General features: G+C 37.9%; 2 protein-coding genes across 4 annotated transcripts; both read left to right on the top strand.

Annotated features, from left to right (window-relative positions):
- The first annotated feature begins 34344 nt into the window (after positions 1 to 34344).
- LOC110941862 (protein TOPLESS) lies at positions 34345 to 44643 on the top strand. Its single transcript, XM_022183544.2, has 24 exons — positions 34345 to 34495; positions 35046 to 35183; positions 35396 to 35575; positions 35658 to 35771; positions 35852 to 36010; positions 36572 to 36749; positions 36842 to 37244; positions 37332 to 37441; positions 37520 to 37589; positions 37903 to 37976; positions 38074 to 38169; positions 38261 to 38356; positions 38448 to 38575; positions 39397 to 39631; positions 39716 to 39877; positions 39975 to 40064; positions 40156 to 40302; positions 40444 to 40554; positions 40640 to 40819; positions 41552 to 41680; positions 42501 to 42596; positions 42697 to 42885; positions 43484 to 43653; positions 44164 to 44643. Exons 2-24 carry the CDS (start codon positions 35104 to 35106, stop codon positions 44372 to 44374), a joined length of 3408 nt encoding a protein of 1135 aa, XP_022039236.1. The 5' UTR covers positions 34345 to 34495; positions 35046 to 35103; the 3' UTR covers positions 44375 to 44643.
- A 695-nt stretch (positions 44644 to 45338) lies between these two features.
- Positions 45339 to 52278, top strand: LOC110941861 (mediator of RNA polymerase II transcription subunit 4). 3 transcript variants are annotated; one of them, XM_022183541.2, is made up of 3 exons: positions 45339 to 45670; positions 45757 to 45824; positions 50238 to 51596. In XM_022183541.2, exon 3 carries the CDS (start codon positions 50262 to 50264, stop codon positions 51462 to 51464), a length of 1203 nt encoding a protein of 400 aa, XP_022039233.1. In that variant the 5' UTR covers positions 45339 to 45670; positions 45757 to 45824; positions 50238 to 50261; the 3' UTR covers positions 51465 to 51596. The 3 variants fall into 3 exon arrangements, 2 of the variants coding, with proteins under 2 accessions (XP_022039233.1, XP_022039234.1); XR_002594468.2 differs by lacking the exon at positions 50238 to 51596 and adding an exon at positions 51848 to 52278 and having other exon boundaries at positions 45340 to 45670; XM_022183542.2 differs by lacking the exons at positions 45339 to 45670; positions 45757 to 45824 and adding an exon at positions 48735 to 48944.
- The last annotated feature ends 19811 nt before the right edge of the window (positions 52279 to 72089 follow it).

Genomic DNA, 72089 nt, shown 5'->3' with positions numbered 1-72089 from the left:
TATAGTTTTATTATATCGTAGAGAGATTTTATTTTAATATTTACGTTTATACTTTTACATCCAAATTTAGGTAACATATTTAAATTGTCTATGACTCTTTATAATCAGTAATATGTTTTAAATATATTTAACTCTTTATAATCAGTAAATGTTTTAAATATATTTATTTTAAATAAAATATTATATATTTTTTAAACATGTTTTATAAAAATAAGATTATGACTTAAGATGTAATTTTAAGGAGAGAAAAATTATTATTATTTAATAAGAGAGAAAATGCAGGAAATCAAAATCTGAAATTAATCAGAACTCAATTCGTGTACTACACGAGGTTTTTTAAAGATGTAAGTTTTTATTATTTACTATATAAAATTACATTTATTCAACCCGTGTAACACACAGGGTTTTTTAATATACAACTTTTTTTTTTTATCATTTACTATACAAAATTACATTTATCCAACCCGTGTAATGCATGAGGTATTTAAAAATATAATTTTTTATTATTTGATATATAAATTCAACCCGTGTAATACACGGGGTTTTTTAAAGATATAATTTTTTTTTATAAATTATTATACAAAATTACATTTATACAACCTGTGTAATACATGAGTTTTTAAAAATATAACTTTTTTATTATTTGATATATAAAATTAGATTTATTCAACCCGTACAATACACGGGGTTTTTTAAATATATAAATAATTTATTATTTAGTTTTTTTTCATTATTTGATTTATAAAATTATATTTATTCAACCTGTGCAACAATACAAGGGGTTTTAAAGATATAACTTTTTATTTTTTAGTATATAAAATTATATGTATTCAATCCATGTAATAAACAAAGTTTTTAAAGATATATTTATTTTACTATTTAGTATATAAATTCATATTTATTCAGCCCATGTAATACACGGGGTTCTAATCTAGTATAATTATAATAGGTTTTGCTTCATGTACCTAAGAGGCTAAAAGTTTAATTAACCGTATTTCGAAAAGTCATAACCCCCTATTTAAAAATCATGACCCAAATCTTTTTCATCTAATCTAATCTAAATGATAAATATCTTAATAAAGCATACACTAGTTTAATTTATAAAGATATTTTAAAAATCATCTCATAGGTAAATCAAGTCGGTGGTTAATATTCTTTGTGGTTAAGCTTCGTAATGGACTGAACTAGCACCGATCCATTAAACGAAATAAAAAAAACAGGATACGAATAAATCAATTTGCCTGCGACTAGTATCACTATGGAATCTATTTCAACTTTTAAACCTAATATTATAACAATGAATTCAACTTCCTTCGATTAAAACTATAGTGGCTGATATAATTTGTTTTTAATACTAATCAACAAAATAAATTAGTAGCATAGGATGACAATCCAATCGACCACAAAAACAAACACATAAATTCAATCATCTTGCAAATCAGAACTTTCAAATATATACTAAAAATATTTTTTTTTTTTGAACGGCCAACAAAAATTTATTCATATTTCATAGGACTAACAAACCGTTAGCCCACCCAATTACATACACCAATGAAACAAAACAACAAAAACCGCCCCTAACTACATTTTCTCGCTACATCGAACTTACACCAATCCTCCCACGATATATCCTTCATTGTCGATCGGCTACCAACCCATAAGTAACTAAGCTGCTTGATTTCATTCGCCAAGTGCTCGCGGACTATTTGTTTATCATTGAAAAGCAGTTCATTTCTACTACGCCAAATAACCCAAATCGACACTTGTATTAAAGCATATATTAGCTTCCTCCATTTCTCATTTCCTTGAACATTTTTATGCCACTCCAGCAAGTCTTTTGCACTGAAGGCATATATGTTTGAGATTCTGCACCACTGAGACAAAAAGTTCCAAATAAATTGTGCTACCTCGCAACCGACGAACAGATGGTCCGCATCCTCCTCGTAATGATCACATATTCTGCATCGAACCTGTCCGAAATGTACATTTCGTTGTGCCAACGCAACAAGTGTGGGTAGTCTATCCAAAGATAATCTCCACGCCACGAAATTTATTTTTAAAGGGCACCAGCTATTCCATACAAAATTGTTCCCTAGTTTAGAGAACCTTGCATTTTGAAGAATGTCTTTCAGGCTTTTTACCGAAAACATACCCGAACCGTCATGTTCCCATCTCCATTGATCTTTTCCATGGCCCGTTATTGCAGCGAACAATTCGCTAGTGAGTCTTTGTGCCTCATTCACCTCCTCTGTTGTCAACAGTTGCCGGATCCACGAGAAGTTTATTACCACTGCTCCGTTTATCATTTTTACACGACCCGCAACCGCTGTGTTCTTCACTCTTTCCAGCTCAAACAGACCAGGGAAACGGCTACACAACGCCTCGCTCCCAAGCCATTTATCTTTCCAAAACGAGACCGAGTCCCCTGCCCCTGGAATGGCCCGAAAACAGTCCGATAGAACTACCCCGAATTTTTCCATATCCTTAGCTATTTTGAAAATTTGTTTCCATGGCCCGGCTATCGACAACTTTACCGGTATCGGATTCCATGATCTTTCATTATTATGTATCCTCCAAACCACCTTTCGCCAGAGACTGTCCGGATCCGTCTTGAACCTCCACCACCATTTAGCAAGCATTGCTAAATTCGCGTCTTTTAGTGACCCCACACCTACCCCGCCTAAGTCTTTTGGCGTCATGACGTTATCCCAAGCAACGATCGACATTTTCCTTTTCTCCGGTGTTGTGCCCCAAAGAAAATCCTTCCGTAGTCTTTCAAGTTGATCAATCACTTTATCCGGTGCTCTATAAAGTGAGAAATAATATGTAGGGAGTGCGTTTAGCACCGATTTAATTAGTGTCAACTTTCCCCCAAATGACAAACTTTTTGCCTTCCAAATAGCTAACCTCTTCTTAAACACCTCCACCACTGGCTGCCAGTTCTTTGCCAAATTCATGTTTGCTCCCACTTGAAGCCCCAAATGTTTAAATGGAAAGCACCCAGGTCTGCAACCCAAAGAGTTTGCCATGCCTAAAATGTTGTCTTCACTCACATTCACCCCATACACACTGCTTTTTGCCAGATTCACTCGAAGCCCGGATGCTAGATAAAAACATCTCAATATTCTCCTTAGATTGATTACGTTATGGTTCGACCATCTACCCACGAAAATTACATCGTCTGCGTATAGAAAATGAGAAATCCTCGAACCTTGGCTTTCTATCCCCACACCTTCATAGAGACCGAGTTCGCATGCCTTTTTCATCACACCGGTCAAAGCTTCCATTGCAATAATAAACAAAAACGGTGATAACGGATCACCTTGTCTCAATCCCCTTCCACAAGAAAATTCCTGGGTTGGAGACCCATTTACTAACACTGATGCTTTGGCGTTTTTAACTGTGGCCATAACCCATTTTACGTACACCGGAGGGAACCCTATCTGCACCATAATAGATTCCAAAAACCCCCAATTCAAAGAATCGTACGCCTTATCGATGTCTGCTTTGAAAATAAAACCCTCCCTCTTCTTTAATCGCATCCAAGGTATTAACTCATTTAGTATCAAGGGCCCATCTAAAATGCTTCTATTAGCCAGAAACGCTGATTGTTCTTCGGATATTATCTTATTCACCACTACCTTCATTCTATTCGCCAATACCTTTGAGATGGCCTTGTTAATACAGCCAATGAGGCTGATTGGTCGATATACTAAAAATATTAAAAGGATTTTCGAAATTACCTGGTAAAATCTCATTTGTTACCTAATTTAACTTTTAAGGTTGCATTGGAGGCAGCTTCCCAAGACTCTAAAACCCATGGAAAACATGACATATCCTCCGCCTCTCCTCCTGATTTCGGACCGTAGTTATTTAGTAAATGTAGCGGCATCGGGCGACATTAAATGATAGATTCAAGATGATGGATTCAAAGTGAAACAAAAAAGAGAGTAACAAACGAACTCGTGTTGATAACGTGTTGTGAAACAACAAGCCTAATAGCTAAACAATATGAGAATGAGATGTAGGGGGAAAGATCTTTATATTATTCACGGTGTGTGTTTATAATAAAATACAAGGAATATATATAGGAGAGGGAAACTTGGTAAACAAGATACATCTATATATCGAGTTGATAACCATAATAATATTTGGGATGTAGGAATAAGATTAGCCTAAATTAATTCACATTCAAGTGGCTGCATTGGGATTTTCAAAATCAAGAACCACATATTCAAAGGCAATAAAAAGAAAATTTTCGGTTCTGTTGTTTTCGAACAAAAGGAAAAAGAAACTAAGGTTTTCTCTAGTAGTAACAATAAAGTTTTTTTCTTTTGTTTATTAACAAAACAAGTATGGTTCAACCGGATAATCTGGCGTTGATTAATGTTAAATATAACAACACCATGTCTCTTCAATGTCCGGTGCTATCTTCAGCAAACTACACAATGTGGGCTATGAGGATAAGGGTTATTTTCAATGTTCACGGGGTGTGGGAACAAATCGAACCAAGTACGGGTGTGGATACCAAGAAGAATAATATTGCAATCGCTCTCTTGTTTCAAGCTATACCGGAAGAGCAAATTTTGCAAGTTGGAAATCAAAAAATAGCAAAGGAGATGTGGGATGTTCTAAAAACTCGCTGTCATCAGATCAGAGAGGCAAGACTGCAGACTTTAATGGTAGAGTTTGAAATTTTGTAGATGAAGGATTAAAGTGCCATAGACGAGTTTGCTAATAATTTGTCAGGGTATGCCTCTAGAGCCGCCTTACGTGGCTCGGTTATAGAAGAAACCAAGTTAGTTAAGAAGTTCCTCAACGGATTGCCGAAGTGGTTCATTCATATGGTAGCTTCAATAGAATAGGTGGTGGACTTAAAGACCATCGGCTACGATGATATTACAGGTTGGCTTAAAGCTCATGAAGAAAAGATTAAGGATGAGGACGACACTCAATCCAGTAATCTAAACCAACTTTTGTTCAAAAAATCGGAAGAAAAAGCAAAGGAAAGAAGCACAGATGTGAGCAATGCGGTTGTGGAAACTCGTATCGAGGAGATATCTTTGACGAGGCCGACATAGCTAGGTATTCATCAAATTGATCAGGAGGGTTACCTGTCGCTATTTGGCGAATGTCGGACGTTGTCACACCCCGATATTTCCACGTATTACCGGTGGGCCCGGTGGGGAGTAACGTGACGTAGTTGATATCGTCATAGTCAAATGTATACAGTTTAATGCACAGCGGAAGTCTTGGATGAAAATAATATTACAAAACCGAAATTTAAAGTATAATTAAATATTATACAAGTTGTTGTTTATGGATCCACAGGCGGATCTTAAAACAGAAATATAAATATTGTTCAACAGACTTTAGACGTTTAGAACTTGCAAGATTCCTTATTAACGCCCCGAGCTCCCAGCCAATTACGTACGGTACCTGTCACTTAGTCTTTTTGAAAAAATACGTCAGTTTACACTGGTAAATACAATTAACCGACTCTTTTAAAAACATTTATGAAAATTGGTTTAAATGCACAAGGCACAAACATTTTGTAACTTGGGACAATTATATTAATAATAATCTTGTATCAGATTTACATGTTTGTCCAACATTTAGGGCCGGTATAAAAACCGAACAAGATTAATCGACACACCACAAATATAAACTCACAAGAAGTTTCCTCACGAGTGAGTATATCTTTTACATACGCAACAGACGGGTGTATGCCTACACCCCGTGCTTAAGTCGTGGCCATTCACGCTTTTTGAATGAGCCAAGGATATCCAGGACACGGTCGTTAACCCCCAATGTTATTTGTTATCAAGCAAAACTGATTAAAACGGGATTATACAATTTAAACATATTCGATTAAAAGATTTCTACACCCGACCAAGCGGCAATAATTTCCCGTATCCCAAGCCCGTATAAGGGAAAATAAGTTAAAAGTATTTACCTGAGCTAAATGTAAATTATACTCAGTCGTATATTCTAATCAGCAAGTGCAAGTACTCCTACCGGGGCTCTCAATCTGGAACGGAGGTTTTATCAACCTATTAGATTCCTAACGGGTCTTATTTAAGTTGAAACTTAGACCGGTTAGTTTTAAAGAAAGGTTTACGGTACGAAACGCTAGATTAAGCGGTGACCGGATTGGAATGTGATTTAGACCCGACAAGTATAAAGACTTGTTTATAAAACTAAATACATTCTGGATTTTGAAATAAAAATGATAAGGTTTGACCCGTTTCGGCTAATTTATGCAATTTGGTTACATAAATCGTACCGAATGCGTATAAGCACAACGGGTAACCGGATGAGTCAAGAACAAGTTCCAATAGTTATTATGCTTAAAATATGTTGTGATATCAGTAGGATATCAACAATTATGCCCCAAATGAATTTAAGACCAATTTAAGTCCCGAAAGGGTATTTTGGTCATTTTAAAGTTTATAAAAGAGGTTTAAACATAAACTGAGGTTTTGGCCTAAAACATTCTGTAAAAATATTTATTTTATGTTGTTATATCAGTAAGATATCATACATATGTGTGTTTAATCATTTATGGCCAAACTATGCACCGTAGGGGCATTTTGGTCATTTCACATATGCTTTTAAGGTTAAATTTGGAAATCTAAGTTCAAGACTTATACTTACTATTAAAGTATAAAAATTTATTTTTAAAATCAGTAGGTAACAAGTCTTAGGTGCTAAATATGGTTTTAAACCATACTATGCGCCTAATTCGCATAAAAGTCGGTATTTGACGATTTTTGAGATGTTTAAGTAAATATGAGATTTGATCAGCCTAAACTGTTTAAAACATTTTATTTAATATATAAAATCAGTAGAAAAAGGTTTGACATGTAAATGATGTGTAAAACTCATTTTATTAGCGAAAAGGGCATTATCGTCAATTACAGAGTCCATGCAAGAACTCTATGTTATGGTCAGTATAAAATTTGACCAAAAATTCTAAAATTCCCTAAAAATTATATTAAAACAGTAGGTAACAAATTTGGTGTCAAAAATTGGGTTTAAATATGATTTATGCTGAAAATGCAATTTAATTAACAAAAAGTTCTGTTTTACGATATCTTGCATAACTTTAGTTTGAGACCATAAACTAATGTCAAATTTTTGTGACATACTTATATATAAGTAATAAAGCTTTTTATCCTCTCACATTTTTGAAAATCTCGTTTTAATAACAAAAGGGCATAATGGTTAATTTTAAGCATTTAACAGAACATGCAATTAATCTCTGATTTCTAAGGGACCATGTAGTATAACTTCAGAGAGTTATACTAACATATAATATGGTCACAAAAGAATCCTAAGGCATAGCTAAACTAAGCTAAATCGGGTCAGAACTGAAAGTCAAAGCAAAAGTCTAATTTTGCAACTTTCGGTTACGAACCGAGCCTAAGCTCAGAATTGTCGGGTTGAACATGCCTAAACATGTTCTTATATTGACCAAGTTGATTAAGTGATAAAATGTATTTTATAGCTTCTACGTTATCAGTTATGAATTATTTTGTAAAAACTAACTCGTTTGACTTTTCTGTTAAGTAGTTTGACCCGACAGTTGACCAAGTAAATGTGATAATTAGGAGGTGCCCTTTTAAGGGTTTAACACGTACATAATTACCAACACATAGCCACTTTCAATTCGAATAATGGCTGGACCGTTAGTGATTAATCACAAAGTCAAAGCGTAATTACGATATCTTTGACTTTCGGTCATTAAACTAACAAAAGCTTAACTACAGAAGCTAAGAACACTTACAAAGGTCCTTAGCAAGAAGATTTGAACTATTAGAGCTTCCTTAATGCTTAGGATGCTCCAGAGAACTCAGTTTGAGAGTTTGTATGTGAAATTTCTTGAATGAGCAAGTTTGAAAGCTCCCCAAGAGCTCGATTTATAATGAGGGAGGATGAATCAAGATCAATCCATGTGTCCTCAGGTGAATTATGATGTATACAAGTGTCCAAATGGTTTTTAGAAACCATCAACCAGCTGTTGATTTCGAATACAGGTTGCAGAGACTCTATTTAGATTTTCAGGTAATGCATGCTGGCAGTTGCCAGTTCTTGCTGAAAAACGTTCCCCGTCGCGCCACGCGCCAGGCCAGGAAACCCCTGGCAAGCCACGCGAGGCTACCAATTTCAAAAATCTTTTGTTTGTTTGCAAGATCAGTCCCTGCACTTTCTGAACTCGAAAATCTGACATTTTCAGCATGATGGGTCAACATAATCAGGTCTGGGATGTTCTAGGGAGTGTAAACATGCATTCATAAGTTTTTGGATGTTTTGAAAAGGTCTCTCGATTGAAGAATTGCCATATTTACACTTTTGACCCTTTTCTTGAAAATTTCAATTTACATTACAAGATTGAACCTGAACTTTATGAGGATGATAAGCAGTATTGAAATTCAAACGAGTGCCTAAAGATTGCTGAAAGCTTTTCCAAAAATGAGATGTGTATCTTGTATCCCTATCAGAGATAATAGATACTGGCACTCCATGGAGAGATACAATCTCATCCACATATAGCTGGGCTAGTTTATCGGAGTTATGCGTCTCCTTTATGGGTATAAAATGGGCTGACTTCGTCAGTCTGTCGACTATAACCCATATTATATCATTCCCACATTTCGTCTTTGGTAACTTAGTGGTAAAATCCATAGTTACCATTTCCCACTTCCAAGTGGGAAGTTCAGGTTGTTGTAGTAAACCTGACGGCTTTTGATGCTCGGCTTTAACCTGTGCACACGTCAGATATTATGCCACATAAGTGGCTATAGATTTCTTCAAACCTATCCACCAATAATTTGCCTCTAGATCTTGGTACATTTTATCACTGCGCGGATGTACCGAATATTTTGAACTATGAGCTTCTTGGAGGATCACATCTCTAGGTCCTCCATAAATTGGAAGCCAGATTCGACCATTCAATCTTAGGATTCCATCCTTGCCACATGACAATTGATCAGCAGTTACGCCTAACTTCTCATTTGGAAAGTTAGGTTCCAGTACAACTTCTTTTTGGGCAGCTAACAGCTTCTCATTCAAGTTGTTCCTTAATTCAATGCTTTTGGCATTGATCCTTATTGGTTTGATCCTCTCTTTTCCGCTAAGTGCGTCAGCAACAACATTCGCTTTGCCCGGGTGATAGCGAATTTCACAATCATAGTCGTTCAATGTTTCCATCCAACGACGTTGCCTCATATTGAGATCTTTTTGGTTAAACAAGTGTTGAAGGCTTTTATGATCAGAATAAATCACACACTTTTTTCCATATAGATAATGCCTCCAAAGTTTTAGTGCAAATACCACGGCACCCAATTCCAAGTCATGGGTGGTGTAATTCTTTTCGTGCACCTTCAGTTGACGTGAAGCACAGGCGATAACCTTGCCTCTCTACATAAGCACACAACCCATACCTGTGTGCGATGCGTCACAATAAACCACAAACTCTTCAATCCCTTCTGGCAATGTCGACACAGGGGCATTGCTTAATTTCTGTTTGAGAATCTCAAAAGATTCTTGTTGTTTGGGACCCCAATCAAACTTTATATTCTTGCGAGTTAACGAAGTTAGAGGTGCAGCAATTCTAGAAAGGTTTTCAATGAAACGCTTGTAGTATCCTGCTAGACCCAAGAAGCTGCGTATCTCTGTGGGTGTCTTAGGCGCTTGCCAATTCATAATCGCTTCAATCTTAGCGGGATCCACCTGGATACCACACTCACTTACCACATGTCCAAGAAATTGGACTTCTCGAAGCTAGAATTCACATTTAAAGAATTTTGCATAGAGCTTCTCTTGCTGCAGAAGTTTAAGGATACACCGGAGGTGTCTTTCTTGATCGGCTTGACTCTTTGAATAAATAAGAATGTCATCAATGAAGACAATGACAAACTTGTCTAGATACGGCTTTCAAACGCGATTCATGAGATCCATGAATGTTGCAGGTGCATTAGTGAGCCCGAACGGCATCACTAAGAACTCATAGTGGCCATAGCGTGTTCTGAATGCAGTCTTGTGCACATCTTCAGTTCTGGCCTTCAACTGATGATAACCCGACCTTAGATCGATCTTTGAAAAGTAACTTGTTCCTTGAAGCTAATCGAACAAATCGTCGATCCTGGGCAATGGATATCTATTCTTGATTGTAACTTTGTTCAGCTCGCGATAATCGATGAATAGACGCATCGAGCCATCTTTCTTTTTCACAAATAGAATGGGCGCTCCCCAAGGAGACGAGCTAGGCTGAATAAAACCCTTCTCCAACAAATCATCCAATTGCGTTCTTAATTCTTTCATCTCAGTTGGTGCTAACCGATATGGAGCTCGTGCTACAGGGGCTGCTCCTGGAATGATATCGATCCTGAATTCCACTTGTCTGTCTGGGGGTAAACCTGGTAACTCTTCAGGAAAAACGTCTGGATATTCAGAAATAACAGGGATGTCTTCGATCTTGGGCTTTGGCTCATCTAAGGTCACATGTGCCATGTAAATGACACAACCTTTCTTCAAACACTTCGATGCCTTAAGCATAGATACTTGTTTAGGCAATCCATACTGTGTATCTCCTTGAATTGTAAGTGATTCACCATAAGGAGTTCTAATAACCACTTGCTTTTTATCACATGCAATTTGAGCTTGGTTAAAAGATAACCAATCCATGCCAATAACTATATCAAATCCTACCAACTTCATTGGTAATAAAGACAACGGAAAGAAGTGGTTCCTAATGGATATAAAACATCCATTTAAAATCGTTGAAGCAGTCTCTAAGGTACCATCGGCTAATTCTACCTCGTATTTTATGTTTAGAGTTTTAACAGACAGATTTAACAGTTTACAAAATTTATTGTCTACAAAAGACTTATCTGCGCCAGAATCAAATAGAACTCTAGCGTAAACATCATTGATGAGGAAAGTACCTGTTATGACGTTATCATTCTGTACTGCCTCCTGGGCGTTCATCTGGAAGACTCGTGAGTTTGTTTTCTTGGCCTCTTCAGGCTTCTTTGCAAGTTTTGGGCAGTTGGTTTTGATGCGCCCTTTCACATTACAGTTGTAACAAGTAGCGTTCTTTAACTCCTTGCATTCTAAAGTCTTGTGACCCTTGGTCTTGCAAATTCCACACAGTTTAACATGTGGGTCGATCGTACACTTTCCAGAATGACGCTTTCTGCAGTTCCTGCACTTGGGTCTGTTGTCAGACTGACTCAAGTTTCTCTTAAACTCAGAACCTTTCTTCTGATCGGAATTCCCCTTTCTCTTCTTGTCAGAACGATGAGAGCTCTCCTCTTCTCTTTTCCTTTTTCCCTCGTCAGAAGTCTTAACAGACTTATTCCTGATAGCATCTAAAGTGAGGGATAAGGACAAGTCCACCACGGACCTATAAGTGGTAGGCCTAGATGCTTTAACATTTCCCTTAATTTCTCGTGCTAGGCCTCCAATAAAACGCGCTATGCGTTTAGGTTCAGGGGTGACTAAATAGGGAACCGGACGGGACATGGTGTTGAAACTCGTCACATATGCCTGACAATCCAAATTCTTCATGACCAGAGTCAAGAAGTTTGTTTCTATCTTTTCTACCTCATGCTGAGGACAGAAGTTTTCCTTGATCAGTGCAATAAATTGATCCCAAGACAAGTTATAAAGCGGGATCTTCCCCGTGGCTTGGATCAATGATCTCCACCATGCCAACGCTTCTCCTTTGAATTACTGTGAGACAAACTTCACACTATCCTGCTCTGCACAACCACTGATGTCTACTACAGTATCCATCTCATCAAGCCATGTCATACAATCGATGGCTCATTTTTCTCCTTTAAAGTCCCTTGGCTTACAAGAGATAAAGTTTTTATAAGAGCAGGTCTTAACACGTGGCTCCTGATTGAGCACAATTTGTTTGGATGAGATACTTTTCTGATTTGACGAATGAGGAGAATCGTCCTTATGAGATGTATGTGTCTAGGAAGGTGGTTTTGTATGAGGTAGAGACTGGGTCCTAGTGCGAGTATCACTTGGTTCTTTGAACTTTCTGCCAATGGCTCGAGTGACAGCATTATCTATCATTGCTTGTAAATCTGCACCGGTTACATTCATTCTTGTATTGTCATTCCTCATATTGGGATGACTGTTAACCTCGTCTGATTCAGGCATGCTGAAGCTTGTTTTCTATAAAACAATTGACAATAATTTTGTTTAGAAGTCTATTATGGAATCATCATTTTCGATAATTCATTAACCATGGTATAAATAGACCATATTTGGTTAATTTGTTAATCAGGTTTATTTTAGACTTTTCATTATAGTTAATCCAGTTATAAACTATTAAGGATATTAAAATGGCACAAAAGGGCTTGTCCTGCACTTGGGTCTTGTGACCCTTGGTCTTGCAATTTCCACACAGTTTAGCATGTGGGTCGATTGTACACTTTCCAGAATGACGCTCTCTGCAGTTCCTGCACTTGGGTCTGTTGTCAGACTGACTCGAGTTTCTCTTAAACTCGGAACCTTTCTTCTGATCGGAATTTCCCTTTCTCTTCTTGTTAGAACGATGAGAGCTCTCCTCTTCTCTTTTCCTTTTTCCTTCGTCAGAAGTCTTAACAGACTTATTCCTGATAGCATCTAAAGTGAGGGATAAGGACAAGTCCACCACGGACCTATAAGTGGTAGGCCTAGATGCTTTAACATTTCCCTTAATTTCTGGTGCTAGGCCTCCAATAAAACGCGCTATGCGTTTAGGTTCAGGGGTGACTAAATAGGGAACCGGACGGGACATGGTGTTGAAACTCGTCACATATGCCTGACAATCCAAATTCTTCATGACCAGAGTCAAGAGGTCTGTTTCTATCTTTTCTACCTCATGCTGAGGACAGAAGTTTTCCTTGATCAGTGCAATAAATTGATCCCAAGACAAGTTATAAAGCGGGATCTTCCTCGTGGCTTGGATCAATGATCTCCACCATGCCAACGCTTCTCCTTTGAATTACTGTGAGACAAACTTCACAATATCCTGCTCTGCACAACCACTGATGTCTACTACAGTATCCATCTCATCAAGCCATGTCATACAATCGATGGCTCCTTTTTCTCCTTTAAAGTCCCTTGGCTTACAAGAGACAAAGTATTTATAAGAGCAGGTCTTAACACGTGGCTCCTGGTTGAGCACAATTTGTTTGGATGGGATACTTTTCTGATTTGATGAATGATGAGAATCGTCCTTATGAGATGTATGTGTCTAGGAAGGTGGTTTTGTATGATGTACAGACTGGGTCCTAGTGCGAGTACCACTTGGTTCTTTGAACTGTCTGTCAATGGCTCGAGTGACAGCATTATCTATCATTGCTTGTAAATCTGCACCCGTTACATTCATTCTTGTATTGTCATTCCTCATATTGGGATGACTGTTAACCTCGTCTGATTCAGGCATGCTGAAGCTTGTTTTCTATAAAACAATTGACAATAATTTTGTTTATAAATCTATTATGGAATCATCATTTTCGATAATTCATTAACCATGGTATAAATAGACCATATTTGGTTAATTTGTTAATCAGGTTTATTTTAGACTTTTCATTATAGTTAATCCAGTTATAAACTATTAAGGATATTAAAATGGCACAAAAGGGCTTGTCTCGAGGACAATTTTGAATTTATAAGCCATGATCTTATAGGATCGAGGCATTAAGGTTTGAACATAGTTCATTACCTTTCTTGACAAGGAGTCATAGACTATAACTTTCTTTTGTCTTTTAGGACAATAGGTATAGCCCGTAGGCATTTCAACACTAATGGATGTTTATAATATGATCATCTTATTGGATGATATACGCCATGATTTCTAGATCATTAGGCTGAATAAGGAATTGGAAGAATCCAATATAAGGATGACTAGTGTGATTTTCTCGAACCACACGTGTCAAGAGTGCTAACACGTTCTCAGGTGTTAACAAGGATTTATTATCTTAAAAAGGTTCTACCATCATGGCCATGTCTTAATGACACATAGGCTAGGTTATACCTTTAAGATTTTCTTTTAAAATTTGAATGGCAGATCAATTAAAATTGATTTAATATTTTGATTTGTAAATTTTAATATATATACATGTATGTGTTTAATGCCAAATGTAATTTAAAATGGAAACTTCATAAGAAGTCCTAAAAATTACAATAATGCCCTAAACGGGTCTTTATAGAAATAACATTGTCCAAGCAGGGACTAAAATAAGAAAGACAAGTCCACGCAGGGTCTAAATACATAAATAAATGTCCACGCAGGGACTTAATTGAAATTTTAAAAATTACAAAACAATAAATAGGGATTTTTAATAGTCCCTTTTCTTCTTCCCCTTTATAAGGTTTGCCAAACCCTTTAGTACACCGCGGCGGCTCCTACACTCTTCGTCCACCCTTTGTTCCACCTCGTGCAACCTCTGGAGGATCTCTTGCTGCTGCGGTGGTTGAATTTGTGTCGGCTGTGATGGCTGCTGCTGCTAAGGTTGAGGAGGCGGTGGGTATTGATAACCATATGCAGGGTACCCTGTTGGGTACGTAGCTGGAAAGGGTCCAGGGTAGAGAGCATTGTAGTTTGCTGCCTCGACGTATGGGTCAACGGTAGGGGCATTGTTGTAGTTGTAACCCGAGTAAGCTGGCTGCTCAAACGGGTTATACCCAGCTGCATCTGGGTATGAAGGAATTGGGTTTTCATAACCCATTGGCGGTGCTGGTGCGACTGGTGCAGAGTCGACTTCAGAAAATGCATTTGAAGGCCTACCCATTTGCGGGTCTTCATAAAGCGGCGGGTAGTTGCTGTTGCTAGAGTGTTGGGGGGTGCTGAAATGGAAACCCCCACGCACGAACATCCGTGCACCTCTTCTTCGCCTAAGTGGTTCTGGAGGCAGTGGCTGCTCAGGCGCTTGTGGTGGCGGCGGCGTGACCGCCTGAAAATGTGGGTCCTCAGAAGGGACCTGCTGGTGTGGTGGTGAGTTGCGGTGAGGGGGAGTATACTCCCACTTGTATGAAGCCCATCTTTCGGCCCAAATATCATGGCCCCTATAAGGCGAACTGATGTATTGCAAAATACATCCTTTGTTCGTGTATAGTTTGTATAAATTATCATTATTTATAGTTTAGTTTTATTTAGAACTACGTGCTATTGATCATATTCGCGTTTTCCAGGTCTTGATGCTAAAAGTTGATGAAAATTGAGTGGAAACGAGCTATGTTGCTGAAACGTTAAGTCTTGGAACAAGTAAAAAAGAGTTAGAATAATTTCTGGATTTTTTGGGATGTTGAAGCTTGTGAAAATTCGTAACTTTCTATGAAAATGGGGCCTAGGTGCTACACCTCCCCCTCAAGCAAGGAGCTACATGCAACACCTAGACCCTTGGGAAGGATTTGCTGAGTTTTGGGGCTAGGTGTAGCATGGAGGATATGCTGAAGACCCCGACGCGTGACACCTAGGGGTAATTTCCGGAAAAAAATGATTTTTGTTGCTGGATCTTTATTCCAAACATATATATACTTCATAAACTTCCACAAAAACCCAAGTTATGAACTGAAGAACCCTGAGGCGATTTTCAGAGCATATTTTGCGGTTTTCGGAGTGTTTTGGCTAGCGGGAATCATCCGGTTGAAGCTTGGAGCGTGAAAGTGAAGATTGTTTGGGTTTTATCTCCCAGTTTTCTTTAATTTCGTGTTTTCGATCTTTTCCAATGAATTCTTGTTTTGAACTTGCTTTGTTTATTTTAGACATCATGTTTCTTGGCTAAACCCTAGATACTACCTAGACAAGATGATAGTTTGATTAACATCTGGATCTTTTAATGGTTTTTATTGTTTGTTATGGATTGATCTTTGAAAGTAAAGTGTTCTAGAATTTCTGATTTGGTGCATATGCGTATTTACTTTTGGTTGTTGATTATTTACTGTTTCACATAGATTTTGGTGAATGTCTTTCACATAATAGATATGTGTTGATTATTTGCATCCTTGCGGGTTCGGGTGATCTTTGGGTAAATTGGCCAATAGCCTTAGAAACAGTAATTAAAATACAGTTAGAATTAAATATTCTGCTTAACTTGTCGCTGAGAGGCTCGAGTTAGTTATTAGGTCTCGGTGCAGTATATATCTAAAATAGATTTTGAGAGAAGTCGGTTTTAGTTCTCTAATTGCATTTGTGTCTAGTAAACCAAGTTAGAACCTAGAATTGCCTTAGATTGTCGCGCTGAGAGGTAGATAGTCGTATTAGGGCACTTTTAGAATCGTTAGAGGACTGAGAGGAAATCTAACAGTCGGTATTCACAACAGCCTTGTAGGGTTTCCTAGGTTTCTTCCTGAGAAGGGTCAGGAAGTCTTAGCATTGAAATACCTTAAGGTTTAGTACTTTAGGATCCCGGCTCCATACAACAATAATACCGTTAGAAGTCCATTCATAGTTAATCTGGATTCAAGTCTAGGTAGTCGTTAATCTCATCTGAATCAAACCTTAGTCTTCGTTCGTGTCTTAGTTTAATTTCATTTTAATTGCAATTTTAGGATTTTAGTAAAAACCCCCCTTAAAACATAATAATTATTAAGTCGTGTCAGTGTTTAATCTAAATAGAGTCGTTAACGTAATTCATTAGAGTCCTTGTGGGTTCGACATCCGGACTTACTTTTCTGTGCTAGAGTCGACCGGTTCACTTGCCGGTGAGTAGTTTAGTCAGGTTAGAGAGTCTAGATTTTTATTACTTGAATCTTAATTTAGGGTAATTTTAGTTTATTTAGTTGAAATACTTTTTCCACATCAAGTTTTTGGCGCCGTTGCCGGGGACTCTTGGCAATTGCGTTAACTGCTTCGTTTGGATTTCAACTGATATCGTTACGTGCTTTTTGTGTGTTTGTGAGTCGTAGGAGTCCAAGTAATTTTAGTGTCTTTTTATTTCTAGAGTCTTTTGTTGGAGTCGTCTTACTTGTTTGTTCTCGGTTTTGAAGTTCATGCCCCATACGCGTTCGCAGGGACCAGTGAAGCCGCCAATTGACAAGTCTTCCTTCTCCACACCCAGTTTTCAGGTAAAAAAATCCTCAACTTCATCTACAGCCCCTTCTGACTCTACACTCCAATCTAAACCACCGAACTACCACTTCACCCCGAAGTCATCACCCCACAATTCGCCACCACCCTCCCGTCACCCTAGTCCACCACCAGTTCACCAAATGGCCGATAACCAAACTGTCCACCAGCGTTCCACCTCAGGTTTTACCGCCAATTCACCCATCACCCTTCCTGAAATCACCAATGATAAGTCCTGGCAAATTCCTTCATACGTCATGACTGCCATTAACAACTCTTGTCAGTTTCATGGTCGTGATGATGAGGACGTGCCAGCACATATCAACCATCTCACCCGTCTGTGTAGCACCTTTGCCATCGAAGGTGTTAATCTTGATGCCCGCTTTCTCCAAGTCTTTCCCTTTTCACTTGCTGGCCACGCAGCCACATGGCTCGATTCGCAGCCAACAGGTACTTACACTACTTGGGCTGGACTTAGGGATGCCTTCCTTGCTAAGTATTTCCCACCTGCGAAGGCCTCTCGCCTTCGAGATCAGATCCATTCCTTCAGAATGGAGCCTGACGAACCATATCACTTAGCTTGGGAGAGGTTTCAAACTTTGCTCTCACGTTGTTCCCAACATGGTCTGTCGGATTGGGCTTTAGTAGAAAAATTTTACAATGGTCTTACCCCTGAGTGCAAGGCCCGATTCGACACATCTGCAGGAGGCCACCTAATGGGAAAGAAAACTGTGGCTGACTGCAATGACCTCTTTGAGAGCTTCGCTTATGCTGATATAGATCATACTGCTACCAGCAGGAATTCCAATCCTGTGATTACTTCCTCATCTTCTCGAGGAGTAAACCAAGTCGTTACAGACTCACAGGTAGTATCTCAACTTGATTATATCACCAAAGAGTTGCTAGAAATTAAGAAGAAGGTAGATAGGTGCGAAGTTTGTAGAGGTGGTCATGACACTATAGATTTCCCAACCCTTACCCTAGAACAGGTCGAGTATATAGTAGGTCAAAATAGGGGTCCAACTAACCCGTTCAATAATAGTAACTCTAGTTGGTGTGCTAACAACTATCGCTCTTCGGGAAACCCCCCTGGTTTTCCATCAGGCCAATATCAAAGCAGGGGGCTAGGTTTCTATTCTAGTGGGGGGTCGGGTCAAACAGGTCAATTTGCTAGTTCAGGTTCAGGTGGGCAGTTCAGAGGTGAGGGGTCAAACCAAGAGGTTCAACCTAAGAATAAGGGGTCAAATGGTAGTTTGTCTAGGATAGAGGACCTGCTTGCCCAATTATTGGTTAAGGATCAGGCTACCCAACGTACTTTAGAGGACCACGCTACGCTCCTAAAGAATAATCATTCAAGTTTCTTAGACCATCAAAGGCAAGTTGGGGATATTGCACGCCAGTTGCAAGAAGGACCTCCAGGTCAATTCTCGGGCAACACAAAGCCCAACCCTTCAGGCACTTTGAAGGCAATTCCGACCCGTAGTGGTAGGACCTTAGGAGAGGTAGTGAGACCCGAGAGTGTTGAGATAGAAGATGAGGAGCCCATAGATGAAGAGATTGAAATGGAGGCACCCGGTAAAGTGCAACCTAGGTTCACGCCAGCAAGTACCGCACACACCGGGGGGCCTTCAAGTGAGAAGAGTGTAAAAAAGAGGCCCATTCAAGTTGTTTTATCACCTAATGTTGATATTTCCCGTGCCCCATTCCCTTCCCGTCTTAAAAACCAAACTTATTCCAAAGAGTAGGGGAAATTCTTAGAGATTTTTAAGCAGCTTAGAATCAACCTTCCTTTCATAGAAGCCCTCCAATCAATGCCCAAATATGCAAAATTTCTAAAGGACCTTCTAAAACGCAAAGATAGGTTAGGAGAGGTTTCTAACATTCCCTTTAGTGGGGGATGTTCCGCTGTAGTGTTGAACAAGGTCCCGGAAAAATTGACGGATCCGGGCCTTTTTACCATCCCATGCTTGTTTGGGAGTGATACCGAGTGTAGGGCCCTAGCCGATTTAGGAGCAAGTATAAACTTAATGCCATATTCCATGTATGAGATGTTAGGTCTAGGAGAGTTGTCCCCTACGCGCATGTCTTTGTCTCTAGCCGATAGATCCGTTAAGTATCCACGTGGCATTATCGAAAACCTTCTAGTCAAAGTGTATAAATTCGTCTTTCCCGTAGACTTTTTCGTTCTTGATATGGAAGCCGACGAAAAGGTTCCTATCATTCTAGGACGCCCATTCTTGTGTACCGCCAAGGCTATCATTGATGTCTTTGACGGGAAAATCACACTCCAAGTCGGTGAGGAGAGAGTTAGTTTCGAGATAGCACGCTCTATGGACCATCCTAGTGGTTCCAATGATCTTAGTAGTCCTTGTCATTCGGTCTATTTCATAGAGTCTTTCTTATCATGTGTCGACCATTGCTTTGACTATATTAGTGGAGCCGATTTAGTTAAGAGTAAGTTAGATGAGGTCGTTGAGAAGGTTGAGGAGGTAGTGAGTGAGAGTGAGGAGGTAGAAGAGAACGAGTGGGTCCCCGAAGTGATAGAATTGAGTGAGGTAAAAAGTGAGGTTGAGAGTACACCATTAGAGAAACCCGCCCCATTAGAACTCAAAGTTCTCCCATCCCACTTAGAGTACGCTTTCTTAGGTGAGGGTTCCGATTTTCTCGTCATTATTTCGTCTAAGTTAGAGGAGGGAGAGAAGGGTAGGTTGTTGGAGGAAGATGAGAGAAGTGAGAAAGAGGTGGTAAGTGGTCCTAGTTTGGAGGAAGCGATAGGACCCAAGTGCGGGATCTGCCCGATAGGAGAGTAGATGATCTTGGAAAAAGGGTAAAGTGCGTAGAATCTAAGATAGAAGCGCTGAGCAAGGCTCATTGTGGGGATAGATTTCGATTTGAAATGTATAAGTTTAAACCGCCCGATGATGGTTTGAGAGGTTGTGACAGGTATGCGGGTGTTTGGATAGATTCGGATAATAATAGGTATGATGGTGCTACAGCCCGTGAGATATGGTTTCGAGGTGAGCTGCTTCTACATGATCCTCCGTGAGTGTTAGAAAAGTTAATAGCACACTTGTAGAGTTTGTAGATTTTGAGTCTTTATCGTAATTTTTTTCGTGTTTTGTGTTTTCGTGTTTACTTGGTTATTGAGTCATTTATTTTGTATCATGAGTCTAAATTAGTGGTTCTTGAGTCGTTTTTTTAGAATCAGTATTGCTTTGGTTTGTGCTTGTTTTTGGTTTTGTAGGTTTGAATATGTACCACCCGTACGCAATCTCCATTCGGGTGAGTTTGGAGCTGCTGTTCGAATAAAAGGCATTTATCAAGCGTACCAGTGTCGAAGTCAAAGCCGATCGCGACCGAAATGCTATACGATCGAGCAGGATGGGACGAGAGATTTGGAGCATACGCGTTGTTATTAATCAGCTAAGTCGTTTCCCTTGTATTTTTGTATTTATTTATTTATTTCGTCTTTCGTTTAAGTGATTAGGTAATTGTTGAGACGTATTTCCATTCTTGCATTAGGGACAATGCAATCTTCAAGTGTGGGATGGGATACATGTAAATAATCGAGTCTTGTATTGAAAAATACAAAAAAAAAAAATTTGAAAAATCCAAAAAAATTGAAAAATCAGAAAATGTCCTTCGATATGAGAAGTTTGCAAAATAAAACGGAAAATGATAGAAAAGGTGAATTTTTGCTTGGGTTAAATAATAATAATATGAGAATATAATAAATCGAGCTTGCGTCTAGTTAGGGATATGTGGATAGGCTCGGGTTTGGTTTTAAGTCCCTTTGATCTAATATACCTTAAATGTCGGTCTGCTAGTGGGTTTTTGCCTGGGAAATATGGGAAATTAAAACCGCCAATAATAGTATAAGGGGCACCGTTATAAGTTAAAACTGTTAGAGTTTGTGATCATGCGAAAAAAAATAGAATAAAAAGTGAGTTAGAAACTTAATGAAAGTAATGCATTCCTATGTAGTCTGAGCTGGGGATAGCGACTCTACAGCAAGATTACCGCTAGGGTGTGTGAAATCGACCGTGCAAAGAAAAGAAAAGAAAAAGTACCGAAGCTTAAGTAATCTGTGGTTGGGGATAGCGACTTTACAGCCGGATTGGCTCTTGGTTAGGGAAAGCATCGTCTAGTCTCACGATTGAAAAAAAAATGGAAAAAGAAAAAAATTTTGATTGTAAACTCTCTTGGTTTTGATATAAAACGGTTGGGAATTGGTCCAGTGATCGTTCTTTTAGTCCTATAAGCTTGAGGTGGGAGTAGGTGGACCGTAAATTCTAGTGTGAAACCCTAGATGGATTGACCGCACTCAAATTAAATGTACATGATAAGGGTTTAGGATTAGATTCGGGTTTAAAAGGAAAAGTATATTCGCAATCGCAGCTAACGCAAGTCTTGGTTTTAATAAGATATAAATACTTTTTGACCCAAGTGATTATTCATCTCTGATTCCGTTGCATAATTCTTTTTCGAGGACGAAAAAAGAGCAAGTGTGGGGATATTTGATGTATTGCAAAATACATCCTTTGTTCGTGTATAGTTTGTATAAATTATCATTATTTATAGTTTAGTTTTATTTAGAACTACGTGCTATTGATCATATTCGCGTTTTCCAGGTCTTGATGCTAAAAGTTGATGAAAATTGAGTGGAAACGAGCTATGTTGCTGAAACGTTAAGTCTTGGAACAAGTAAAAAAGAGTTAGAATAATTTCTGGATTTTTTGGGATGTTGAAGCTTGTGAAAATTCGTAACTTTCTGTGAAAATGGGGCCTAGGTGCTACACCTCCCCCTCAAGCAAGGAGCCACATGCAACACCTAGACCCTTGGGAAGGATTTGCTGAGTTTTGGGGCTAGGTGTAGCATGGAGGATATGCTGAAGACCCCGTCGCGTGACACCTAGGGGTAATTTCCGGAAAAAAGTGATTTTTGTTGCTGGATCTTTATTCCAAACATATATATACTTCATAAACTTCCACAAAAACCCTAGTTACGAACTGAAGAACCCTGAGGCGATTTTCAGAGCATATTTTGCGGTTTTCGGAGCGTTTTGGCTAGCGGGAATCATCCGGTTGAAGCTTGGAGCGTGAAAGTGAAGATTGTTCAGGTTTTATCTCCCGGTTTTCTTTAATTTCGTGTTTTCGATCTTTTCCAATGAATTCTTGTTTTGAACTTGCTTTGTTTATTTTAGACATCATGTTTCTTGGCTAAACCCTAGATACTACCTAGACAAGATGATAGCTTGATTAACGTTTGGATCTTTTAATGGTTTTAATTGTTTGTTATGGATTGATCTTTGAAAGTAAAGTGTTCTAGAATTTCTGATTTGGTGCATATGCGTATTTACTTTTGGTTGTTGATTATTTACTGTTTCACATAGATTTTGGTGAATGTCTTTCACATAATAGATCTGTGTTGATTATTTGCATCCTTGCGGGTTCGGGTGATCTTTGGGTAAATTGGCCAATAGCCTTAGAAACAGTAATTAAAATACAGTTAGAATTAAATATTCTGCTTAACTTGTCGCTGAGAGGCTCGAGTTAGTTATTAGGTCTCGGTGCAGTATATATCTAAAATAGATTTTGAGAGAAGTCGGTTTTAGTTCCCTAATTGCATTTGTGTCTAGTAAACCAAGTTAGAACCTAGAATTGCCTTAGATTGTCGCGCTGAGAGGTAGATAGTCGTATTAGGGCACTTTTAGAATCGCTGGAGGACTGAGAGGAAATCTAACAGTCGGTATTCACAACAGCCTTGTAGGGTTTCCTAGGTTTCTTCCTGAGAAGGGCCAGGAAGTCTTAGCATTGAAATACCTTAAGGTTTAGTACTTTACGATCCCGGCTCCATACAACAATAATACCGTTAGAAGTCCATTCATAGTTAAACTGGATTCAAGTCTAGGTAGTCGTTAATCTCATCTGAATCAAACCTTAGTCTTCGTTCGTGTCTTAGTTTAATTTCATTTTAATTGCAATTTTAGGATTTTAGTAAAAACCCCCCTTAAAACATAATAATTATTAAGTCGTGTCAGTGTTTAATCTAAATAGAGTCGTTAACGTAATTCATTAGAGTCCTTGTGGGTTCGACATCCGGACTTACTTTTCTGTGCTAGAGTCGACCGGTTCACTTGCCGGTGAGTAGTTTAGTCAGGTTAGAGAGTCTAGATTTTTATTACTTGAATCTTAATTTAGGGTAATTTTAGTTTATTTAGTTGAACTACTTTTTCCACATCACGAACCATGAAAGGATGATCCGCTAGAAATTTCAATGGGATGCGTCGGCGTCCCAGATGGCGGTATCTCAGGATTGGGATCATCGTCCACATCCATGTTTTGGTACTCAAGGAAATGGTCGGCCGGTCCCAAAGGGTTTTGACCCTCTGGTTCTTCTATCTGGTTCATCGGGTTGAACCGGCTCTGAAAATAAGGTGTTGGGTTCTGGAAGGAACGGTGTGAACCCGATCGCTGCAGAGGAATGAAAGAATGGTGAGAGTCGTTGGGCTCGTCCTCCTGCTGCGGCCCAAAGGAATGATGATAGGATGGTGAGGAGCTAAGCGAGACAGAGCATCTCGCGGGCTCAATGTAAGTCCTCCAGTCTTCATGTGGGCTGGAGCCAAATGATGCGGATGGTGTGCGCCGGTGAGATGGCCCGGCTTCGTGGTCGTTCCTAGTCAAGATCGGTGCTTTTCCACGTCCACCACGTCCTCTCACTCTTGGTGGCATGTTTGCTTGTATTCCTGTCAACACAAACACAAGAAAAACAATTTAAGATTAGGATTAATCCTAAGTCGTTTGCCTAGACTCGGAAGTCAAGGAATGTGCAAACTGTGTCATTGAGATTAAACACAAAAGGCTACTGTTTAATTTACTCAACTTTGGCTCTGATACCAACCTGTCACACCCCGATATTTCCACGTATTACTGGTGGGCCCGGTGGGGAGTATCGTGACGTAGTTGATATCGTCATAGTCAAATGTATACAGTTTAATGCACAACGGAAGTCTTGGATGAAAATAATATTACAAAACCGAAATTTAAAGTATAACTAAATATTATACAAACGGTTGTATATGGATCTACAGACGGATCTTAAAACAGAAATATAAATATTGTTCAACAGACTTTAGACGTTTAGAACTTGCAAGATTCCTTATTAACGCCCCGAGCTCCCAGCCAATTACGTACGGTACCTGTCACTTAGTCTTTATGGAAAAATACGTCTGTTTACACTGGTAAATACAATTAACCGACTCTTTTAAAAACATTTATGAAAATTGGATTAAATGCACAAGACACAAACATTTTATAACTTGGGACAATTATATTAATAATAATCTTGTATCAGATTTACATGTTTGTCCAACATTAAGGGCCGGTATAAAAACTGAACAAGATTAATCGACACACCACAAATATAAACTCACAAGAAGTTTCCTCACGAGTGAGTATATCTTTTACATACGCAACAGACGTGTGTATGGCTACACCACGTGCTTAAGTCGTGGCCATTCACGCTTTTTAAATGAGCCAAGGATATCCAGGACACGATCGTTAACCCCCAATGTTATTTGTTATCAAGCAACACTGATTAAAACGGGATTATACAATTTAAACATATTCGATTAAAAGGTTTCTACACCCGACCAAGCGGCAATAATTTACCGTATCCCAAGCCCATATAAGGGAAAATAAGTTAAAAGTATTTACCTGAGCTAAATGTAAATTATACTCAGTCGTATATTCTAATCAGCAAGTGCAAGTACTCCTACCGGGGCTCTCAATCTGGAACGAAGGTTTTATCAACCTATTAGATTCCTAACGGTTACTTAAGTTGTAACTTAGACCGGTTAGTTTTAAAAAAAGGTTTACGGTACGAAACGCTAGATTAAGCGGTGACGGGATTGGAATGTGATTTAGACCCGACAAGTATGAAGACTTGTTTATAATGGGTAAACTAAATATATTGTGGATTTTGAAATAAAAATGATAAGGTTTGACCCGTTTCGGCTAAATTATGCAATTTGGTTACATAAACCGTACCGAACGCGTATAAGCACAACGGGTAACCGGATGAGTCAAGAACAACTTCCAATAGTTATTATACTTAAAATATGTTGTGATATTAGTAGGATATCAACAATTATGCCCCAAATGAATTTAAGACCAATTTAAGTCCTGAAAGGGTATTTTGGTCATTTTAAAGTTTATAAAAGAGGTTTAAACATAAACTAAGGTTCTGGTCTAAAACATTCTGTAAAAATATTTATTTTATGTTGTTATATCAGTAAGATATCATACATATGTGTGTTTAATCATTTATGGCCTAACTATGCACCGTAGGGGCATTTTGGTCATTTCACATATGTTTTTAAGGTTAAATTTGGAAATCTGAGTTCAAGACTTATACTTACTGTTAAAGTATAAAAATTTATTTTTAAAATCAGTAGGTAACAAGTCTTAGGTGCTAAATATGGTTTTAAACCATACTATGCGCCTAATTCGCATAAAAGTCGGTATTTGATGATTTTTGAGATGTTTAAGTAAATCTGAGATTTGATCAGCATTAACTATTTAAAACATTTTATTTAATATATATAATCAGTAGAAAAAGGTTTGACATGTAAATGATGTGTAAAACTCATTTTATTAGCGAAAAGGGCATTATCGTCAATTACCGAGTCCATGCAAGAACTCTATGTTATGGTCAGTATAAAATTTGACCAAAAATTCTAAAATTCACTAAAAATTATATTAAAACACTAGGTAACAAGTTTGGTGTCAAAAATTGGGTTTAAATATGATTTATGCTGAAAATGCAATTTAATTAACAAAAAGTTATGTTTTACGATATCTTGCATAACTTTAGTTTGAAACCATAAACTGATGTCTAATTTTTGTGACATACTTATATATCAGTAATAAAGCTTTTTGTCTTCACACATTTTTAAAAATATCGTTTTAATAACAAATGGGCATAATGGTCAATTTTAAGCATTTAACAGAACATGCAATTAATCTCTGATTTCTAAGGGACCATGTAGTATAACTTTAGAGAGTTATACTAACATATAATATGGTCAAAAAGGAATCCTAAGGCATAGCTAAACTAAGCTAAATCGGGTCAGAACTAAAAGTCAAAGCAAAAGTCTAATTTTGCAGCTTTCGGTTACGAACCGAGCCTAAGCTCAGAATTGTCAGGTTGAACATGCCTAAACATGTTCTTATATTATTTACCAAGTTGTTTAAGTGATAAAATGTATTTTATAGCTTCTACATTATCAGTTATGAATTATTTTGTAAAAACTGACTCGTTTGACTTTTCTGTTAAGTAGTTTGACCCGACAATTGACCAAGTAAATGTGATAATTAGGAGGTGCCCTTTTAAGGGTTTAAAACCTACATAATTACCAACACATAGCCATTTTCAATTCGAACAAATGGCTGGACCGTTAGTGATTAATCACAAAGTAAAGCGTAATTACGCTATCTTTGACTTTCGATCATTAAACTAACAAAAGCTTAACTATAGAAGCTAAGAACACTTACAAAGGTCCTTAGCAAGAAGATTTGAACTATTAGAGCTTCCTTAATGCTTAGGATGCTCCAGAGAACTCAGTTTGAGAGTTTGTATGTGAAATTTCTTGAATGGGCAAGTTTGAAAGCTCCCCAAGAGCTCTATTTATAGTGAGGGAGGATGAATCAAGATCAATCCATGTGTCCTCAGGTGAATTATGATGTATACAAGTGTCCAAATGGTTTTTAGAAACCATCAACCAGCTGCTGATTTCGATTACAGGTTGCAGAGAATCAATTCAGATTTTCAGGTAATGCATGTTGGTAGCTGCCAGTTCTGGCTGAAAAACGTTCCCCATCGTGCCACGCGCCAGGCCAGGCAACCCCTGGCGCGCCACGCGAGGCTACCAATTTCAAAAATCTTTTAATTGTTTGCAAGATCAGTCCCTGCACTTTCTGAACTCGAAAATCTGACATTTTCAGCATGATGGGTCAACATAATCAGGTCTGGGATGTTCTAGGGAGTGTAAACATGCATTCATAAGTTTTTGGATGTTTTGAAAAGGTCTCTCGATTGAAGAATTGCCATATTTACACTTTTGACCCTTTTCTTGGAAATTTCAATTTACATTACAAGATTGAACCAGAATTTTATGAAATCTTTATCAGATATTCATGAGAGTATATTAATACATTACAAAGCTTCGGGAACGTTAAAAGGTCACTCAGAGGTAAGAATTAACATGTTGACACTTTTAACCCATGTGTTTCGTAACTTTTGATTTTTAAGCACAAACGACTTCTTGTGTCCGTCAATTTATTCAATAACGAATACGAATATCTTATGAGGTCAATGAGAGGCACAAGTTTGGCATGTTGACACTTTTGGTCCTTCTACATACATCTTTTCATTGTTTGGCAGTTTTAGTCCCTCAAGTTATCTTTTTAACATGATCAGGGTTTATGACACGTGTCACCACTGTATTGGACTTGATTTTTGCGAGGTGTTACATACGTGCATTTTTGTACCGGCGTGAAACTTGGTTTGCCCCTCGTGCATTCTTCAGTTGCTTCGATATCTCCAACAATCTTTAAAAATAATTCTTTTGGTAAACGAAACCGATCTCTAAACGTTTCGGCATTGTAGACCGGACTCTTCACAAAATAATCGTTCATTAACACTTCGTTGGCATGTATACGATCACGATCCACCATTTTCTTCTTTGGGCGGTTCGAACTTGATTCAAGTTCGTTATACACCGACACGAAAAATTCAAGCGTCTTATTGTAGGAAGATGATTAGCTATCGCTATCGATGTCCATCTAAAACGTCGAATCCGTAGGATTTGTGAAATATGTAGAATGTGTGATATGTGTTTGTGTTTTGGTGTGGGTGAAATGGTATAAAAATTGTGAAGTATATATAAATTGTTTAAAGGTTTTTTTTATTAAACATTAACGTTGGTCAGATTTTTTCAAACGTTCGGATTTCCACGCGTGAAGTTTATAATGCGAATTATGTTTCACGCATGGAAAATGTATGGTGACGATGGTGTGTTCGAGTCCATCACGCGTGGTGGAGTTTATCACTCACCACCCTGCCTGCCCTTATAGATATATTTCCTAAAATCATTAATGAGAAATAACTCATTTTTATATCATTTATTTTTATAAGTCTGGTGTTTGTGGTATTGTGTGTGAGAAAGTAAAACAAAACATTATATCAATTTATATTTTTTCGACGTAGTTTGTAGATTTTGTTCTTTTACTTTTAGGGTAAAAGCTACATTCAAGCTTGATTGGTTGATAAAAGTTGTGCAAGAAAACCTCTTAGTTGCTTAAGCCTGTTATAATGATGCATTTATTAAGGCTTCCACTATTCTCATATCCCTGTATCTTATTCTCACACCCTTTTACACTTTATCTCTCTCTGTATACATCTATGTATGTATAGAAAGAGATAGAGATGAGGGATGTGTAAATATTAACTCCGATTATTAACCAATGGGGTGGTGGTCTATTGGCAAAGACAAAGCCTTTAAAACACATAGGTTGGAAGGGGAAGGTCTTGAGTTCAAGTCCCATAGACGATAAAGGATTAAAGAAATTAGCCGTTCAAAAAAAAACCTCCGATTATTAAATTAATGAAGTCTAACACATTGTTATAATGAGTTTGATACATCATTTTGAATATGGGTATTAAGGACTAGGATCTTATACAAACCATTTTTTATGTAAAGAAAGTATGAACCAATACTAGGACGACACGTGACATCAGTTAACAAGTACCAACAAGGGTATTTTGGTAAAATCCATTTTTTGTATGCAAAATATGGACTTTGAGATTTTCATGCTCGTATATCTTAACTTTTCATAACGATTGTTTTTTGTTTATCCATTCCATTATCTTTGTTTGATTTAGAGGGTGTTTGGGGTTGAGTTTTGAAGGAGATTTTTAGATTATTGAGTTTTGAAATCATAAATAATCAGTTTTGAGTGTTTGGGTAAAAAAAATAAAAAATTGATTATTTGCGTTTAGAAAGTTACAAAATGCAGTTTTCCAAAAGCAGCTCCCCCCATACTGCAACAAAATGCAATTCTTCAAAAATTGATTATTTGCGTTTAGAAAAGGATTTTCACTTATTTATTTTTTTAAATATATATTTGCCAAACACTCAAATAGTTGATTATCTGATTATTGTGATATCAAGCAACATAATCAAATTCAAACACTATCTTTCAACATCACGTTTTGTTACAGTTAATTATCTGATTCTGATTATTCAAAACGCATAATCTATTTTCAAAACTCGACCCCAAACACCCTCTAAGTTCCAATTTGTGGATCCAGTATCTTCGATATTTCCTATTTCAATTCAAGTTATCATACATAATTTTTAACACGGCAGGAGAGGCACCAATTGTAAGTACGATAATCTTTTTAATATTTTATTGTTTTTCATTTATATTTTAGAAATTATCAACCATGTTTTAAATTATTAGTTAATGTATCAAGCTGGTACAAGATAACCATTCATAACCCTATATGGACTTCATGAATTAGCCCTATGAACTAGACTAATAAAGTAGATGTTGGTTTCGAGTCTCTTTGTGCTGATTTTAGAATTGATTATGCTGGTTTCAAATCTGTTTGACTTCTGTACTTGTTTGAAACATATTGGTTTCGAAAGTGTTTACGTTATTTGTGCTGATTTCGATTGTGCTACTTTCATTTGTGCTTGTTTCGTAACTCTTTGCAACTATTTTTAGCAAAAGATTAAACATTGTTGGTTGTTTGTGTTGATTTTATTTGTGATATTGCTGGTTGTTTGTGCTGATTTCAGCCGTGATGGTTTTGACTGTGCTACTTTCGTAACTACCAACTATTTTTTTTTGCAAGAAAACAAACCTTTTTTATTGTGAAGATTGGTAATCCATTGGAATTTTGGGGTGGATTTGATCTTTATCAGAGAGATTTATGGGTAGAGAATCTTTTTAAATAATACACAATTCCTAAAATGCCCCTAATACTACTACTTTTTATAACTAAATCTAATATGATGATGTGGAATTAATACTAACCCTTGATCAAGAAAATATAGAGACCACATTTGTTCTCATCGTTTTTATAATCAACATGGTTTGTATCGGATCCCACCTCTGAGTATTAATGCTTACAATATTAGTGCATCTAAAGGTGATGAAAAATCCACCAGAAGGGAAATTCAATACCCGAAACATTTGCTATGCCCATTAGGGTCATGGGTGAAACGTATACCTTATATAGTTAAAATTATATGTTGGAATGTTCATTACTTAAATTCTTATTTTAAACTTACCTAAAAACCTACTTTAAATAAAATGCTAAAGTACACTTCTAAGATAATATAATTTTAATTTTCTAACCAATCTAGCGTACTATTTATAATGTTTTTATATATTAATACGTTTGGTTTCAATAAAGGTCAACGAGTTAATCAAATAGGTTAAGACAACGTATACTAAACCTTCCGACATTCGCGAATAATTCACACCATTCAAAAAAAAAAGTTAATCGAATAGGTGTCGTCTAATATAAACCACATAAAATGTAGGAACCGTTCGTGTAATTTAAATAAAATAAAACAAATTTTATTTGAAGATTACAATACAGAAATTAAGAAAGCAGAAATACTATTACAATTACAACTGAAATAAAGGAAATACAAGAAAAGGATGAAATTGAAGACTGAGGCACGTGTTCAACACGCTTCCCTTAAAACAAATTCCGAGTCTCCCAGGAGTACTCGTTTTGTTTCCCAGGGTACAACAGCCGGAGCAGTAGTACTGTCGGAGCTGACCTACAACCCGAAGGCTACCTTGAAGAGAGCAAGTAGAAGATCAGAAAGCTGTTGAGAGAAGGTTGAATTTGCTGTTGTGTTACTGGTGTCTTCTGCAGTGACTAAAAGGCTGTATTTATACAGCCTCTGATTCGAAACAGCCAAAAACAAATTAAATGAGAGGAATAAATTGCTTTAAACGTCTTCAATGCAATTTAATTCGTCATTTAATTCTCAGTCAAAACCGTTTGACTCGATGGTTTCAAAGCTGAACTGTAACTGCACTGTCATTCAATGCTTAAAAGCTTCTGGGCGCGCGCCGCACAAGACTCACTGGTGCGCGCGCGCCCTTGCGCGTGCAGGTCTGCAAGCTCATGCGCCATTTTGGCTCACTGCCATGCACGCATAGAGGTGTACAAATCGGTTAATCGGTTATTAAAAAACAGGTTAAAAAAAAAACGGTTTTTTCACCCAAAATAAAAACCGGTTTTTTTATAACCGGTTCCGGTTACTAACCGGTTTTTGAGGTCCAAAACAATAACCGGTTGGGACCGGTTTTTAACCGGTTTTTCCAAAAAAACCGGGTTTTTACCGGTTTTTTAATAACCGGTTCGGTTTATAACCGGTTTTTGAAGTCAAAAATAGTAACCGGTATAAAAACCGGCGGTTAAAAAAACCGGTTAAAAAAAACCGGTTATAAAAAAACCAGTTAAAAAAAAAACCAGTTTCGGTTTTTTTTCCGGTTTCGGTTCTAAAACCAGTTTTTTTGTACACCTCTATGCGCGCATGCGCCACACTGACTTAGGTCCATGTGCGCCTACGCGCGTGCCACATCAGGCCCCATGCTCGCAACCGCGCGCCTTCATGCAATGTGTACTCGTGCGCGGACGTGCTAGACTGCCACGTCACGCGCCAGTGCGCGCGGACCCACCAGGGTCATGCGCCTGCATGCCACGTCACTAACCACCTGGTCCTTACAACCCTTGTTCTTCACCACGCGCACGTGGTCAAAAATACAAAGGCGGCTCTCAAGCGCCACATTGCGCCTCATCGCCCACGCCGCGCGCGCGCGTGGGCGAGTGCGGGTTAGGGTCCGCACCCTTCGCGAGTACACTTAGTGTGTGCTTCCATTAAACAATAAGGATGGAGAGTTCCCACTTAAATAACCATTTAAGTTTCATCTCTCATCGTATGTGGGACAATGTGCAACTTTCTCTTTTGTTTCAGCATTCAATGTTTCAAACACCCAACTTTGAGCATCGATATCTTATTTATCTTAGCTACGTTTTAGATGTGGTTTAGTTCGTTGCGAAGCTCTTCCAACATAGAACACAAACCCACAAATAAATATATAAAGAAACATCTGTTTCTTATATTTATTTCTAGTCCAAAATAGGAAAAAAAAAACATTTTCCTATATTTGTGAAAAATGCTATTTTCACCAAATTTCCAACAATTCCCCACATGAAAAATGTTATTTTCACAAAATTTCCAACAATCCCCCACATGTATAAAAATCGATCTTTCCTTACACTTTTCAACGATAAACTTCGAAAGTTGAGTATTGCAAATTTCCAACATAAAATTGTTAAACTAATTACACATACGACTCAATATCAAAATATCAGTCCCATAACAAATTCATTAAACTTCTTAAATTTTTCCACATAGACAACATTAAGCAATTACTAGAGATCTTGGCTTATTTTGAAAATCCCTTGTTGAACTTAAATTAGTAGGAAAGTATTGTTTTACAACTTGAAAATTCAACTGTGTTTCCCCCCTCCTTTCTTTACCGATTGATGAAAGGTCAGTAAATATAAGTTTAAAATTAGTTCCTAAATATCTTTACTAGTAACGACAAGTAGGAGTGAATAGGTTTTCTTACAATAATTAGCAAAAAAAAAAAAAAAAAAACTTTAATCAAGATGGTTAAACACTAAATTGAAACTCAACAATAATATAATGCAAGAAAGTAACGGGTTTTGGGATTGAATGACAAAACATATTTATAGAGGTCGTGGAGTCATGGTTGGGACATGATTCGTCATTTAGGAATATATCATCCCTTTCCTTAATCCACCATTGTTTGCATGGATTAAACCATGGCAACCATGGTCATTCTTTATATTTTTCAAGTAATCATTTCCTTTTCTTTAGAAAAAAAATAAATTAAAATAAATAAGGGATAGTGATTTGGATCATGACCACACCCTTAGGCTATTGGGTATGGTGATGGTCCATCCTTGGAGGATGATCCGCCACGTAGGCGCCACGTCATAGTCCTCCCAATGATAGTCCATCCCACTAAACTAGAGGGTATGAGAGGATGGTGCTAGATGATCCTACCCCACAAAACTATGTACAAGTATTAAAGCATAATGTACAAATCCCACAAACAAACAAACAAACAAAAGAAAGGGGGCCCACTTTTTGCTCCGTCCTGGACGTCGGAATACCGACGGAGACGACGCGACTGAGGGGGGGCGGCATGGCTGTAGGATCGGCGACGGATGGGGACGGTCCAAAGCCGATCCCCATACCGTATAGCCTTAGGGTAGTGGTTTTAGATTGTGGATTAGATGTGAGTGACATGACACTGACGTGGAGGGTCATGCTGGTCATGACCACACAGTGGTTTTGAATGATAGATTAGAAGTGAGTGACATAATGCTGATATGGAGAGTTATGATAACATGAGAGAGGTGTATTTTGTGTGAAAAAATTGTTTCTTAAGAAAAGGGGTTGATGTGAGAGAAAAAAAAACTTCTTTTAAGCTATTTTCATTTATTAAAAAAAAAAACTATTTATGACAATATACATATCCTGATTTGAAATAACGTGTATTAATTTACGGGGAACGTGAGGATCTGAAAAATTAGACATTGATAGAATAATCTCAAACCGAACTAGCTCAATTTATCTTCTCACAATATATCCCCAATTTATCATATATCGTGTTGATATAAACCAAACCTTCTTGTCGCATAAAAACCATTTATTGATGGCAATCTCGTAATAAACCCCAACACCCCGCCCTTTTAAACACATCCCATCTTGATGCCACCTTGTCATCTCTTTAAAAACGAAAATAAAAAAAAAAACAATTTCATAAATTTATCCAGTGTGATGAATCTACATGCTTCATTAAATCTCAACCGTCCATTTATTCAATAAACCGAGATCGATTTAAATAAACGGATAAGACATTGCGGTACCGTAGGCTGCGAAGTAGCAAATCATAACTTCTCGTTCAAGCCAAGCTGAAGTACAGCTGTCAGCGCGTTGTTCCGAGCCGGCTTGGTGGGACCCATGTTGAGTATACTTATCATCTATCTACACCTTCTTTTCAATAAGCAATTGCTCTTATAACATGATAAGTATTGCCACTTATCAACGTTCATCTATAAAAATTGCTTCTTTCTGCAAATGGTTTTATTTTCTCCGCACGATAGGATAGAGAGAGAAACCGAAGACTGAGAGCAAACATAGACATATATAGATATATGTATATGTATAGAGAGAGAAAGTTGTGAAATCTCTTTGGTTTCTTCATCCATCAATCGATCTTGTTAAGGTGATTGATTTCTTTGAGTTTTTTCTGGGTTTTTCATGGTGCTATTTTAGTTTTTTAATTTATTTATTTATTTGTTTGTTTTTTTAAGTATTTATGGTTATTTTTTTCTTTACTTTTGCTTTCTTTTGCATCTTCGAAAGCTGCTTTCTTTTCTCTGATCCACCAAAAAAATCTCATATTTTTCGTTACTAAAAATAAAAAAATTATTTAAAAAATACAGCTTTTAATGGTTCTTGTTGTTCATATGTGTAGGTGCATGCTCATCCAATCCAAACCATAAATGGTTATTTTTATTTATTTATTATTTTTATTTATTTTTTTGTGTGGTTTTGTTTGGTTTGGTTTGATTTTAAGCTCAAGTTCATAGGATCTAGTTTCTGCTTTTTTTTTTTTAATTTTATTTTTTTATGTATAAAATTAAAAAAAATATATTTTTTAATTTATTTTGTTTAGGGTTTAGTTTCTTCTGCTTTTACATTTATTTTAAATTTAAATTCCATTTTTTTAATTGTAAGTAATAATTAATTTATTTTGTATTTGGGTTTTACAGATCTGCTTTGCTAGAAGGATTGTAACTGTTGTACGGATTTAGCGACGGTGGAGTTGCAATGTCGTCGCTAAGTAGAGAGCTTGTGTTCTTGATCTTGCAGTTTCTTGATGAAGAAAAGTTTAAAGAAACAGTTCACAAGTAAGTTGCTTTATTTTTGTTATATTTCTAGCTTTTGTTAAATTAGTAACATTTTTGTTAAATTTGAAGTATAATTTAATTGCCTGATTTTGATGTTTATTTTATTAGGTTAAATTTGCTTGTTAGTTTGTTAATTACTTAATTTAGAAAAATTTGAAGTAAAGTTTGTTGCTTTTGATGTTTATTTAATATGGGTTAATAAATATAAATAGGCTTGAACAAGAATCAGGGTTTTTCTTCAATATGAAGTATTTTGAAGATGAAGTTCATAATGGGAATTGGGATGAAGTTGAAAAATACCTTTCTGGATTCACTAAAGTGGACGATAATCGGTATTCGATGAAGATATTTTTCGAAATAAGAAAACAAAAGTATCTTGAAGCATTGGATAAGTAAGTCATTAACTTTATCAAACTTAATTTCGAGTAAATTAAGGTTCTTGATTACTAAACTGTACCTGAGTTCGTTCGATAGGCATGATCGGTCCAAAGCGGTGGAGATTCTTGTGAAGGATCTTAAAGTGTTTGCATCGTTTAACGAAGAGCTTTTCAAGGAGATTACTCAGTTGTTGACTTTGGAGAATTTTAGGTATTGTGAAGAAGAACATTAGTGTTTTGGAAATCGATGAAATGTGGTTTTTGATTGATTGTTTGGATTGCGTTTTGTAGGGAGAATGAGCAACTTTCGAAATACGGAGATACTAAATCTGCTAGAGCTATAATGTTGGTTGAGCTTAAGAAGCTTATTGAAGCGAATCCTTTGTTTCGTGACAAATTGCAATTTCCTAATCTCAAGAACTCGAGGCTTCGGACTCTTATAAACCAAAGGTTAAATTTTTACCGCATTCACATAATCAAGGTGTGTTTACATGTGCAAAAATGATTAATCGATAATCGGCTTTTAGTGTTTTAGTAACGTATTGTGTGCTTATTTACAGCGGATTATCTGATTTTGATTATTCTGTATGATTTTATAATTTTCTAAGTGCACATCCAAACACCCCATATATAATGTTTATAGCTAACTGCCATTTTCGTCCCTATGGTTTATCCAATTATGCCATTCCATGTCAAATTTCAAATTTCTACCATTTCTGTCCCTGACATTCTTGAAACATAACAGTTCCGTCCAAAAAAACTAACGTCTAGTTTCGTCCCTATGGTTGGTCCAATTATGCCAGCAGGTTTTAACAGACGCTAGTTTTTTGGACAGAATGACATGTTTCAAGAATGTCAGGGACGGAAATGGTACAAATTTGAAATTTGAAATCAACTGACATAATTAGACAAACCACAGGGATGAAAATGGTAGTTAACTCTAATGTTTATTATAGTAATTAACATTCTCATGGTATATATGATAATTTGTATAATGTTTGTGTTATATAGCTTGAATTGGCAACACCAACTTTGTAAAACACCGAGGCCAAATCCGGATATCAAAACGTTGTTTGTAGACCATTCATGTGGACAACCAAACGGTGCCCGTGCTCCATCACCTGCAAATAATCCACTTCTCGGGTCTTTACCAAAAGCAGGAGGCTTTCCTCCTTTAGGGGCACACGGGGTCTGTTTTTAATACCACTTTTGCATTTTTCATTGTAATTACTCGGTTTCTTGAATTTCTTTGACTAATTGGAATCGTTTTTATGTGTCAAGCCGTTTCAACCTACACAAGCTCAAGTTCCAACTCCCCTTGCGGGTTGGATGTCTAATCCGCCTGCAGTATCTCACCCTGCGGTTTCCGGTAGTGCCATCGGGCTTGGTGGACCGTCTATTCCTGCTGCATTAAAGCATCCACGCACCCCACCGACGAACCCTTCTTTGGATTTTCCATCTGCGGATTCCGAGCATGTGAGCAAAAGAACAAGGCCCATGGGCTTAACCGATGAGGTCAACCTTCCGGTCAACGTTTTGCCCATGTCATTCCCGGGACATGGTGGTCATAGTCAAGCTTTTAACCCATCCGATGACTTGCCGAAAACCGTTGCACGGAATTTGAACCAGGGTTCATCTCCTATGAGCATGGATTTTCATCCTATACAACAAACATTACTCTTAGGTAAGTCACTCAAACATTATCTTTCTTTTTTGTGTTTATTTTTCTTTAGTAGAGACTAAATTGCGGGTTGACGATCCAATGCGCCAGTTGGAACGAATGTGGGGGACATTGGATTGTGGGAAGTTGGTTCAAGAGATAAATTAGTTTCTAAAAACTTCAAAGTTTGGGATCTTAGTACGTGTTCAATGTCTTTGCAGGTATGTTTATGTGTAATTGTTCATTTATTATTATTACTATTTGAATTATCGTAAATCTTATCATTTTGCCGATTTTAGGCTGCTCTCGTAAAAGATCCTGGAGTGTCCGTAAATCGTGTAATTTGGAGTCCAGATGGTTCTTTGTTTGGTAAGTCTTGGAAAGCTAATTGTAGCGTAACATGTGAACTCGATTGAGAGATAATATTTTGTTTATTTATTTTTTACGGGTCAAAAAGAATTACTTATAATTAATCAACACTTAAGTTATGTTTATACAAACAATATTATCACAATAATAATCTAACCCATGAATAAAGAACGGATGACTTTCAATCTTTTTGACCAATTCCTTTATAGCTACATTTTTTTATTTGACCCGTTTGAGATAAAGACTCAATGCAAATCAACCAATTCAGAAGTAAACGGATCGAAAATGACATTAAATTTTTTTTTGCACACAGGAGTCGCTTTTTCGAGGCACATTGTACAAATATATTCGTATCATGGAAATGATGATGTGAGACAACATCTAGAGGTACGTGTTCTTCCATTCTGTTAACTTTGACTTTGACTTTGACTTCTCTCTTCCTTTATTGATGTATACAAATTACATTGGTTTACTTAATTTATAGATTGATGCCCATGTTGGTGGAGTAAACGATCTTGCATTCTCTAGTCCGAATAAGCAGCTTTGTGTGATAACTTGTGGAGATGACAAGACCATCAAGGTTTGTTTAGAATATATTTACGGTCAACCATACGCGATCATACATTTATATACTTATTTTTTTGGTGTAAATTACTGTCTTGTGACTATAGGTTTGGGATGCAGCAACCGGTGCAAAACAATACACTTTTGAAGGTCATGATGCCCCCGTTTATTCCGTATGCCCTCATTACAAAGAAAACATTCAGGTACAAGTAACAAATCTTGAAAATAGAATTTTATACTGAAAAATGTTTGTAGTGTAAAAAAATCAACTTTTTGCTATTTTTTTGGCCGCAGTTCATATTTTCAACGGCTCTTGATGGGAAAATAAAAGCATGGTTATATGATAACATGGGTTCGCGGGTCGATTATGAGGCTCCGGGTCGTTGGTGCACAACAATGGCATATAGTGCTGACGGAACAAGGTTAGTTGCAACAAGATTGATGCATTGACGCTTGTAAATGGTGGAAAACGGGCGGGTTGGGCAAGTTGGGTAACGGGTCGAAATGAGTAACTTTTGGTATGGGTCGGGTTTGGGTTGACTGTAGGGGTGCTAAACGGGTCGTGTTCATGGGTTGGCGGGTCCAACCCGAACCTGAAAATCATGTCATACATATAGGGGTGTGAATTTTTGACACGGCTCGAAAACCCGACACGAACCTAACACGAGATTTGTGGGTTTGGGTTTAGTCTAAACGGGTTCGGGTTAGTTTCAAGTTGAGCCCGTGAACCCGTTTAGCTAAACAGGTCGGGTTCGGGTCAACCCGATCGTGTTGACGGGTTGACCCGCTTAACCCATTTATATTATATTTTATCTTTTTACAATATGTTTTACGTCATAAATTAAATTGGGCGGTTATTTTTTGTCATAATTATAAGTTAAAAAGAGAAATTAACGTAAGATTTTATAATTAAAATGTAATTGTGTTATTTACATTTGTGTTTTTTTGTAGTAAACTTTTAATTTTAATATACTACTTTGTGAAAAAAAAAATCAGATTGAATGGGTCGTGTTGGGGTCAACCCATGAATATTCGGCTCGTGTTCGGGTTCATATGTATCATACTGGAGACCCCCCTTTCGTCCCAAAGTTTCTAAATTCTTTATAAATAATTAGTATATCAAACGTGATTCCAGACATTATATTATTTACCTGTTTGACCCGTTACAGATGAAATACAACGCAAAGTCGCAAACGGATGTATATAAGTTATAACCTTCTTGACCTATTGGTGACTATTTCAGGCTTTTTTCATGCGGGACCAGCAAAGAAGGGGAGTCACACATAGTAGAATGGAACGAAAGCGAAGGGGCTGTAAAAAGAACATATCTTGGGTTCCGTAAACGATCGTCAGGCGTTGTGCAATTTGATACAACTAAAAACCGCTTTTTAGCAGCCGGTGATGAGTTCTGTATCAAATATTGGGACATGGATAATGTTCAACTTTTAACAAGCGTTGAGGCTGACGGAGGTCTTCCGGTATATAATATTCATTACATTTAACAAACAAGTTTTTAGAATTAGAACTATTTTATCTAATTTGTAATCGACTCTAAAATGAAGGCGAGTCCACGCATCCGATTTAACAAAGACGGTACTTTATTGGCTGTTTCAACTAACGAAAATGGAATTAAAATATTGGCGAATTCGGATGGTCTTCGATTACTCAGAACGTTTGAAAATCTTTCTTACGACACTGCTTCAAGAGCTTCTGAACCTCCGAAGGTAACTGAAAGTCCGAAAGTACACTTAATTTTTTTTTTTTCGTTTTGCATAATACATGATCTTTTTTTTTTTTTGACAATTGTATTATAATATTCAGCCTACGTTAAACACGATAACGGCTGCTGTTGCCGCTAGCGGGGCTGCACTGACAGAGAGGGTAGCCTCCGGTGGTTCTATCTCGGGAATGGTGAGTTTAGAAGAATAATTATCGGTTTTGGTTTTATTACATGGTCTTTTTCGAAATTATAAGAATTAATATATGTATGTATTTATGGTAGAATGGAGATACGAGAAGCATTGCAGATGTGAAACCAAGAATCACCGAAGAAACAAACGACAAATCGAAGATTTGGAAGCTCACTGAAATAAGTGAAGCTTCTCAATGTCGATCACTTAAACTTCCGGAAAACATGCGAGTAACAAAGGTATGTTGTCTTCTTTAACATGATTATATTGTTAATAATAAATCAATATTTAATTATTATTATTATTATTATTATTATTATTATTATTATTATTATTATTATTATTATTATTATTATTATTATCTTATTGTTGATATGCAGATATCAAGATTAATATATACAAATTCAGGAAATGCCATTTTGGCATTAGCATCAAATGCTATTCATTTGTTGTGGAAATGGCAACGTAGTGAGCGCAATGCAAGCGGAAAGGTAAGAAGGCTGCTAGTTAGAGTTGAATAAAAGTATGATATTTGAGGTCAAACTTTGACTTTTATGGTCAAACTTGTTTCCGCAGGCAACAGCCAGTGTTTCCCCTCAACTATGGCAACCTTCAAGCGGGATTTTGATGACAAACGATGTTGCTGAAACCAACCCTGAAGAATCGGTTTCCTGCTTTGCGTTGTCGAAAAATGATTCTTATGTGATGTCAGCATCAGGAGGAAAGATTTCTTTATTCAACATGATGACATTTAAGGTAACGTTGACTAAAATTTTAACGTCAAATTTTGATGGCATTAGGGCTGAAACGATGTTGCTGAAACAAACCAAACGTTCAGCGGGAAGTTCGTTTGCGTTTGTTCGTTTGTTTATAAACGAACGAACACGGACAAGAAATTTCGTTCATTTAGTTAAATGAATGAACATGAACAGAGATTGAGCTCGTTCATTTATGTTCGTGAACATTTGGTAACGTGTTCCTTTATGTTCGATTGTGTTCGCTAGTTTATTAGTGTTTTTAGTTTTTATATTTTATTTACATACTTCAAAATCCCGACAAAAAAAATATTTATCAAGTGTTAGTGTATTGTATATTTTGTTCATGAACGCTTGTTTGTGTTCGTTTGTTTTCATTTGTGTTCATCAACTTTAGTTTGTGTTCATCAACGTTTGTTGCCCGAAAACGAACACGAACACGTTCATTTCCTTAACAAACGAACACGAACATAAGATCTCGTTCGGTAAGTGTTCATGAACAGTTTGTGAACACGTATATTTCTTAACAAACAAACACGGACAAGGTTCGTTCGGTTCATTTGCAGTCCTAGATGGCATTATTTGAACATGTTGACAAGATTAGTAATCCGAATAAAAGTTTAAACAAATACCCACATTTCAAACACGTTGGCGATGAACCTGAAACAAAATCTTCTATGATTTGATGTTTATATAGAACCATGTTTGACATTAAAAGTCAACCGTTGTGCAGACAATGACGACTTTTATGCCTCCACCTCCGGCAGCTACTTTTCTTGCTTTCCACCCTCAAGACAACAATATAATTGCTATTGGTATGGATGATTCGACCATCCAGATATATAATGTTCGTGTTGACGAGGTAAATTGACTTCACTCAGAATCTATCACATTGTTTGCAGTTGGGTAACGGGTCAAATAGTTGATGTTTTGCGCGGGTTGATCGAAACATATTTTGTCCAAAAGTTTACCTTTTCTAATAAACAAATTGTGTGTCAATTATTATAACAATATTTATATTAGTTAACTTGAGTCTTTCAGTAATGACATCATATATTGATTTAACTGATTTAAGATGTTTTAAGTGTTTAAACCACACTTTGGGTTCCTTTCGGAACCATAATTTTTATGCTAATGTTCGTTCTTGTTGACGATAAAGAAAAAGAAACTATCACATTATTTGGAGTTGGCAAATGGGCGGGAACAAACCAAACAGTTGACTTTTTGTACGGGTCAAAACAGGCCGGGTTGGGTCCCGCAAGAGACACTTTTGTTCATTTTTTTTCACTTTTTTAATATCATTTAGCAAGAATTGTGTCGTTAAGAGTAATCTGACTTTTAAATAAAACGAATTAAAAATACATTTGGGTGACTTATCGACTAGGGATGAGTTCGGTACTGTACCGGTACCGAAATAATGATCCCAAAAATCCCCAAAAGTGGGTACTGGTACCGAAAATGTTCGGTAGTACGGTACCGTATTTGACACCAAAAATCGGTAAAATACTGGTACCGTACCGAACCGAACCGAAAATACCGATCCCGAAAACACCAAAAAGTGGGCACTGAATTGGTACCGAAAATCGATCGGTATAGTACATATTTGAGCTGTTAAACATTCTTGGGTTTTGATTTTTCTTTCTTGACTATGCTGATTTACCATTTTTTTTTTTGTGTTTAAGGTCAAAAGCAAACTTAAAGGGCACTCCAAAAGAATTACGGGTCTTGCATTTTCTCACGTGCTCAACGTTCTAGTCTCATCAGGGGCAGACGCTCAGGTTAGTGCGGTCAACAACGACCACATACATAGCCTCAAGAATTTGCTATCAAGATTCATAACTTTAGTTTCTTGATTCGTGTTTCTACTTAACTTTGTAGCTTTGTGTATGGAGTTCCGATGGATGGGAGAAACAAAAGGCTAGATACTTGCAACTCCCACCGGGAAGACCACCAACCGCAGTGTCGGACACACGTGTGCAATTTCATCATGATCAAATCCATTTTCTTGTTGTTCATGATACACAGCTTGCTATTTATGAAACAACAAAACTTGAATGCGTAAAGCAGGTAAATAACTATTCTTCTTTTGATATTTTCTAGATGTCATAAAATAGGCCAATTGGATAACGGGTCATAGCGGGTTGGGTCTGGTCAAGCTAAAGCTGAAACACTTTTATCTAATTTAATAAAATATTTCATAATTTTTATGATGATTATGTGTCGAATATGATTACATACGTTGATACGTTCTATTAGTAAAGTAATCTTTGAATAAATGATAGAAAATATTTTATGCATCAAACATAGAGCTAACTGCATAAAAAGTCAACCAGCTTTCGTCTGACTTCTTTTCTTATAACCAACAAATTTTACATGATGAAAATCATAAAAAAATTTCAAGATTTTTATTTAAAAGCCAAAGATAACAGTTTTACAAACACCATGTAAGAAAAGCACTAGGTGTGCAAACGAGCCCAGCCCGAGCTCGATTGACTTACGAGAGCTCGAGCTCGGCTCGGCTCGGCTCGTATATCATCTATTAATATAAATAAAATTTGAAGCTTTTTTAACGGTTACAGATAAAATACAACTCAAATCGACTCGTTCACAAGCGAGTCGAAATTGTCACCTCTTAACAAGCATGTCTGAATTTTCTTTTTTTCAGTGGCTGGTACGTGAATCTTCTGCCCCGATATCACACGCAATGTTTTCATGCGATAGTCAGCTCGTGTACGCTAGTTTCCTGGATGCAACCGTGTGCGTGTTTACCGCTTCTAATCTTCGTTTACGCTGTCGAATCAATCCTTCCGCATATCTTTCTCCCAGTGTCCCAAGGTAAAAAGATTCATTAGAAAGGTTTTGAGCAAAATGCCATTTTCGTCCTTGAGGTTTGATCAATTTTGCGACTTTCGTCCGATCCAAAAGGTTTGAAATCTTGCCATTTTCATCCGGCTCGTTAACTCCATTCATTTTTCTCTATTAAGTCAGAGGTATTTTCGACTTTTTTGTTAACTTAAAGGGCGATTCGGTCTTTTTCACTTTATGTACAAGCATTTACCATAATGTACAAGTGAGTTCTTAAGTGAAAAAGACCGAATTGCCCTTTAAGTCAACAAAAAAGACAAAAACACCCGACTTAACGTAGAAAATTTTGGTTGGAGTTAATGAACCGGATGAAAATGGCAAAGATTTTTTAAACCTTTTGGATCCAGATACGGAAAAACAAACCTTTGGATGAAAATCGCAAAACTGGTCAAACCTCAGGGACGAAAATGGCATTTACACAAAGGTTTATTTTTTGTGCGAGCTTCAAAGTTTAGATCTCAAATATTGATGTATTTTCAGCAACCCAAATGTTCATCCGTTGGTAATCGCTGCGCATCCACAAGAACCGAACCAATTCGCATTGGGGCTGTCGGATGGGATGGTGCATGTTTTCGAGCCGCTTGAATCTGAAGGCAAATGGGGGGTCCCACCGCCAGCTGAAAATGGTTCAACGAGTAATGCAGCGGCTACGTCCGCTGGGGGCCCGGGTGCTGAACAAGGTCAGAGATAACTGAGTTGTTTTCGTGGCATGCGTTTTTGTTGGTGCAGGAAAAAAAGTTGTAATTTAGTTGGGTGACATGTAGATCTAACTGATTCTGTTTGTGTAAAGTACTAGGTTTAATGTTTCAGATTGTCCAAGTACATGTGTCAAATGCACCATCCGTTAAATCAAATTTGTAAAAACATGTTTTCAGATTCTTGTTCTTGAATATGCTTCTGTCACAGGTAAAAATAAAACCACCAAATATGATGCTTCAGTTGGTGGATTAATATTTGATAGATGAGTTATGATTCGGGTTTTTATTTACTTTTTCTTTACATATTTACAGCGGTATAAAACACTTATGTTTAAACTATAAAACTTAACGCCTCTCTCTTATCTAAACAGTTAACATGAACACATTTTTTTTCCAAATATAAATGTGTATAAAACACTTACGTTTAAACTATAAAACTTAACGCCTCTCTCTTATCCAAACAATCTAAGTTATAACATGAACACATTTTTTTTTTAAATTATAACAAATAATTGGGTTAAACGCTTTAGCTAAATGTATTCGCAGGTTCAATGAAATTGACCCGAACCTGTTTAGATTAGACTAAACCCATGAATTACATGTTATGCTTAGGGGCTGTTTGGTAGCCTCTGAATGGTCATTAAGAGGCTACCTTTTAATGGAACCATTAAAAATTTTACCAATGAGAAGGTAGAAGAATGTGACATGTGATGATTTACCATTCAGAGGTTACCTCTTATTCATTCAGAGGTTTTAGACCATTAAGAGGCTACCAAACAACCCCTTAGTCATGTTTATGTGTCATGTCATAAGTTCACTAGTTATAAATTTGGTTCAAAATTAATTTTTTAGCAAGAACACAGGCTTGAGAAATAAAGGTATTTCATTTTAGTCGCACCAACTTTAAACCTTTCTTTTTAGGTATATAATTCCATCTTGATTCTTGAGGTAACAGGCTAAGCTGGTGTTTGCCTATAAGTCACGCAGACCACGCACAGACGTAAAGAGTGTTTGTTTTTTAGAATTTTTAGGAGCTCTTCTTACATCTCCAGTCCTCTTCAAAGAATCTTCAAAAGACAACTCTCAACCCTAGCTTCCTTCTCCATCGATCCTCCAGTCGCACCTACACCCCTACTCCACCTCCGCCGCCCCCACGTCGATCTCCACCTTCTCCAGCCGCCCCTCCACGTCCGCAGACCCCGTCGATCTCCACCCCCCGTCGATCTCCCCCGTTGATCTCCACCGCCCCTCCACCTCCACAGCCGAAATACACCATCTGCCATACACAGGTATGTTATTAGTTGAATTTAGGGTTTTTTTTGGGCCAAATTTCATCAACTTGTTCGATTCTTTACATGTTTATCTTTCATTGCAGACGTTTTTTTATCTTTCATTTGCCAAATTTCATCAACTTGTTCGACATACACCATCTGCCATACACAGGTATGTTAATTTTCCTTTTTTTTTGGTTGTTAAGTTTCAGAAATTTGGTGCTACTTTACTGAATTTTGGTGATAGTTTGCTGAATGTTTTTTGTTAGTTTGCTGAATTTTGGTGTTAGTTTGTTGAATTTTTTGTATTTGTTTGCTGAATTTGGTGTTAGTTTGTTGAATTTTGGTGTTAGTTTACTGAATTTTGGTGTTAGTTTGTGGAATTTTTGTTAGCAGCTTGCAGAAGTTAAAAAACAAACAGTCTTCTTCTTCTTACAGACTGCAGACATTTTACCTCTGAAAAAACAAACAGCACCAAGTAAATGCTAAGAATTGTTTTATACAGTGGCTGGTTTTACAGGTGTTAATAGTATGTTGTTGACGGTTTTCAAAATCAAACCAAAACTAAACCATAAGGTAAAATTAAACTATTAAAAATTAATACCGAACAAACCCAAACTGTTAACAAGCGATAATGTTTAAACATTCAATGATAAACATAAGAAGTTACATAGCTCAAAATCTTACAAACGCTTTTCATTTATCCGATTGGTTTTAAATAGGGCCGGTCCAATGGACTTGGTGCTAAAAGTTAAAAACAATTAGTAAAATATTACCTCCATAGAAAATCAAGTTGTAGCAACAACGTTAGCACGGACTTTTTTTATTTCTATTCTAAAAACAATTATGATATGAGTGATTCATGCTTGTAGAGGGCCCAATTTTAAAGTTCAATTAACTCTTTCTAAAAACTTGAGCTGCCCCTGGAGTTTCAAGTATAAACCGTAAACGAACCCAACCCGTTGACGATTTGAACATTCCTAAAACCGATCGAGAGAATATTAAAAGAAAACGATAGCAAGTTTAAATGGTTCAAATTGAATCATGAACAAACCTGGTTGCTTCTAGAGCATTCACATTTGGATCTTCATCTTTATCTTTAAAATTTGAAGATTTCCTCTATTTTGCATCTCCATTATAATCTTCATCTCTATCTCTAAACTATCTCTAAAATTTAGAATTTTATAAATAGTAATTCTCTAAATACAAGGATCCGCTATTCATCATTTCTATATTGCTTGTATCTTAGTCAAGAGAATAATAATAATAATAATAATAATAATAATAATAATAATAATAATAATAATAATAATAATAATAATAAAATAAGTACTTACATGACAAAGATTATATTATAAGGACCATAATCAAATAACAAGAAGTATTAAAGGGACCATGTGTGCACTTAGTTAATACATGACGGGTTAAATGGTATAAATATAAAACATCTGTAAATAAGGGTAAATTACACTTTTCGTCCTTTATGTTTGTACCGGATTGCAACGGATAGCCTTTAACTTCAATCTGTGTTTAAAAAAGCAAGCTTTAAGCGCGCTTTAAGCATGAAGCGCTGAAGCGTTTGGAAAAGCGCTTTTTTTGGTCTGAAGCGTTACAACACGTGAAGCGTTTTGAAGCGAGCTTTAAGCGCGAAGCGATGATGGTTTGAAGCGACGCTTCAGCCCAATCATGTCACATTTGGGCCATTTTTTAGGCCCAATGGTCTTTAAATAGGGTTTAAATGAGGCCCTACTTCTTTACCCTAATAAACAGCCGCTGTCTTCCTCTTTCTCCTTCTATTCTCTCTGCAACTTGATTTCTGTTTAGAAATCATAATGGCCTCAGGATCAAACAGCACTACTGCTGCCTCGGAAAAGTCCTTTTCATCTGGTGACCCGAGATGAATACGTACTTGATTATGATGATTATTGATTAAAGACTATTTTTATGTTTATGTTTTAAGTGTGTTTCGACTTTAATTTATGGTTTAACTATGCTTTTTATGTGTTAAGTGTGTTTTTTAATCATGTTTTTGTGTTTATTATTGATTAACAAGTAGAATAGGTCATATTGATGTGTACAATATTTTTTTTTTTTATTTTTATTTTAATTTTGAGCGCTTCGTATACGTGAAGCTCTCGCTTCGCGCTTGAAGCTTCGCTTAAAGCTTTTGGAACCAAAACGCTTCGGAGCGCCTCGTGCTTTTTTAAACCAAGACTTCAATAATTACAGTCACAATCCTTTATTTGCAAAACTCGTTACACTCTACGTCCTTTAGCACTAACCAAATTAAAGTTATCAGTTAAGTTTATTCACTTAAGGGTATTTTGGTCAATTCATGCTTTTATTTAAATGTTTAATAGATAAAACAAAAAAAAAAAAGCATACACTCTTCATCTTCCCCAATTTCCTAACCAACACCTCATCCTGCCACCACCACCATCTGACACTCTCTCCAGAGAAAGATGCTAGATACCACAAGCTGCAATCCATAAGCAACCCAGATAATTGTTCCACCCTGTAAAAACCTGAAACCTAATAAGGAAGTGACTTAGTTACTGTTAACATTTATACAAAAAGGAATGGATCGAGAGTGGTGCTGAGTGTATCAACATCTAGATCCACATAACCATAAATCTAACCAAATTTGCACTGATAAAATGCTACTGAATGACGAAGCAAAAATGAGGAAAAACAGATTTAGTAGGTTATGAGCATCAATTTAAGAGTTGTATACCACTCATAAGGAAATAGAAATTAGGGTTCTAAAAGAGCTAAAGGTACCTGAGAACTGGTGAGAAGAGTGAGGAGCGATGCTACGACGCACAACTGCATCTCATTCTCCAGCGATTTCTCCAATCTGATTTGATTTGCTTACACACAACCCAGGAAGATGAAGAGTTTATGTTTTTTTTTTAATCTATTACACATTTAAATAAAAGCATGAATTGACCAAAATACCCTTAAGTGAATAAACTTAACTAAAAATTTTAATTTGGTTAGTGCTAAAGGACGTAGAGTGTAACGGGTTTTGCAAATAAAGGATTGTGACTGTAATTATTGAAGTTAAAGGCTATCCGTTGCAATCCGGTACAAACATAAAGGACGAAAAATGTAATTTACCCTAATAAGTACGCTCAACACTCAAACCCCCCAAAAGAAATATTACTCTCGTCACCAGCGATCATCGGTTCGACGGTTGCAACTCCGGCACCCACTCTCTGGCGGCCTATTCGTCATCGGAACTAACCACCTGTCATTCTGTCTCCGGTGACCGTTACATTAGTAAGATCAGGTAACCCCCAATTTCAAAACCCTAATTTACTTCTTTTCGTATATATAGTTCAAATCTCAAATAAATTATCATTTTTCGAGTATCTCAATTTCATATTCATAGCATATTGTTTGTTTAGTGCTAGTTTTGACCTATTAGTTGCATTGATTTTGGACTAGTTTGTTGATTAGTGAAACTGCAATGAAATTAGGGCTGCAAATGTACCAAACGGTCAGTGGGTTAGTGAACCGTTTGGTGGGAAGTTTGTTTGTGTTTGTTGGTTTAATAAATGAACGAACATGAACAAGGAATTTTAATTAAATGAAGGAACATGAACAAGGAATTTCGTTCGATTAATTAAATGAACAAACATGAACGGATGTCGTGTTCTTTCAATTGTGTTTGTGAACGTTCCTTAGTATGTTTTCTTTAAGGTTTGTTTTGTTTAGTTTATGTTCTTGCTAGAAACTTCGATCTTTGAAACATTATTTTGGGATAGTCATGTTTGTGTGTATTATGTCTAAGTCTAACTTGTGCCTTTGTTTTGGGACAATTATGTTTAGAGTAAATTACTTTTTGAGTCCTTGTTTTTTTAGTGGTTTTAACCATTTGAGTCCAAAATTAAAACGTTTAACACCCCGAGTCTCTAGATGCTTTTTTATAACCTTTTGAGTTCAATCTTTTTTAAGAAAATTGGACTCAAAACGTAATAAAATGAATAAAATTGGATTCAAAACGTTATAAAATGAGCGGTTAGGGACTCAGGGCATTAAACTTTTCGATTTTGGACTCAAGTGGTTAAAACCACTAAAACATAGAGACTCAAAAAGTAATTAACTTTTATGTTTATGATTATTATATCAAGTTCTTAACAAGGTGATTATATTCAATGTTTGCGATTACGAATGCTGTTTTTTTTTTAATTTTAAAAAATGGTATATGTTCGTTTGTGTTCGTTTAATGAACAAACACGAACAAGAATTTTCATTCGATATGTGTGCGTGAACAAGTTCAATGCTAAAGGAACGGACGTGAACAAGTCTCCATTCGGTTCGGTTCGTTTACAGCCTTACGAGTGTTAATACAGTTGTGGATCGATATAGGAATGTTTAATTACCATATGAGATCTTAAATTTATACATAAAACCTTATCAATGCATCGATTTATGAACATTTTGTTGATAAGTGAAGCTTCCATCATTCCATGAAATTATTAATTGCTAAATTGATTGATTTATGGTGTAATTTCTGCTTTGATGTGGACTGTATTAGCTCTATTGCTTACAGTTTTTTGTGTTTTTATGTACCAAACAGGCTTATACAGATAGATAGTTCAAAATGCTACAGAATGTACCTCACCAGATGATACAATCTCCAGCTAGATTAGGTCTACCAAACCCTAACTCACCATCTCTACAAACTTCCACTCCCCCAAAGTTCCCGTCACAGGTCCCGCAATCACAACCATCCAATTTGCACCCGAATCTGTTAACCACCCCCACTTCATTAACCCTATTACCGCTTCTTCCTCCGTTATCTAGGGCTCAGTCTATCCTTCTAAGAATGGCTTCTCTTACAACAAGACTTTTTGAAGTATCTCCTAATCACACTCAGTGGCTTAGTACGTTTCGCGGTTCGTTTCCAACGTTTTTATCAACCCAAAACTTATCTTCAACGGATTCGAATCCCGCTAACTCGAAAGAAATCATTTCTCTGTTTTCGACTCTTCAAGCTCAACTCTTTGAAGCCGTTACCGAACTTCAGGAGATTCTTGACCTTCAAGACGCCAAACAGAAAGTTACCCGCGAAATCCGATCGAAAGACTCTGCGATCCTGGCTTTTGCTAACAAACTTAAAGAAGCCGAACGGGTCCTCGATATTTTAGTCGATGATTATTCGGATTACCGTCAAGCGAAACGATCGAAGGTTGATGATAGTGACGAGAGCTCGTCTACCACAACGGTTGCTACGCGTTTGAATTTGACGGATATTTTATCGTACGCGCATCGGATAAGCTACACGACGTTTGCTCCTCCAGAGTTCGGGGCGGGGACCGCTCCCCTTCGTGGGGCCCTCCCGCCGGCCCCACAGGAGGAACAAATGCGCGCTTCGATGTTATACTCTTTCGCCGACTTAGATGTAGGGTTACCGAAATCCGACAATAAAGACAAATTTACAATTGAGCCCCTTGTCGAAAACCAAAACGATCCTAATCTGCTTGCTAATATGGGAATTAAGGATATGCTTCCGCCAAACATTGTTGTACCGTCGGGATGGAAGCCCGGGATGCCGGTGCAGTTGCCGACGGATCTACCGATCCTGCCGCCAGCTGGATGGAAGCCCGGGGACCCGGTTGCTTTGCCTCCGTTGGAATCGCTTTCTGTTCCTCCTAGGATTGAGGAACAACAACCTCAACCGGTTCATGTTCCTCCGTTTGCAAAGGGCCCGCAACCTATACAGGTGCGACATGTTCAACTGGATATTGCTGATGACAGTAGTAGTGAATACACCACTGATGAGTCATCAGATGATGAAGATTGACAACAAGCATCATGTTATTTAGGTTTTTATTTTTTTTAAATGGTTTCTTATTTGGGTATGTATGTAATAGATCATGAAATTTCGTATTCATACTATTTCTATATTCCGATTTTAGTATTTTTTTTATATCCATTCCTGTTAGTTCTTAACTAGGTTTGCTAGCATATGTTGTTTGGTTTGATTATTTGGTTCGCCTTGATGAAATTACTCATTTTGACTCGCAACTGTTTTATCATGAACCATATAAAAGTACTAATTTTGAGCAGCACTGTTTTAAAGCGTTATTTAACGAACCTGAATTGTACATATCAAAATTCAGTATTCAGTGTTTCAGATATTCGGTTTTCAAATAACCAACTTAAATCCCCACCACCACTACACAGGCTTAAGGTTTTTGATCGGCCTACCCAACCAGAGGCGCACAAATAAACTGGATCGTAGCAGTCAAACACGATTCTTTCCCACTCAACAACCGGGTTGTAACTGGTTTTGACCCAACCCAACCCAACCCAGTGAATGTTATCGGTACAAAGATGACGAAATATATTATCACTAGCTATTGTTTGTTAGCGACGAAAAAGGCAGTCAGTGGTTGTTGATTAGAATTAAATGTTACTTGTAAGTTGTAAGAGACCACATGGTTGTCGCTGGAAATTGAATTTATAACAAAAAGAGTGGTCGCTTTGACAAGAACAAATGCTCGATTTCGACTAGAACTGTTCTGCTTATATTTTAATGTACTATTTATTACACTTGAAAGCCTAAGGATGGTTTAGTCGCTACATATTAAGATGGGTATTGGGTGTTTGTTTTTAATCTTTAAACATGAACAACGATGGCGTATTGAACAAATCTGTTCACATCAAGTGTAAGTGTGACATAAGTCTCTGGTATTGAGTTATCCAAGAATTTACACATTCTTATTTGAAGCAATTGGATAAAAATTAGTGGGCTATAAACTGAAAATGAGTATAGTTTTCTTGTCCATTTTGGGTTGAGTTACAAGTCCGAATGAAAATGGCGTAACATGCTGGACGTTGTGACAAGAAAAACCATAGGGGTTTGTCTAGCGGGCCAAAATTCCCTCGTCTAACGACCGGATTTTGACTTTGACGATTTTTTTTTTAATTCATGGCCGTGTTAGAGGGTGTGCTGTTAATATAGGGCCCAAAACTTAAAAAAGCAAAAAATTATAACATTGAGTTTATAGTCCAATATGTATAGATATTCATATTCATTTGTAAGTTTCTTTTTTATACGGTTTGTTTTTATTACTTTTAATTGTTTTATTTATATTAAATTGTGTATGTAAGTTAACTTTTTGTTTATTTATATCAAGATATTGATATTCATTTGTAAGTTTTTTTTATATGATTTGTTTTTATTACTTTTAATTGTTTCATTTATGTTAAAATTGTTTATTTAAGTTAACTTTTTGTTTTTTATCTTTAATTGTATAATTGTTTACTTATTATTTGTTATTGAGGTTAACACGTAATTAATTGAAAATTAAGTGGGCTCACTTTTTCTACTCGCATAGTGTGGGTATTGTAGTATCTAATACTAATAAAAGGGTCTACTTAATGCCACATGGCATTCTTATACTAATAAAAGAGTTTACATAATGCCACATGACATTAATCCTTCAATTCACTATTATTATTATTATTATTATTATTATTATTATTATTATTATTATTATTATTATTATTATTATTATTAATTAATTAATTAATTAATACAAAATAATGAAAAATTCCTTAACAACTTAATACTAATAAATATTTTTATTGTCTACTTAAATATTGATCATTTACTTTTGAATTATCTAAAATATATAATTAATTATTAGTAACAATTCTACTTATAATAAACAATTTCAAATAATGTTAATGTGACAACACATTCTTATTCTTTAAAAGGATTTTTTTATTATATGTTTAAAACATCTATTAAATAATTAATTATTATTTTATATTATAATAATAAAAATGGTAAAGAATAGGTTAGTCCGATACTTGAAAACCGGTTTACTTCCATGCTTTAAAAACACTTTTAATGTTATTAGACTCGTGTAATACACGAGTTTAAGGATAGAATATCTTCATAATAATTTTGATGCAAGTCTATACTCACCGGATGTCCTAAATAGAGTTATATTGATTGAAAGAATAGTTTGTGTAATGGAACTCTATTACAGGTCCTATCACTGGTGACCAGGTTATTGAGGCACTCATATTACCTGGAAGTAATACTGGCACTTAAATGTTTATCCTAGATTTCGTTTAATACTGCCAAACAGAAGGATACGTATTGAAAAGAAGACAGTTTCTTCTCGCCCTATGTTTTGTCATGACGATAAATAAAAGTACAAGACAATTTCTATGTAAAGTTGGTTTGTTTCTAAAAGAATCGGTTTTTACGCATGACCAACTCGTGCATCATCTATGGTAAAAAAAATTCACTTATATAAATTTTTGAAGACAACATAAAATTAAATAAGTTATAATTTTATATCCTTAAACCCGTGTAGTACACGGGAAATAATCTAGTAATTTAAATAAAGTAATCATCGAAATGAAGTTCCATGTGGAGAAATCTTTGAAATTTGAAGTGTATCACCTCCAATGGCAATTTCTAACATGGGGGGTACAGACAGGTTCATCCATGCGTGCAATTTCTAATAAGCTGCAGGAAGGAGCATTAGACAGGCGCTCGGTCTTCTTAAAATGGAGGGTGATGAATCAAAACTACTATCATTGTACGAAGATAGTCAAAATATAGAAGACTAAGTTTCCATGAGCATGTTAAAGAATCCTTGATACGATACAACAAGATAGAAATCTATGATATAGTTGTTTTAACATCAGGTCCCTCACCAAGTATGCATGGAAAAATGGGCAGGTCGAGTTGGGCGTCAGGTTAAAACGAGTTGATTTTAAAAAGTGACTTTGGTTTGGACTAAAACTAGCTTAGGTTAAAATCAATAGTTTTAGAAATAAAAAATATCAAAATAGGTTCACCCGTATTTAATTTTTGTCGGCTAGTGATGACAAGTATTGGCAACAGAGGAGGTGGCAACGATGGCGTGAAGGCGGTGACGGTCGTGATCACAACGATGGTGCCGATTCTAGTGTCGGAGAAGGTGGTGGAGGTGATGACCGATAGGTGGTGGTGACAAACAATGATTGCGGGTGTTGCTCTCCTATTTGGTCCTATTTTAAGTTGTAAGTATTTTAAGGGCAACCCATTATGACTCGTCCTAAATTGACCTGTTTTATAATTTGAGTAGACCCAAATAATTCCGAATGATTTTTTAACCAAATCAACCCATGTCTTGATTAATGGGTTATGATTGTCTTGCTTAATGCCAACCCAATATCTAGGGCTGTAAACGAACCGAACGTTCAGCGAACAGTTCGTGAACCGTTCGGCGGGAAGTTCGTTTATGTTCGTTCGTTGAATAAACGAACGAACATGAACAAGAAATTTCGTTCGATTAGTTAAATGAACGAACATGAACAGAGGTCTCGTTCGTTCGATTGTGTTCGTGAACGTTCGGTAAGGTGTTCATGAACATTCGTTGATTTGCGTTCGTTTATGTTCGTATGTTTGTGTTTTAATTGAAGATCTTTGTACTTTCTTATATTTTATTTGTACTTTTTATATTATTAAACTTTTATTTATTTTATTTCCCTAACAATTAAACTAGGGAACCCAGTTTCACCTTTTTATGCATCATTTTCCTTTCCTTTCTCATTATTTACCTCCAGAATACAATCGACCTCCGTTCCACAATAAGGGATTCAAGTTCGAGTGCTACTCTCTGGGCCATCTATCTTTATCCTTTGTCGTGTTAACCAAATTTATTTGTGTTCGTGAACCGTTCGCGAACACACTAATTTCCTTAATGAACGAACACGAACATAAAATCTCGTTCGGTAAGTGTTCATGAACCGTTCGTGAACACATTTATTTCCTTAACGAACAAACACGAACAAGACCTTGTTCGTGTTCGTTCGGTTCGTTTACAGCCCTACCAATATCGTCTATTACATGTTCACATATTTGTTTTTTCTTTTGTCCAAGTGTGAACTTCTTAAAAGGTTATTATTTATACTGGAATTACTCCCACCCAAACAATTTTATCTACGACCAACGTCAAAATCTTTTCATCATATGGAGAATTCGTTTGTAATTGACTATACATTTCTTTTTGGAGGGGTGCTTGAATTATTCTTGGTTTTAGAACATCTATATTAATAAATTCCCGCAAACCTCCACCTCAAATGAAGATACATATCCGAGGCCGGATATGATATCTTAGGACGAACCGGACTCCGCTCGAACAGACATCTCAGATATGTCCATTCCCCCCATACTTCCGAGGATGAACCTCCGTTCAAGTACGTCTGGACGAATGACGTCATCTCAGTTGACCATTATAAATACCTCACCAAAGTACAAAGCCAAGTACGATTTTCTGAACCTTCGTCCTTATTTTCTCTCTCTATTTTCTCTCTCTACCAATACTTATCCTCACGCCGGAGGGTGGTCGCAGAGGGGCCCTCCCATCTCTGCGGCGAGCCTAACGGTTTTCTGTTTTGCAAGACGATCCTCCAGCTCACCTACAAGATCCAAACCCTCGATTGCAGGCTTCGGCCTTAGCTCGATTCTTTGGTTCTTCAATTAGCGCCATCCGATTTCACAGCTCACAGTCCTTCACTTTGGTGAATTTCTTGAGCAACGAACTGATCTATGGCGGCCTCGAGTTCTATGAATTCGGGATCCATAGCTGTTAGTACGCGAACTACAGCACCGGCAAGCATTAGTTCCACAGTTTCAGCTCCTTTGAGCTCGGGACCAGGAACAACTCTGCCATTCATACTGATTCCCACTTCGCAAGCATCAGAGTTCGATGCGGAATTTCTGTCTAAAAATGCAAGTCTTCTACGAAGATTAAAAGCCCAACAGGCTAGAGATGAAGAGATCCTCGGTTTACGAACCAGGCTCTTCCATGATGAAACACCGGTAAGGACTATGGGTCCTACAATTTTCACTTCTTCTACTTTCTCCATAGTAGTTACTTCGGAAACTTATAATGGATACGTGCAGGGATCCTCCGGACCATCCCCAGCGATGGCAATACGAAATGAAATGCAAATGGAAGTAGTTAATGATCCGGAACTCACTAAGCCGTATCATCTGGTTTCCATGACTGCTAAATCCAAATTCAGTGCTCGTATCACACACGCTAAGCTCCCTCCGAAGCTCAAAATGCCAACCACAGTCAAGAAATATGATGGTACCACTGATCCAGACGATCACATGTTTGATTTCGATGGGGCTGCACGTGTAGAACAATGGCCAATGTCGGCATGGTGCTTCATGTTCGCACAAACACTAACCGGGGCTGCTCGGGTGTGGTTTGATGCCTTGAACGAAGGAGAGATCAACGATTTTGAAGAGTTCCGAAGGTTATTTCTCCAGAACTTTAGCCAACAAAGGCATTACTCAAAAGAAATCACTGAAGTTCATAACATACAGAGAAAGGATGGGGAATCTTTGGATAGTTTCATCGACTGATTCAATCAAGAAAGCATGCAGATCAGTGGGGTAATGGACCAGTTAAGAATATCCGGATTCTGTCACGGTGTCCGGAATAACCAGCTAGTCCAAAAATTACACGAAAACCTCCCAAAGACAATGGAAGTACTCATGGAGCGAGCCAGAGCTTTCGCTCGAGGGAAAAATTCATGTAATCCGGCACCGGAGTCAGATCATAAGATGCCCTCCTGGAAGAAAAATGGTGGGTCTGTATTCGATAAAACTCCGTCCGGAAGTAAGGGACGACCACACCCCTACAGTAGAAACGACAGGCCACAACGAGGAATAAGTTCCGGATCAAGGTTTTACAACCTATCGGATCTTTCTAAGACTCCCAGTGAAATCCTCAGTGTCGAAGGAGCGAACTTCCCTGCCCCACCAAAGCTCCGAAATCCAGGCGACAAGAACTCCAAGAAATATTGTGAATACCATCATGCGCGAGGCCACAATATAGACGATTGCTGGTCTTTGAAACAAGAAATAGAAAAAGCAGTGCGGTTCGGTAAGCTATCGCATTTGGTAAAAGAAGGAAAATCTTCAGGGAATTCGACAGATAATCCGAACAATCAACCAGCAATTTGCATGATTAGGAAAGTAGATAACCAAGGCATTAAGCTGTCCAATCATCATATGGCCGCTTGGATGCAACAACCGAATTGCCTTCCCTCCAATTACCCCCGGAGAAATCAAAGACGGACCAATCATAGTGTCTGCGGTAATAGCAGGCCACAAGGTTCGGAGAATCTACGTTGATAGCGGAAGTGCCACTGAGATCATGTACCAACAATGTTTCCAACAGCTAGCTCCACAAACTAAAGCAAAATTGATACAAGTCTCCATGCCGTTGGTAAGCTTCTCCGGAGAGGTGGTGCAGCCAATTGGGCAAATCACCCTACCAACAACGTTGGGAGCCGGAAGCTTGGTCAGAACCGTCAACTTGACATACCTAGTAGTGAAAGCAAGGTCCGTCCATAACGTTATACTAGGGAGACCGGGGATGTGCGCTTTCGGTATTATCAGCTCTACCATTCATGGGTCATTTAAGTTTCCCACCGAAGCAGGAGTAGCAACTCTTCACTCCGAATCAACAATGCACGTAGCTGAAGTACGACAAAGCGAAGGTAACGTACAGCCTCTATCCCTCCTTACAGAGGAGTGGGCTATACATCCACATTTTACAGAACAAAAAATTGCCGTTGGAGCCCAGCTCCCTGAACGTACCAAAAAACGGTTATGGAAGCTTCTGTCTAGTTCACTTGATGTATTGCGTGGCAAACTTCTGACATGGTCGGAGTTCCTCGGTGTTTGGCCGAGCACAAGCTGAAAGTATCACATTCGGCAAAGCCAGTCGCTCAAAGAAAAAGAAACATGGCTCCAACCCGTCAGAAAGCCATCTCCGAGGATGTACGGAAGCTACTAAGCGCTGGGATCATCAGGGAAGTGCGGTATCAAACATGGGTCTCCAATCCGGTGATGGTAACAAAGAAAGACAAAACTTGGAGAATGTGCGTTGATTTTTCTGATCTGAACAATGCATGTCCGAAGGATTGTTACCCTCTACCGGAGATCGATTTGAAGATTGATTCTCTGTCCAGCTTTCGCCTTAAATGCTTCTTAGATGCATATAAAGGTTACCACCAAATACAGATGGCTTTGGAAGATGAGGACAAGACGGCGTTCGTAACAAATGAAGGTCTTTTTTGTTATACCAAAATGTCGTTTGGATTAAAAAACGCCGGAGCGACATACCAGAGGTTGATGGATAAAGCGTTCAAGGATCAGATCGGACGGAATTTAGAGATATACGTAGACGACCTGGTCATCAAAACCCAAGCCGAAGATAACATGATCGATGACATACTCAAAACCTTTACTAGGCTTCGGAGTATCAACCTCAAGCTTAATCCTAAAAAATGTTCTTTCGGTTTAGAAGAAGGGGAGTTTCTTGGCGTCTGGATAACTCAATCCGGAATCCAGGCACATCCGGATAAGATTAAAGCGGTAATTTCCATGCAACCCCCTAAAACGTTCAAGGAAATTCAATCACTAAACGGTAAGTTGGTAGCTCCCCATCGTTTCGTCTCAAAAGCGGCCGATCGAACCATTCCTTTCATGAACGTATTGAAAAAACGAACCGGAAAGGGTCAGATAGAATGGACGACGGAGGCCGACTCAGCATTCCAGGAGTTGAAAGTTTGTCTCGGGTCTTTACCCACTCTAACCGCTCCGATTACCGGAGAAACCGTCACAGTTTATCTCTCCGCTTCACATTTTGCTATCAGTGCAGTACTTATGGTACACCGAAACCAAGCACAAATACCGGTTTATTACGTAAGCCGCATTCTGAAGGATTATGAAACTCGATACCCGATGATAGAAAAGCTGGCACTTGCATTGGTGCATGCATCTAGACGTCTCCGAAGATAATTTCAAGCTTTCAATATAGAAGTGCAGACCGACCTCCAGATTCAGCAAATTCTCAGAAAGCCAGAATTTTCTGGGCGTCTCACCAAATGGGCGATCGAGCTTAGCGCTTTCGATATTACTTACCGAACTAGAGGTCCGGTAAAAGGCCAGTCAGTGGCAGATTTTCTTACAGAGGTACCAACCGGAGAAAGCACCAAGGAAAAATCCGTCCTCCCAAGGGTATGGAACCTATATACAGATGGAGCTTCCAGTAAAGAAGGGGCAGGAGCCGGTTTAATTTTGATAGATCCGGAAGGAATAGAATATACTTATGCCCTACGTTTTGAGTTTAAAACTTCAAATAATGAATCAGAGTATGAAGCCCTTCTCGCAGGACTCCAAATCGCAGCCAAGGCCGATGCAACCTCCGTGCTTGCTCACGTCGATTCATTACTAGTTGCCAATCAGGTCAACCGAGAATACGAAGCACAGGAAGAAAATATGGTCCGGTACCTAAACCAAGTTAACAGTTTAATCTCCTCGTTCGACTCTTGCAAAGTAGTTCACATACCACGAAGCAAGAACAAAAAGGCGGATGCCTTAAGCAAGCTTGCCACTGTAGCATTTTGTCACTTATCCAAAGAAGTATTGGTCGAAACCTTGCAAGCTCCGGCCATCCAGCAAATGGAGTCCGTTCTGTCAGTCTCCGTGCAGGAAAGATCATGGATGACCCCCATCCTAGAATATTTAAAAGACGGCACACTCCCAGAGGAAAAAGCTCAAGCTCGGAAGATAAAAGCCAAGGCATTACAGTATCAGGTTCACGATGGGAGACTCTATCGAAAGACCTTTCTAGGTCCGCTCCTAAAATGCCTAACTGCGGAGGAGGCCAGCTATGTCATAAGAGAAATTCACTGGGGGATATGCGGCATTCACTCCGGGCCAAGGATGGTTGTAGCCAAAGCTATGAACGCCGGACATTTTTGGCCAGGAATGCACCAAAGCGCTGTTAATGCTGTTAGCTTGTGAAGATTGTCAGCGGCATGCTCCCATCAGTCACCGAGCTAAAAACAACCTCGTCCCTGTAACTTCGGCATGGCCATTTCAGAAGTGGGGGATTGACATCGTTGGTCCTTTCCCAATTTCCACTGGAGTAAGGTTCTTGTTGGTGGCCATCGATTACTTTACAAAGTGGATTGAGGCCAAGCCTCTCCGAACCATCACCGGGGATCAAGTGCTGAGATTTGTCTGCGAAAATATAGTATGCAGGTACGGAATGCCACTTTGCATCATCAGCGACAATAGGAAGTAGTTCGCAGAAAAACCATTCAAAACCTGGTGTGAAAGAATGCATATTGAACAAAACTTCACTTCAGTTTCCCATCCCCAGGCCAACGGGCAGGTAGAAAGAGTCAACCGCAGTATCGTAGAGGGCATAAAAAATCGTCTGGGAAAGAAGGCGTTTCCTGGGCAGATGAACTTCCGCACTTCCTATGGGCACACCGGACGATGCCAAAACAAGTACAAAAGAAACTCCTTTCAGTTTAACGTACGGTACGGAAGCAGTCATTCCCGCCGAAGTCGGAATACCTACCCCTCACATGCAGCAAAATCAGGAAGTGAACGAACAAGAACTCCGCCTGAACCTCGACTTGGCCGAAGAAAGAAGAGAACTAGCGGCTATCCGAGAAGCAAAGTACAAAAAAGAGTTGAAGAAACGCTACAGCTCGAAAGTAAAAGAGGTTCGATTCAAGGCCGGAGATTACGTCATGCGAAGCAACGAGGCAAGCCTGGTCGAGGGTACGGGAAAGATGGCTCCGAAGTGGGAAGGCCCTTATCAAGTTAAGACTGCTGGAAAATATGGTGTATATACGCTTAGCAGGATGGACGGAACTCCCGTCCCTCGCACTTGGAACGGAGCGCACCTCAAGAAATGTTTTCTTTGAAAACTTCATGATATTTTGAAATAAATTTGTAAAACGGAGGCCACGACCTCCGTCATCTTTAATTCCTTGTAATGCGGATGGTTTTACCCGCACCAACAATTTTATATATTTCCAAGAACTGCGGAGGGTTTTACCCGCAGATTATCTTAAATGTTTTACCATGTGTTAACCGGATAAGTATATTCCGGATGGATTAGATAGAATACTTAAAGTTTCTATCAATAAAAAGTTGCAACACAAAAAATATCAATTGGCCGAATCAGGGATGCTAACCCTAAAAGACGAGAACGAACTGGCGTTGTTCGTACTCTTTCCTTCACGTAAAATTATTCTAAAAAGTTAAAATCGGATCTGCACCTTAAAAAGAACGTTCTAAAACCGGAAAATGTAAACACAAAAGCATGGACGCATGCACAATAAAGTGATTACATCAAAAATTAACCGAACTAATGAAACCGGAAATTACAAAAACCATTTACATGTTATAAGGATAATTGTCATGAACACAAATACGGTAAGAACATCATTACATTCATTCCGAAACAGAACAAGGTGCATATCCCAAGTGGTCGGATATGTCCACCTTCTAAAAACAACAGTTTAACAAACTAAAACCTACCAAGGTGCATACCCCAAGAAACCAGGCATGTCCACCTCATTCCTTCAAAGACTCTCCACTTGCAAAGAAAAGAACGTCCTTGATCTTGGAGAGCGGCTCGTTAACAAGCTTCGGTAGATCTTCTACTACGGGAAAGGCAAGAGAATCAAAGCAAGCAACTGCCGCATTTAGCTCTTCCGCCGCATTGCGATTCAGCATCGGAACCTCAGCATAAGGAGTCTTTTTCTTCAAGGCATGAAGGTAGCCGTTATGGAGACCGGAGTTGACACCCACGGCGCTCATTGTGTTATTGACAGCGGCCACAGCAGCGGTCATCTCCGGACCTTTGTGAATATTCTTCGCAAGAAGCCTGGCACCCTCCTAAAGCATCCAAACTTTAGTCGCCTGAAGGTCTTCCACCTTAGCCTTCAAAGCTGCGTTCTCCGCCTTGATCTCTTCCTCGTGCCCCTTCATATCTTCAATCTGAGCTTTTAAATCAGCTTCTCCTGTTTTAAGTGCGTCCCGCTCTAAAGAAAGTGTTAGAAATAATAATGCAAAAGGAATCATAACAAATAAGATACGTACCGGCCATCATGTTCGTATAAGCCAGGCGAGCATTAGTAAAATATTCTTCCATCTTCGCCAAGACCGCCTTATGCTCCTCGTCCTTTTTCTGCATGGATTCGAAGAAATCCTTCAACTCCGCAGCTATCCTATCCCTGTCCTCAGCTGCGGAGGCAGTCGCCGCCTGAGACGATTGACTCTGGGTAGTCAAGGACTTGACTTTCTCCTGCTGAGCTTGGAGATCTAGAGTGAGTTGTGCAATCTTTTTCTCCATCTCCGGAGTCCTCTGGATTTTGCGTTTCAGAGAACGGGCCTCCTTTTCCAAGTTTTCCCTCACCAACTCCGCTTCTACCCACCTCCGGTAAAGTTCCGTCACAAGAACATTTGATTGAGCCTGATTGGACAAAACCATAGCACCCAGATTCTGGCTCTTCATTCTCCTGCTCCTAGCATGGTCTAGCGGAGTGTTGATGTTGAAAAGAAGAGTTCTTGCAACCAACTCATCCATTACAGAATCTTTGTTCCGGATATCCCAGTCCGGAACAAACTTCTCCTCGGCTGTTGCTGGATCGATCTCCATGTCGTCCGAAAATACATCTGCATATCGAAAGAAGGACATCAACTCAAGTCCGAACCAAGAGGGTGGAAGAGAGGAAACTTGGTCTTCCTCACCACCAACAAAACAGTCCGGACCCAAGGATGAACCCAAAGTCATACCTGAAAAGGTCACCACCTTATGTTCACCAGAAATTTTTCCACCTCCCTTACTTGTAACCTCCGGATTCTCCACCTCCATGCTCTCCACTTCGTTGACAGGAAGAAAACCACCAGAAAAGGCAGGAGTGGGTTTGGATCGTGCCAGTGCGGCTTCCTCCCTCGTAAACTTGCCACCAGTAAGGTGCTCGTCTAACTCAACCATCACATCACTGCCAGAATGAGAAGAACCTTTTTTAATCTTCTTCAATCTCGGCATAGGAAGCGGATCAGAAGTACGGATCTGTAATGATTCATTTTTTCTCTTAAGAACTTTCTGACCAACGTCCGACATAACACCTTTGCTCTTCAAAGAAGCAGAAGAAGGACGATACTGAAGAGCTTCGTCCAAACTGCGAACCTCCGGATCGCTGTCCACGTCGTCTAAAATTGACTTCTTACCAGCCTGAGATCCGGAGGAACCAGCAGTACCTTTTATAGGCGTAGGAACGGATGAAGTAGTTTCTACAGCAGCTTGTTCGGATGTATTTTGAGGAATGACGTGCCGAATTTCTTGAGCCGAAGGGGCCACTTGCTTCATTAGAGGAACTTCATCTTCGCCCTGATCCTCCAAATCGAAGTAAAAAACATCAAAGATAGGAACTTTCAGAGCATCTCTAAGAGACATTATGGCACCTGCATTTTCAAAATAAAAAAACAAGTCAGTAGAGTATCACAAGAAAAGTGCCGAAGGGGAGGTAAAAGGCCGGAACTTACGATCACTCTTTCTGCGAATAACCGGCCAAGCCCTATCTGCTTGGCTCCAAGAAAAACAGAGTCGACCCAATAAAAGAAAGTGCTCATGAAGGGGACAGATTGGGGATTTGTGCTCAATTAGGGCACGGGCCAGCTCCTTGTCGAAGACGAAGTCTTCGCCTAGATCAAAGGACATTGACTGATCCTTAAAACGCCACCTCATATCCTCCGGAAGACAACGATCGTCCAACGATAAAAAATTATCCTTCCAATTTTTTAGGTTGGATCGTTCATCGGAGGAAGGGGGAGGTATTCCTTTCCTATGCGCGAACGTATACCAATCCCCGACGGTGATAAATTCGTAGAAGTACCGGAAGACATTCAAATCCGGTCTCCGATCTTGGGCCCGACAGAAAATTTCAAAGCGACTAATACGACTCAGACCGAACAGGTTAACTTGACTAATATGGACCCTAAAAAATTGAAGAACCCTAATCAAAAAAACGAGAGAACGGAACCCTGTAGTTCGCAAAATTACAGACGCGAGTGTAAAAGGGAAACTTCCCTTGACGAAAGGGGTAAATGGTCTCGTCCTTTGAGGGAAGGACCGGGTGAAGATCCAGAGGGATCCTGTATTCTCGAGCAAACTTATCCAACTGACGTTGGGTAAGAATGCTCACACTCGCTGACATATTATATTTACCCGGAGCCATAATAAAAGAGGAACACACCTTTCTTAAAAGCAGAAGAAGATAAAAAAGCAAAAGGGGATAACAGTTGAGAGAAGAAAAATAGAGAAGAAAGGTGAAAATGAAAAAGTAAAACTGGTTTTTATAGAGAAAAGTAAGTCGGTTTAGGGGCAGTCAAATCAAGCCGTCGCTTCAGCTGACACCCACGGTTCCCAACACCGGGTTTCGTAATCGTCACACGTAGGTGACTGACGGCCAAACCACCTAGGTCACCCACGCCACGTTGGCACGATTCAAATCGCGCCACGTCATACGACCAGAACCACTCCTACAGTGACACGTCATTTGGACAAAACAAACTTGCACAAACATTTTGCTAAGTCCCTTACGGAACTGAACAAACTGGGGGATTTGAAGATACATATCCGAGGCCGGATATGATATCTTAGGACTAACCGGACTCCGCTCGAACGGACACCTCAGAGATGTCCATTCCCCCCATACCTCCGAGGATGAACCTCCGTTCAAGTACGTCTAGACGAATGACGTCATCTCAGTTGACCATTATAAATACCTCACCAAAGTACAAAGCCAAGTACAATTTTCTGAACCTTCGTCCTTATTTTCTCTCTCTACCAATACTTATCCTCACGCCGGAGGGTGGTCGCAGAGGGGCCCTCCTATCTCTGCGGCGAGCCTAACGGTTTTCTGTTTTGCAGGACGATTCTCCAGCTCACCTACAAGATCCAAACCCTCGATTGCAGGCTTCGGCCTTAGCTCGATTCTTTGGTTCTTCATCAAGTTTGCAATCTTTCTTAAAAAAACATCCACTTTTCTACATCAACAAACCTCCACCTCACTAACTAAATTTGTATTTTTTAATAGCCTCTCAAAGTTGGCCCGGACGAGTTTTGATTCACGGACCTGTGGATGGACTTAGCATGCGGACTGTGGCCATCTATGTGGCGTGTGAATTTGGTGAGGTCCGCTCGTTCCAAGTAGATCCGGACCACCAACATAGGTGCACTTACTCTTACATATTATATCAACAAGTTTGATAACTGCTCATGGGGTACCAAATCGTTGCCCTTCGTAAATGCTATGTGTAAGATTATTAAAGACTCATTTATTATTATTGAATGAGTAGGTTACAATATATAGGAACTACGAGTAACTGTAGAAATGTAACTGAGCCCGTGAGCCCATAGTCTAATACTCCCCCGTAGTCGTGGCGGATGGAATTAGAAGCTTAGGCTGAAAACAAAAACAATAATAAACCCTAAAAACCATAATCTTGGACCACAGTTTTGAATGATCACGTAATCCTATAAGAGGCAACCAATACGGCAGTGCAGCGGCGGCTGGTACTGGCGCGGCGGCGGATCGTAATTCTGCAGGCGGCGCGGCGGAAGACCGAGTCTAATGAGTGGCGGCGGCACGCTGCAAGGGGCGGCTTGACAGAAATGCAAAATCAACAAGATGAGCTGTAGCATCATCTGTGTGGTAAGAGACCATAAGAAGACAGGTGAATCTAGAACCGAAGACGAAGCTTTATTTGAACACAAAACTGAAAAAAAAAAAAACGGAAACGGAAAACGAACAGAGACCGGATAGGGCGGCAGTGGCGGCACGCCGCCTTGTCTAAGGTTTTTCTCAAGTGTTAAGGGCTAGGGTTTTGTTATTTGTGTGTGTGACGCGGCGGAAGATATAGAGCGTAGGTTCGTTCTGATACCATGTAAGATTATTAAAGACTGATTGATTATTATTGAATTTGTAAGTTACAATATACAGGGACCACGAGTAGCCATAGAATTCTAACTGAGCCCGTGAGCCCATAGTCTAATACTATGTACATGTATGTGTCGAACACAATCTTTTTTTTTTAACACAACACGACATGTGTTAGCGTCCTAAACCAACCAAAGTTGAATCCCAAACCGCACCTTCTAAATCTAATTAAAGTTTTTTTTATCTTAAATTTCTTGATTTGAAGGTTCTTACATGAAAAGGCTAGTGAACTAAGTATTTTTTTATCTTAAATTTCTTGATGGGAAGGTTTTTTTGTATTAAAGAACATGAAAAGGGTAGTGAATGAGTGATCTTCTAGATGTGATACGAAGCCTATATTTGGTTTTATTAGGTGTATTTATTATTAATTTAATGTTATTACTTCTTTGTTTTCACTTTCAGTTGCATTTTTTATAAACCAACTTGTTAGTTCTTTGACCATGTTGGTACACGCACATGTCAAAAGTAACGGCTTTTGGAATCATATAATTATTGATTCGTGTATTGAAGAAAAAATATTTCTTTTGTTTTTAACATGTATAAATAATGTCGCTATTTTAAAATAGTTCTGATCAAAGTTGTCGACACAAGTGAATGCTATTGTAATGACTATAACTTTAAACGTGTTAGATATGAACATTGAACATTCATCATTTGGCTAACTTGTATTCGATTCTACTCTTTATCATAACATTACTTAAGTATAGGAAGAAAGCTCACTTAAGTTGACAAAAACTCAAGAAACTTTAGTAAAAATTCTATGTAATATTTTTATTTTTTTTAAATTAAAAAAAAAAACAGGTAATGTAACATAAAAAAATATATATGAATATTTTTGTAAAAAAAAAGCCCCGAGTATATTTTTTCAAAAAAATGTTACAAATTTATGTTACATAATATATATGTCCAAAAAAATGTAACATACGTATTTTGAACAATATAAAAAAAAACTAGTCGGAGTCTTTTACATTTTTTTATGAAAATATTCAAATATATTTATGCTACATTCTCTATTTTTTTAGAAAAAAATAAAAATATTACATAGGGTTTTCTAGGTTGTTTTTTTTTTTTTTAACTCAAGTGAGTTTTCGTTTTATTCTTCCCCATCTACAACATCCCCTTTCTAAAGAAATTTTGTTTTTATTAATAATGTACGTACACAATACAACACCAACATATCAAGCATACCTGAGAGTTGCACACATGTTTTGATGAAATTTTTACTAGCGCTTTTGCCCTCGTTATTCCTTATCATATGTGTCAGAGCATTCCCATTGGAGTCTCTATACATGGACATTCTGTATAATATAGAGGGAAAAGTAGAGAAAACAACAAAAAAAAACTATTACATTTGAATCTCTAAAATAGAGGAAAATTTATAGAGATCAAAGGTACACTACACCTCTATATTTAGAGGGTTGTATTCAACTCTTTATACTATTATATTAATGTGGCGTTTGTGAGTAAAACAGAGGTAGAGATAAAGCGTTGGATGTGAGAGATTTTATAAAAAAAAATAACAAAATTTAGAGAAAATGTACTTTTTAATTATTAACATATATAGAGATAGAGATGAAGGCTTTAATATGAATTATCTCAACTTCAAAAAAACATCTGTGTTCTGAATGAGAGTGTATATTAAACAAAGACCTAAGGTTATAGTCATAGGACACATATCTATACATTTTGTTTATAGTGTAGGTAAGTATACCCAATTTTGTATTTACTGTCTATACTTTATTAGTTATACATAATATATAATCAGATTTCTTGTTCTAGTACACTTTTAAAGTTAAGATTGACCAATAGTAGGGTCTCTGATTGGGCTCCTCGTCTGGGCTCCCAACAATAACCAATTTAGAAGGCCCATTTAGCCTTATCCCAAAAGAAGCTCAAGAGGATGAAAGGAGGCGGGAACAAGAGAAGGTCTGAAAAAGATCATCACCTCACATCACTGTTCCGGTCACTGGCATTAAATGTCTCCATAGGAGAGAGAAGACAACTAGCAACGGTAGTACGAGGAAGGTACTGCCTGCATGAAATGTAAAGATCCTCTCTGATTTGCAGAGAGCCGTTGGATCTACGTGGGATGCTAACCATTTGATAAGCTTGAGGCTTTATATAAGCCAAAGTGATGATCCCAAAGGGTAAGTGCTCAACAACCTTTCACTCACACACTAAAGATATTAAAGACGAAACATTCTCTGATCAATTCATTGAATACTTGTGGTCTAGAGTTCATACCATTTATTCCGGCTAGATCGTATTGCCGGAATATCGTTTCTTCTCTGGCAAGTTTACTTACTCTCACGCCGGAGGTTGGTCACGGACTCCCCTCCGGGGTCCTCCGTCACGAGGCTAATGGTCTTCTTTTTTTAGACTCTCTTGAAGATTCTCTTTGGACGCTGGCGAGTCTCATCAACCAGCCCAGCTAGTTAGGGGATTCGACAGTACATTTTAGATATCCTATTTTATTTTAGACTGTATATAGTTTTAAGTTTGTCACATTCTTGAAATGAGATGTAATTAATGCATTTTCATGCACCTTCATGGGCAAGCATCTACTTGCTTATACACACGTTTTTAAGGACATATGATATAGACTCAACTGAACAACTGAATCAAGCATCTACTTGATTGATATTCGGCTAGGGTTTTCTGTTTTTCTTCTTAAATCGCCGCCTTGACGTGCTGTTTCGAGCATATTGTATTGATTTGTTGGTCAATCGGTCTTGATTTACCAGTGTTTCTATCTGATTTGTAAGATTCATGAGTTAGGGTTCCAGCTAGTTTAGGGTTTTTGATTTTTTATTCGTTCATTGGTTTCGTCTGGTCAAGTAGTCTTCTTGCTGCATGTATTTGTTTTTTCGTAGGGTTGAAGAGAGTTGTTAATAACCGCATGGATGATCGCACAAAACCTGGTAGTAAACCACAAGATGTTCATGGAAAAACTACACCGTCGTTTCAGGATTTGGCTGATCGGGTTATTGATGTTGATGGGAATACTTTAAAGCCGAGACGGGGAATCACGATGAAAAATCAGAACGAGCTTAAGAGTACAAACATCATTGACGAGATTACTAGGGCTACGGTTCCAGCCCGCTTGGAAAAACTGGATGCAAATTTCTGGGATTATCCGAATATGGGGTACACGCCAGCTTCGGGTTTGTATGAAGCAAATTTCTCGGCCAGTCAGGGTAAACCAACATCTTCCGGGGCTACGGATCCTATTTCATTCGCTAATGTAGTGAATAACTCCAAGGAAAATGTTAAGGTGAACTTCAGGGTGATGGAATCTAGTGAGGCTGTTGATGGAGCAGATGTAGTTATTCCATTGTCATCGGTTAAACAAGTCACAGACAGGTATGCTAACACTTTGTATGGGTACTTTCTGGGTAAACGGGTGCATTTCCTATGGTGGATTACTTTGCAAAGAACAATTGGGTTAAGTATGGTCTCTCTAGATTAATAATGAATGCAAACGGGTTCTTTTTCTTTAAGTTCAAGACTAAAAAAGGGATGAATCAAATGTTAGAGGATGGCCCTTGGTTGATAAGAAATGTTCCGATAATTTTGAAGGAGTGGTTAGCTTCTATCAAGATGGAAAAAGAGGATATTAAAGTTGTTCCAGTTTGGGTCAAGATGCATGATGTGCCGTTAGCAGCATTTACTGAGGATGGTCTTAGTTTGGTCGCATCTAAGATAGGGGTTCCTAAGATGTTGGATTCGTATACTGCCACGATGTGTGCAGAGTCTTGGGGAAGAAGCAGTTATGCTAGAGCTCTCATTGAAGTTCAAGCGGAGGCTGATTTAAAGAAGAGTGTAACTGTTGCAATCCCATCTTTGGTAATGGTCATTCAAAGGTGGAGGTAAAAATTGAATATGATTGGGAGCCTTTAAGGTGCTCATCTTGCTGTGTTTTTGGTCATGAAGATAGCTCGTGCCCAAAGAACCCCCAGGTTGCTTCGAGTGGGGATTCTGAAAAGAAGAATGATGACTTTCAGGTTGTGGGTGCCAAGAAGAAGAAAGCTAATAACCAAGGTCTTCGTATGAAAAATCAGAAGCCTAAGTTAGTTTATAGACCAGTTACAAAACCGAAGCCAAAGTCGTCCTTGAGGAATCCGATGAATAATCAGGTCTCAACGTCAAACCCCTTTGATATCCTTAAGGATGATGATGGAGGTCAGGGAGGTATTACTGTGGGTCGTCTGGAGAAGAAGGCTACGCAGTCTAATGATAAGCAGGAATCAGATGAGGAGGAGGTCATTGAAGTCTACAATGAAACTAATGAATTTACGACTTCGGGTACACATTCTTCATCTTCAAGAGCAAGGGCTAGCACATCTTCCACAAAGTTCTCCAATGGTTAGACATGCTTTGATTCGTGTTAAGGGGCTGCTGGTTTGTGGCAATTTTATCTTTGATGATGGAGGATGATTCGGCTTGGTCTTTTGGTGTGCGTTTGTCTTGTCTACCTTTTTTCATGATGTAAAGTAGGCTAGGTTATGGGATGTCATAGGGTTTTGTTTGTTTTTTTGCTTGGCTTACATATACGGGGCATGTCCTGTATATGAATTAGTGTGGAACACATCCTCACTATTTATACTTAATTGCGGTTGTTTTTAATAGAATCACCGGGATAACCCTTTAAAAAAATAGAATCATATAAAATATGCAAGAAATTGAGTATAGATATATCATTATAAAATATTATAATATTAAATAACATATCCTAATTTATCTTATTATTTCACAAATATATTAATAATTTATTTCTGCGCTATCAAATAATTTCATTTTGTTTATCATCTACACGTACCTACACATGTCTTTAGCTTGGTCAAAATCGCATGTATTGTTATAATTACAACCACCTATCTTATACCTACCTGCACGTGTGTAAAATTCTAGATACATCATATAATTATTAGTTTTAAAAGCACTTACACGTATATAAGATTAATAACATTTACCTTGTTACAACCTTCAAATATGCATTTCAGTTAAAATAACTTAATATATAAATTAACTCTTTGTTAAACCATGCACAAACGTGTAAAATGAGAAAATCTACCTTATTACAACCTACAACTACAATATGCATATATGCATTTCAATTAAAATTTCAAAGGACCGATGGATACATGTAAAGAACAATGTTTGCACGATGTTCTTCAAACCTTGATCATCAGCCTTTAAATTAGAAAAATCTGAATGAGAGAGTATCCTCATATCTACAATTTAGAATTATTGAAGGATCATGATAAAACTAGTTAAATGTGAGAAAACTAAAAAAATTCGCTCAAAATCACTAAAATTAAGGGGGAGGAGACTATAATGAAAGAGGGGCAAAATTGGAAAAAAAATATATATAACTTTTCAAAACATTTTTATCACAAATGTTCTTATCTTTCATTCCAGTATATTTTTTCGATACAAACAAAAGATTTAATGTGTCGTCTTTTTTTCAATACTACTATTATAGTACTTCACATATGTGTGGGGGGTGGGGGTTTAGGTTTTTGGGTGTGTGTGTGAAGGGGGGGGGGGGTTAGGTTTTTCATAATGTTGCACATGT

This window comes from Helianthus annuus, chromosome 5 (assembly GCF_002127325.2).
Source record: "Helianthus annuus cultivar XRQ/B chromosome 5, HanXRQr2.0-SUNRISE, whole genome shotgun sequence".
Lineage (NCBI taxonomy): Eukaryota > Viridiplantae > Streptophyta > Magnoliopsida > Asterales > Asteraceae > Helianthus > Helianthus annuus.
This window is presented reverse-complemented; position numbering and strand designations above follow the sequence as displayed.

Coding starts and splice junctions, on each gene's coding strand:
- LOC110941862 (XM_022183544.2), top strand. CDS start 35,104: ATGTCGTCGCTAAGTAGAGAGCTTGTGTTCTTGATCTTGCAGTTTCTT. Junction 35,772..35,851: donor TTGACTTTGGAGAATTTTAG/GTATTGTGAAGA, acceptor TGCGTTTTGTAG/GGAGAATGAGCAACTTTCGA. Junction 40,820..41,551: donor TCAACATGATGACATTTAAG/GTAACGTTGACT, acceptor ACCGTTGTGCAG/ACAATGACGACTTTTATGCC.
- LOC110941861 (XM_022183541.2), top strand. CDS start 50,262: ATGCTACAGAATGTACCTCACCAGATGATACAATCTCCAGCTAGATTA.